At 34.6% G+C, this 59,715-nt stretch overlaps 3 protein-coding genes across 3 annotated transcripts; 2 read left to right on the forward strand and 1 right to left on the reverse strand.

Annotated features, from left to right (window-relative positions):
• The first annotated feature begins 10,190 nt into the window (after positions 1 to 10,190).
• Positions 10,191 to 17,853, forward strand: LOC137810728 (aluminum-activated malate transporter 4-like). The gene is made up of 6 exons (XM_068612138.1): positions 10,191 to 10,775; positions 11,685 to 11,822; positions 15,187 to 15,456; positions 15,584 to 15,720; positions 15,816 to 15,962; positions 16,791 to 17,853. The coding sequence occupies exons 1-6, from the start codon at positions 10,415 to 10,417 to the stop codon at positions 17,397 to 17,399; spliced, it is 1,662 nt and encodes a 553-aa protein (XP_068468239.1). The 5' UTR covers positions 10,191 to 10,414; the 3' UTR covers positions 17,400 to 17,853.
• A 14,040-nt stretch (positions 17,854 to 31,893) lies between these two features.
• LOC137810729 (aluminum-activated malate transporter 4-like) lies at positions 31,894 to 40,201 on the forward strand. The gene is made up of 6 exons (XM_068612139.1): positions 31,894 to 32,401; positions 33,374 to 33,511; positions 37,441 to 37,710; positions 37,838 to 37,974; positions 38,070 to 38,216; positions 39,371 to 40,201. Exons 1-6 carry the CDS (start codon positions 32,041 to 32,043, stop codon positions 39,977 to 39,979), a joined length of 1,662 nt encoding a protein of 553 aa, XP_068468240.1. The 5' UTR covers positions 31,894 to 32,040; the 3' UTR covers positions 39,980 to 40,201.
• A 10,425-nt stretch (positions 40,202 to 50,626) lies between these two features.
• LOC137809060 (uncharacterized) lies at positions 50,627 to 58,265 on the reverse strand. The gene is made up of 4 exons (XM_068610202.1): positions 56,347 to 58,265; positions 55,494 to 55,993; positions 51,329 to 51,781; positions 50,627 to 50,841 (listed from the first exon to the last, which is right to left on the reverse strand). The coding sequence occupies exons 1-4, from the start codon at positions 58,263 to 58,265 to the stop codon at positions 50,627 to 50,629; spliced, it is 3,087 nt and encodes a 1,028-aa protein (XP_068466303.1).
• Between the last annotated feature and the right edge of the window lie 1,450 nt (positions 58,266 to 59,715).

A 59,715-nucleotide genomic window follows, 5' to 3' on the forward strand; every position in this document is an offset into this window, starting at 1 on the left:
TCATCTGAAAGCCTTTTGTGATAGTGATTGGGGCACCTGTAGTGATTCAAGACAATCAGTGACTGGTTTTAGTGTGTATCTTGGGAATTCTCTCATATCTTGAAAATCAAAGAAGCAAGGAACAATATCAAAGAGTTTTTGTGAAACTGAATACAGGGCAATGACCACTGTTACATGTGAAATTCAATGGCTAACTTATCTTCTTCAAGATTTCAAAGTTCCTTTTGAGCAACCATCTCTTTTATACTGTGACAATTACTCAGCAAGATACATTGCAGCAAATCCAGTGTTTCACGAGCGTACAATACATATAGAAATAGATTGTCACGTGGTCCAGGAAAAATTAAAGAAGGGTCTCATCCATTTGCTTCCCATTTCCACCACAGAACAATTGGCTGATATTTATACCAAAGTTTTAAGTCCTCAATCTTTTAAGAATATTTATTCGAAGCTGGGTCTTATCAATATTTGTTCCCCAGCTTGTGGCGGGGTATTAAAGGATACGAATACCAGAGTTATAGAAGGATCCTAATATTAATTGGGTGCCTTTTCTAATTATCAGTTGTTTCTCTTTATAGAGGAGAATGACCTTTATTTTGTCTTTATGTGTTATGATTCTAGTATTTAATTATTGATTTGTTTCCTCTTTAGTTAAACCTAGAATGAGTGTACTACTTGTATATATTCAGACCATTTGTTGTGATTTCAATAACAAGAAAAGAGAGATATTCATTCTCATATCTTTTACCTTCCTTTTACTTTTTTGTTCATCTTTTGTTCTCTTTTATTCATCTTTGTTCTATTTCGTAATAAGGTTCTTAAGATGAACCTTGTTCCCTTTGAACCTCGACTAGAGGGTTTGTTTTGATACGTTCAGTAGTTCCACATCGTTTAGGAGTTGAGGCTAAGGGAAATTTAAATATACATTCCTCTTTTAACCCCCTTAGATGTCTTTCAAAAACAAAATCGTGACGAAACTTCAAACTCCAAAGCAAACAATATCTCGAATGCGGTCATTTACCTTGATGATGTTATTTTAATGGACTTGAGTAAAAAAACTACCAAATATTTTCAAGTTAATAAACTAATTTATCAATTTAAAAAATTAGAAAACTAGCATTTAATTTATCATCTTAAAAGGATAATTTATATATTATAAACTAATTTATCAATTAGTTTTGCCTAACATATTGATCAAAATAACTAATAAACTAATGTAAGTAGCAGTCACTTTACTTTTTTTTTTAACAAACACATAAAATTTTCTACACTGATTCATCTTTCTTATATAGATTTTTTATTTTATTTTATGATCTTATTAACATCAGATCTTGTATCTAAGATCTAATATCTAACGGGGATATCCTGCATTGATAATAACTAATTACTTTTACATTTATCTGATAATAATGTTGGTTTATTTGAACTATTACTTGGACTCTCTTTTTTTTTTGGCTTATTAAATATGATTCATTGTACTATTTTGTAAAGACTAGGAAGTGTATTTTTTATGATCAGACAAATCTTGGGTCTTCTTTTCCGTATATAAATGCAGTGGTTTGAATATGAAACATTTTAAATAATTGAAAACTGGATAAGTGCATGTATTTGAGCTTCAATAGTATTTTGGGTGCAAATTATAATAAACAAGTCAATTTCTTATATGAATAGCACACACAACTCATCAATAAGTGACACGCCATTTTCATAAACAGAAAATACATATAATGCTAAAAACAGTTGCCTGAACTAAAATAAAAACAATTTATTGACAATAAAGTACACAATTCAAAAACTACTAGATTTTGATACAATGCTTTAATTTACCATATGCTATCAAATCGTGAAAATGTTATTATCACTATCGTAATTATCACTTAAGAGATTTAATTCTTCAAATAAATCAATACGTTATTTGATGTGAAATATTCTAAATTTATTTCAAAAATCAAATAGTCGGTGAATTAGTCTTTAAAATTGTAATTAATAACGTTATTAATTTAATCTTAAAAATTAATTTAAGTTTTAAAATTATTAAACGCTGATCATTTTAATTCTTAAAATTTTCATAATAAGGACTACAATGTCTAATACTTAATAACTTTAAGGGACAATAAAACACACTTTTATAATTTTAATAAGTTGAACATCATTTTTAATTTAGAGATTAATTTAATATAATTCTTTTATTAAATGGTTTCATAAAAAAATTGAAGTCTGATCACATAATGATGTGTTATCTTAAATATTTATTTTTCATTAAAAATAACAAAATAATTTAATGTGTTTTTTTACTTGTTTTCACTTGGTGCACGATTATTTATGATTTACTTAGTTATTATATTTTACTTCACATATCAAATTTGATAAAATGTGCACATAAATTCCACTACGCATAAATTAAAACTAAAAATAATTGGAAATATATAATTATAATTCATTTCAATTTATTATATTAAAAAATAAAATGTAATCCATATCCATATTCCAAAAGAATATAAGTATACTTTGAAATAGGTTAAATATATATATATATATATATATATATATATATATTCTCAATTCCAACTTGTAAAAATTCACTAAATCATTTTTATAAATTAAAAAATTACCAATTTGATTTATAGATACATTTAGTGAATGAAACACACACACACTTAAAAAACACTCCACATGACCAAAACAACATGATGAGATTAAACTGTTGGAATGAAGAAGGCAGCAATTATGTTAATTTTTAAGTGCATTTTGGCGTGGGGCACAACAACATAACGAGTATTGAGTATACTATTGTCTAAGCATAATTATACCAACAAGACTTTAAATAAGTAAAAAATTTTAAAATATTAAAAAAATTATTAAATAAAAACTAATTTTAAAGATAAAAAATAATTATATAATTAAATTATATATTATTTTAAAAATTAAAAAAATTATTGATATTTATAGTTTCTAAATTTATATTTAAATTTAATCAGTTATTACTAACTAATAGATACTAATTTAAAAACTAATTTATAAATTTTATTAATAATAAAAATTATTTTAAATACCAATAATTTTTTTAATTTTTAAAATAATATCTAATTTTAAATATAATTACTTTTTTATCTATAAAATTGATTTTTATTTAATAATTGTTTTAGTAAAAATTAAAATTAAATAAATAAAATTTAAAAGTAAAAAATTTGGAAAAATTATGTGAATATCGATTAACTTTAATTTATCAATAATATTTTTTTAAATATTGATTTTTCTTTCTTGAAAATCCTTATTTTTCTCAAAAAAATATTTATTAGTCATACATGTCTTTGTACGATGCATTAATTTATAGCAGTTTTCACAGTTGTCATGAATGATACTTTGGCTACATGGGTTACCAATAATGTCAATAAACTATATATGCGGAACATGCATTTCTATCTATCAACTAATAATTTCAATAAGTTTAGAAATCATGGTTTAAATGCTTTGTGTTAATCCTCCATTTCAATCCTTCATAATAAGAAATTAGACAAACACAATTACACTAACATTTCTCTATGTGATTCTTGGAAAGTACACTAATTAATTTTAATTTTAATTAAAAATAAAAGCTTAGAAATAAAAGTAGAAGTTCTTTTCAAAAAAATTGTATATATTTTCAATTTAATTTTTTTAAATAAATTTAATTGATTGTTTAAAAGTAGTAATTCATTTATATAAAAATCAGTAAAATTAAGTTAGCTTGTGTAAATTTATTTAAATAATAAAAATATTAGAATCGTATACTTAATTTTTTACTTTTAAAATATCGCAAATTATTTTAATATTAAATTATTGTGGTGACAATTTGCAAATAATTAATATACATGATATTAATAAAAAAAATATTGATTATAAAGGATAAAATGTTTAACTTACTTATGTTGTTGTCAACACTACTTTTAAAGAAATAAAATAAGAAATTTGCATTGCAATGAAGCATTAAAAATGATTAATGTAATAAATAAAGCAATTTCGGAAACATGACAGAGAACCACATAAAAAATGCAAATAATGATAATAAAATACAAGTATAAAAAAAGTATTAAAAGTAATATAAAATATTTCTTAGCAAGATTTGAAATGAGGTATAAGGTTAAAGTAATGTAATATTCTTACAATAACATACCTTAACGATTTTCATTTATTGATAGAAAAATAGTTTTTCATTAGAAATACGTCTTTATCTTATATTTGTTGGATTTTCTTTTATAATAGTATGTTTTATATTAAATTATAAATATATTTTACATATTTTAATAATTTCAAAGTTACTTTTACTATATAAATACAAGGGTGATTTACTGGTTTATGCTAAGGCAGCTCAATCCTTCCTTTAAATTTTTTGCAGCAAAAATTGTGCTAATAAATAGTAATACATTTTTTAATACATCAGATTTTTAGTTAAAAATTAGTTTATAAAAATTACAACGCATCAATTTTTTTTATTAAAAGTTACAAAATTATAAAATTTATTAAATAAAAGTGAAACCATATAACTTACTCTGCCAAACTAAATCAAAGCAAATTTTAAGTACAACTGTTACCATTTTTAAAGTCATCATTTAATTTTTTAATTAAATTTTAAGGATCTTATAAATTTAATATCTTTAATAAAAAATTTATTACAAAAATTATTACAAAAATTATTCTATTAAATATTTAAAATATTTGTTTTCATTTAAATATCCTGTTATTTGATGAGAAAAACAAAACCAACATCTTACAAAATATTAAAGAAGAAATAAACTAATTAATTGGTGAATTGATTATGAAAAGACAAAAATAACATGTCAGTATTGACTACAAAAATTAAATGGTAAAATAATTAGATAAAATTATGAAATTTTTTGAATACTTAATAAACAAAATATTTTAATAAAAATTAAATTAAAAAACATATTCCAATTTGTAAAATAATTAAACATTAATTAAAAAGAAAAGTTTCAAACAATCCGAGAGATATATAATTTGAATAGAACACTGTCCACATAAGTTGCATTATGTATTATAGTTTAATATAACTACATTTAGTTAAATATTATTTTTTCGTTAATTTATATTTTTCTCTTAATTAATTTAAATTTATGATTCAGGATTAATATCTAGTTAAAGATAAAATAATTTTTCTTTTATAAATATTTTATGTGAAACTCAAATCGCTCTCCTCAAACTTAGGAGACAAATGTACTACCGGATAGTCGAGAAAGTCGACATGATCGAATGGTCGAGAAGACCGAATGACTCTCTTAATCCAAACAAAACACATAAATCTACAATTAATCGTAATTAAGTCAGTTTAGTGGTAAAACATGATTAAGACATGATTGGACCCTCTTTTAGATCCACGAGCAGGTCCATAATAGCTAAGGCCCATCCAAAAAGTATAAATACCAGAGGAGACTCGACGTTAAAGGTAATTTTTCACTCTCAACTCACCAGCACATTGTACTCAAACTAACTTGATCGTCGGAGTGCCTTTGCAGGTCCCTCCACTCATTTCGATGAAAGGAAGAACCAATCAGAGACCACCGTGCTTGAAGGCCTGAAGACCGGAAGACGGAGACAGAAAGAGTCACTCTAGGAGGAACCTGACCTTGTAAGAATATTTTGACACCCACCGTGGAGTCGAGAAGAAACCTTTCAGAATGTCCACATGATAACAACGAGAATATGTCAGACAACGACATGAATATGAAAGGAGGGGCAGACCAACCAACCTGACCCAATGGCGCTGATAATCCAAATGAGGAGGGAGATGGAGATGCTTAAGAAGAGGAACGAGGAGGAGATTCAAGGAATTAAGAGGAAGAATGCAGAAGAGATAGCGACCCTGAAGAAGGAGAATACTCGGATGAAGCAGAAGCTTAATGGAGAGCAAACACTCTAAAAGACTATAGAAGGGGAGCGTCCCTAAACCAAAAACACACATCCGAGACCTAAAGAAGCCGAGAGCTCTTATCAGGAGAACACTCGACCAACATTAACAAGCACCTTGGGAAGGGCCTCTCAGCGGAGTCCTTTCATGGAAACTATCCTGGAGTTTCCCCTGCCGAGTACTTGGAAAAACCCAACGTTTGACAAGTATGATGGAACTACCGACCTGAATGAACACGCGGATGCATATATAACGCAGGTCAGCTTTTACACTGCGGAGGATGCGCTATTATGCCGAGTATTTCCCATCTCTCTTAAAGGAGCAGCTTTAAGTTGGTTTACTCGCCTACCAACACACTCTATTGATTGTTTTGACACATTGATGACAAAGTTTGGAGCTCAGTTTGCTAAAAATCGTCCACACCATCTCACATCCATCGCTTTGGTGAACATTCAACAAGAGAAAACATAATCCTTGCGAACCTTCACGAAAAGGTTTGGCATGGTGGCGTTAAATATACACAACCTATGTCTTGAGGTAGTCATGCGTCACATGGTAACTGTACTCAAGCACGGTCCTTTCTTGGATAGTCTATGCAAGAAGCCGACAATGAATCTTGATGAGTTGCGTCAAAGAGCTGTCAAGTTCATGCAGCTGGAAGAAATGAAAGAGTTTCAAAGCTCGGGCACATAAAGAGGCTGAGAGGAAGGTTTACAAGAGCAAACTTGTGACGTCCGGAAGGTCGAGAGATTTCCCTAAGTCACCACGATTTACTCGTTATACTCCTTTGATTACCGACAGGTCGAGAATCTTGGAGAAGGCCTTTAATGCCAACCCCATGACGACACCAAAGAGAACAACCATGCTTTCAAATGCGGATCAGATGTAGCACTGTTGCTATCATCACAATTTTAGCCATACAACGGAGGACTGTTGGGCCTTAAAAGATAAGATTGAGGAGTTGGTGCAAGCTGGCCACCTCCATCGTTTTGTTCAAAGTATCCAAGAGGACTGAAGCCTGAGAACTGACAAAGGGAGAACATGGGACCACTGTGAGGAGAGGAGTAGAAGAGATGGTCAGGAGAGAAGGGAAGGACGTAATCGTCAAGATGTCGCGCCTGTGGGTGGCGTGATAAACACCATCATAGGTGGCTTTGCCAGAGGAGGGACGACTTCCTCATCTTGAAGAGACATCTTTGAGCTATCAACTCGGTATAATCCATTCATAGAAGAGGATGAAGAAGTATGCCACCTATCATCTTCACTGATGCCAACTTCAGAACTATTGAACCAAAGAATGATGATTAGATGGTGGTGACCAATGAAGTGGCCAATTTTGTGGTCATGAAAACGCTGATAGATCAAGGAAGCTCTGTCGACATCCTTTACTGGAAAACATTCAGGAAAATGGGTTTGTCCCAAGATGTCGTGGAGTCGTTTAATGAACAAATAGTCGGATTTTTGGGAGAAAGAGTAGACACTCGAGAATACATTGATCTTGACACTATGTTTGGCGAGGGTAATGAATGTTCTAAAAAAACAGGATTAGATACTTGCTGGTGGATGCGGAAACATCGTACAACATCCTTGTAGGGAGACTATCCCTCAACAAGCTGGGAGCCATAGTCTCGACTCCACATTTTGCTATGAAATTCCCCGTTGATAGCAGAAGCCGAGGCAAGGGTGTCTTGACCCTTCATGTGGATCAGAAAACTGGTAGAGAATGTTGTGCCGCAAGTCTGAGAATTCCCCCGCCAACACAAAATCGAAGGCCTGAATTTCTCCATTATTCAATCTTTTTTAAATCCCAACATAAAACAATCACATAGATCCCACATGGATTTACAAATCTAGAATATTCAACAAACAAAATAACAATTGACATCTTCCGGAAGACTCGTGTTAAGTAAGTCCTACCAGAGACTAACACCTGGTCTAATACCCAAGACTTAGATTACGAGTGAATCCAAGAGAAAGGATCAGGGTAAGTTTAATGCAATCTAAGTCGTGCTTCTCATATGTCACGGTGTGCGTGAACTCCTCTAGTAAATTCTCACCACTACCACCTAATATCTTAGTCTATGTGACTTAGACCAGTGAAGCTAAGAGATCTTTGTTACCACATAAGTATCAATACTTAATACACAAACAAACATCAGTCCATACATTATCCAAAATGTATGACTTTAATTTCATACAATTTTCATCATTCACATATAATATATACCATTCAGTCACATAACATTTAAATATTCATAACATTCAATAACCTTTCCAACATCAAAAACAATATTTAACTTCCTAACTATCAAAATTTAATATTTATACATGTTCACACAACATAAAATCAAATAACTTCATCAAATAACACCTCTGCAAGAGAAATGAAATTTTGGATCACTTCTCATCTACATTCAGATCTTCTTGCCTGGGTACTATTGAAAATTAAAGTTAGTTTCCTCTACCTTAATTGTTTGCTTTCCAAGCAATCTCTAGAATTTTATCCTATAAAGACTAAGTTATCCAAATAGAACAAAAATTCCGTGTAGAGTATAATAAGTCGAGAGGATTACTTTTCTCAATTGACCCCATCAAGATTGATAACTAAATGCTAAGAAAAAATAAAGAATAAAAGATCTTTAGAACAAATATGAACTTACTGTGTTTGAAAATCAGTTCAAATAGGAATGTTTCTTAACTCGTTAACTACAATGTGGTGCGATCATATTCTGAAATAGACAATGTATAAAATGAGAAATGAAGATATAAAGGAGAGAGTTGGAGAGAGAGAAAATAAGGAAAGATGCTGATGTTTCTTTCAGGTTACAAAATATATTTAATTTTGATTTAATAATAATATTACTCATAAATATATTTAATATTAAATTTTAATAATAATCGTAATTTTAAATAAATATTAATGATTATTAATAAAACTACTTTAAATAAAATTATTTGATATTAATCCTTATTAATTTTTTTACAAATTATTAACTTTAAATATGACTTTTTAATTATATTAAATAGTGGAATTATTAATTAAATTAAATAGATGAACCATTAATTATATCAACTAATTGAACTGTTAATTATATTAAATAGATGAATTATTAACTATATTAAATAGATAAGTTATTAATTATTTCAAATTGATTAATAATTATTTATATCAAATAGATTACTTTTTAATTATATTAAATAATATAATTATAAAATATTTTTAATAAAATAAAATAGAAATAATTTAAAAAATTATTCTAAATGTAAGAAAATGAAAAAAAAAATTGCATAGAAATTGGAACCGATGTTTTGGACGTGATATAAGCAAAAATGGAAACACCGATGATGCCGATTTAGAAGGTCGAATAACGAATTTGGAATATGAAGAGTGAAACAATTTTACTTGGGTAAATATTGGTCAATAATTTTATCAATCAAAATGTTCTTTTAGTTGGATTTACTGTGAAAAAAAAAATATGTTCGCACTTTTTTTAGTTTTCACATAACAATAAGATCTATCCCTCTTATAATAAATGATATTCATTTTTTTATTTCAAAATATTATATTACCAAAAATTTAAATAAAAATTAATATTTTTTTAAATATAAAAATTAACTCTTTATAAAAAATTCGAATAGTTTAAATATAATAAAGGAATTGAGTGTAACTTTCTTATAAACACAAGTATTTATTAAAACAATAAAAATTAAGTATTTATTTTAAAACTAAAGATGGTAATGTTGTTTATCCTTCCCTAAAAAGATGTAAGTATAGTTTTCTGTAAAGTGAATGTCACTTCTTATAAAATATAAATTTATAATTTCTATTTAAAAAATACTTTAAATAGAATGCATTATTTAAATAGAATGCATTATTTTTTATAATTGAGTATTTGAATGGTGGGTAATTGACAATTTGAAATTCCTTCATAATAATAATTACATTATTATTATTATTATTATTAGCGGAAATACAGGTGTAACAATGTTTGTGTATATGTATTTTCTTTTTTTACTAATTTTTACGATGATAGAAATTTAGTCGGTCCGCCGGTCGAGGTATCTGCGATTACATTTTGACGTTCAAATTAGTACTAGTATTTTTGGTGCTCTAGTCGAATATTAAAAACGTGTATTTTCTCGCTTTTAAAAGTTCTATTTATATGTTGACTTACGGACCCCTACTTATGTGGACTAGATAATCATTTGATCAGAACATATATCAGATAAGCATATATGTGTAATGATTTCCTTAAATCATGAAAGAAGTGTCTTAAGATGTTTAGTCTGACTCATTCAAATTTGATTGTAACTATTTCGTATTTATCGTTATTCAATCCTCCGAGATCCAACCGGTACAATTATTATTACTATAATGCATCACGCTTAAACAAAATGCAGTATTAATTCGGTGCTCCATACACTTTCTTTCTCTTATCTTCATACTGTTCTTACAAGACGACGCTCTGTAATCAGAAAACGATGTTGTAACGTAGAAGAAGAACAGTGCTGATGGCGGCCAGAAACGGTTCGTTAAGGCAGATATTCACGGAGAGGAGCAAGGAGAGACTGCTCTCGCGGAAGGATTTTTCAGAGTTGAGGCTGAATGGCAACAATAGCAGCAGCAGCGGCGGCGGAGCTATTCGGGATGGGTTCTCGGGTCGCATGGTGAGGTTCTGCGATGGGTTTGGGGAATTCTTTTACCAGCTTAGGGAGATGGCGCGATCGGATCGAAGGAAAGTGGTGTTTGCGGCGAAGGCAGGGCTGTCGTTGGCTGTGGTTTCGCTTTTCATTTACATAAAGGAGGAGCAGTTAAGCAAGTATTCCATCTGGGCCATTCTCACCGTCGTTCTCGTTTTCGAATTCAGCGTAGGTACTCACAATTCTCATTCTCCTTCCTCTTTTCTATACTTTTACTTTCCTTCACAAACAAGTTTTATTTTATTTATTATTATTATCATTATTACAACATTTTTCACTAATACAAAAATAATATAAATAAAACCCAAAAAAGTTCTGCACCAAAAGATAATTGTAGAAGTGTACTGTCTTTAGTTTCTTTACTTGTTATGCTTAATCTTTACAAGTGTATTCTTTTTAGTTTTCGTGATAAAGGCTAAAAGAAATTAGAAAAAATTAGTAATATTATTCATTAATAATATAAATTACTTTTATTTTATATTTAATTACAAAATTCGTACTAATAATGATTTTTTTAATAAAACGTTCCTATAATTTATAGTAAAATGTAAAATAACATACTAGAATAGATTTGTACAGTCAGAATATGAACATTTTAATTCTTACCCAAATTGTTTTAAGGTAATTTAGTGTAATATTTTTTTTTAACTAAATAAATTATTAAACTTTTTTTCAACTGTCATTATAATTTGTATTCTCAATGTCTCAAGTAACTTAACAAGTTTTTGTAAACCGTAAAAGATCACAGTCAATGCATATTTAAATTACTCTTATTAATACTATTAGTAGACTAGTTTTCTTTCATTTTCAATTAATCGAAATGTAGTATAGATCTATGTGATAAATTTGATAATTTTAAAGAACAATCAGATTAAAGTTATTAAGAATGATTGATTAATAAATAATTTTTATATTAAATTAAACTTTTGTTTACTTCATTAATCTAATTTTCATATAATATTAGAGCAAGTGTATCAAACTTAAGATGGTACTAGAATGATTTTTTCATACAAAAGTAACAACACATTTTAATGAATTTTATAATTAATATTGTTTTATGCTTTTGCGATATTTGGTTTAGGTGCGACTTTGAGCAAAGGGTTCAATCGTTCTTTGGGAACGATTTCTGCCGGAGGACTTGCCCTGGGTATTGCTGAGTTGGCCGTACTGTCCGGAAAGTTTGAGGAAATTACTATACTACTCTCTATATTTATTGCAGGTATCGAGTGTTTAAATGTTATTTTCACTAATAATATAACGACATCCCCTATTTTTCTAGGATAATAAAATAGAGTGAGTTGAGTGGGCTCACTCATGATCTCTTGGAAAAAATCATGTGACGAACTTTTTATTTTAACCTACTGCTCCGTTTAGGTATGTCCTGCATAATTCACAGTCCGCACAGGTTAAATACAGGATGGAGTAGGTTGATCTGCATAATCCGCGTACCTTAAAAATCTAAATTTTTTTTATGTACCTCAATATTTTCTTTATGTAGCCTCGTATTTAAAAAAATTCTAAAATTATCCATTTCAAATTCTACAATCTGGAATATAAATTTGTATTATGGATTGTTTAATCTAGAATATTGTAGAATCTGGAACACAAATTTTAACTTACAGATTCTATAACTCTTATAACTCTTGAAATCTCTAATTTTCACATTTCAAAATTTTTATTCATATCTTATTATACATGTGTCGTGAGAATAATAGTGTGAGATCATTTATCTAAATAATCTAAATAGAAAAAAGAATTAGATTTTTTCAAAAATTATATTTAAATATTTTTTCCATCAATTTAAAAAAAAATTATTTCCTATGCAGGCTGGCCCGCAAGCCAACCCTTATGCAGGGCAGACCAATAAAATTAGCTCGCATATTCTATGCGAGACAAACCTATGCGGGACAGACCAAACCGCATTGTCATTCTTAGTTTTTTCAAGATGTAATCGTATAATCTCATAGAATGATCCATAATATCAAATGGGATGTAAAGAAACGAAAAGGGAGAGAAACTAAAACAAAACCAGACTCGTAAACTATTCATTAAGATGGTCTAACAAACCTGATTGCAAATTAGAAAGTTTGAGTTGTGTGAACACACTAAAAAAATGCTTGACAATTTGAAGAATAGACTATCTATTAAAATAAAAAGAGTAGACAGTCTGTAAAGAAAACTGTCTACACAAAACCACATTAGATAGTTACCATCTACACACATCAATACACTAGGCGGTGTATACACACACAAATACATTATTATACTTTCTAATGAGAGATTGTTTATGACCATACCACTATTGGAGGATCAAGTAGGAGACGGTCCACACCACTAAAGAAACACTAGATTGTCTAGCGAGAGATAGTGCAAAACAAAAGGTTTATAGCCCCTCAACATGAGAATAGATATTTATCATTCTCAACTTGGTACATATAATGTTGAAAATAATAGGAGAAAGAGGTTTGGTGTATATATTTGTATCTTGAAGCATGGAAGATATAAAAGCAACTTGAAGCATGCTTCATATAGGAAGCAGCTTGATGAGATCTTCATTGATCTTCTCGCGAACAACTTAACAATCGATTTCTGTGTTTGGTTCGTTCCTGAAAAACTTGGTTAACAACAATTTAAATAGTAGATTGGCTGTTGCAATATACGAGAGCAGATTGAGAAAATTAAACATGGAGATCACGAAGAATGTAAGTGAGCCATTGCATTTCAAAAGTGGTAAGCTCGATATTCAACTTAAAAAAAAACTTACGGATATTATTTGTTGTTTCTTAGACTTCCAAGAAATTATAGAATCTTCAAGATAAATGCTAAACCAGTAACAAAGCGTCTCGTGAGAGGACATGTAGTCCAGTCATAATCACTAAAAGATTTTATTGCATAGGGTTTGTGAGATGAGAAAGATACCATTACCAGGAGCATCTTTGAGGTAGGGAATGATGCGAAAAGCAGTTTCTTGATAACAAACTGACTCAAATTGTTGGCAACATATGTGATATCTGGATGGGTATCAGTGAGGTAAATGAGGTGGCCAATGAGTCTTCGATAAGAGGAAGATTCAGTCGCATTAAGTTTTTCTCCATTATCAACAATAGGAGAGAAAAATGAACCTTAGGAGTGATAGCAGGGCACATACAAGCATTCCAATTTCGATGAGAAGATCAAGCGTGTACTTTTGTTGAGAAATGTGAATACTACTCTGACTATCTCGAGACCAAGAAGTAGGTGAGATCTTCCAAACTTAAGCCACGAAGAAACTGAATAGCCAAATCCTCATGTTTCCTCTTACTAATAATAGAAAGAACATTGCAAGAACATTTGTTTTGGAGGTGCAAATGGTTTCGGGGCGAGAATTGTCTAACTCATCCCATATAATCCTCAGTTTGGTAATGTATTCAGTTACAGGCAAATCACCTTGATTGAGAGAAGCCACTTCAAATTAAAGGTTAGAAACACAAAGAAGATCACCTTGTGAATATCTGGTTTTGAGATCATTCCAAATATCAATAGCAAAACCCATCCAAATAATGCTTTTTCGAATAGAGATCGAGACGGAGTGAATGATCCAAGAAGCAACCATGTTGTTGCAATGGTTCCAAGCATCGCTTTTTGATGGCCAAGGGAAATTTCCATTTATAAATTCTACTCTGTTCTTGCGCCAAGAGCCGTAATAAGCAACCTGCTCTAAGAATGGTAGTTACTGAGATCTAAAACAGGCAATACAAGCGCAAATGTTAGGTTCCATTTGGATGAAGACACAAGAAACTATGCACATATTGTTCTTCTCCTATTGATGAAGATCAAGAAAGATAAAAGCAACAAGAAAGAGAATAGGAAAAAGAGACAAACAGAAAGCAGAGTGTGGGAGAGCTCTTCTCTTTAAGAGCTTTAGTAACCATCATGGCATCCAACCCGTTCTTCCAAGACGCAATCATATAATCTCATAGAACATTCCATGACATCAGGCGAGAAATAAAGCGAAAAAGAGAGAGAAACAAAACCAGCAAGTAATGAAAAATAGATCATAAATTTTTTATTGTTCCATAACCAAAAAGAAGGCAAGGGATGAATATATATACAGCCGAAAAGAAGATCAAATGTTAAACAAAACAAGAAAATAAACAACAAAATAGACTCGTACAGACTAATCATTTAGATGGTCTAACCAAACTAGATGATATGAATTGTGTGAACACACTACGGTCTAGTAAGAGCATAAAGACTAGACAATATGAAGACTAAACTATCTATAGAAAGACACAGATTAGACACATAACAATACACTAGACGGTTACCATCTACAAATAACAGTACACTAGACGATTATCGTCTACACACTACAATACACTAGACGGTCTCTCGCTACCACGATTGGATGATCAAGTGGGAGACCATCTACACCACCGAAGACACACTAGATAGTGTAGCGAGACACCGTCTATCATTAGCTGGTATAAAAAATAATGCAAGTTTTGTGCTCAAATAATGTTACTAGCTCTTATGCTTATTTACAATATTTGTTTACAAAAGAAAAAATTAGGATCAATGATTATGCTTTTGTGGTTTTGCAGGATTTTGTGCAAGTTATGTGAAGCTACTGCCTGGAATGAAGACATATGAATATGGCTTTCGTGTGTTTTTGTTGACGTTTTGTATTGTATTGGTATCTGGGAGAACTAGCAGGGAATTTTTCTCCACAGCTTTTTACAGATTAATTCTTATTGCAACTGGTGCTGGCATATGTTTGTTTGTAAATATTTTCATATACCCCATCTGGTCTGGGGAGGATCTGCATAAGTTGGTGGTGAAAAATTTCAATGGAGTTGCTGCATCTTTAGAAGGTTTGCTTGAATTTCCTCATATGTTCCGAACCTAGCAAAGACTTGTAGTGGTGTTTTATGCCTAGTTTCTGTGTTGAATTTGATGCTGTTGTCACTCTGAGCTGGTTGCTTTTGTAACAATGTTTAGGCTGTGTTAATGGGTACCTGCAATGTGTTGCATACGAGAGGGTACCTTCAAAAATTCTTGTTTATCAAGCCTCGGATGATCCACTCTACCGTGGCTATAGAGCAGCAGTTCAATCGTCAAGTCAAGAGGATGCTTTGGTATACATATATTTTTACTTTACATCTCTCTCTTCTTCAACAACCTAAATGCAAAAACTAGTGCTACATTTTATGATTTTATCTTATCCTCGCAGGTAGATTTTGCATTATGGGAGCCACCTCATGGTCCATACAAGACATTCAGTTATCCTTGGAGAAGCTATGTTAAAGTTAGCGGAGCTTTGAGGCATTGTGCTTTCATGGTCATGGCAATGCATGGATGCATACTTTCAGAAATTCAGGTAAAAGGAACATTTCTTAAGTGATCTATGCTCGATATTGGCTTTGTTATCATTTTTGTTAGTGTTCTTTTATTTGGTGGGGGGTGATTTAACTATGACTGAACTTTTGGCTAGTAATGGGCTCTGCACACTTGACTGATTTTTTAAACAAGTTAGATTGATTTATTCCAAAACGTTTGAGGTAGAGTTCTGCTGAGCCGTTAAAAATTTCAGAAGATACTCGAGTAATGACTAAGATACAATATTAGCATTACAATTTATATTTCCCGTTTGATGGCTCGAGTTCCATTCTCTCAACATTTTCCAAATGTTTGTATTTCTCTCAAGACTCCAACTAAAGTCCAAGAATAGCATCAATTACTAGTCTGTTATTAGCTTACTACTAAGATCCAAAATTCAGTTCTTTTCCTTTCTCTCACCCTATATTTAAGATCAGATAAACGAACCTGTTATATTTTGTTCCTTTTTGTCTACATCCCCTGATCATTGCAGTAAAATTAACGCATGCTCACTGAATATAATTAAGTGACAAGTCCAAATTACTGTAGATGATGGGTCATATACCAATTGGTTTGGGAAGGCAGGAAATTTTGCTGGTTCACAAGTTATATATAATAAATGAAGTTGTGGTTGTACTATCTACATTGAGGAAAACATGATGGTATTTTGGACCATGTTGAGGTCTTCTAGCTCACCCTGAAATTGTGAAATCTAATAATAACGAGCAATGATTCATAAAATTTCCCTTCGTTTTTTTATGTATATTTTTGACGTATGTAGGTGTTACTATTATTACATTGTTGGTATTCAAATTTCATATTTATACAGGCACCCCCAGAAAAAAGACTGGTTTTCAGTAATGAACTTCAGAGGGTTGGCACTGAAGGAGCTAAAGTTTTGCGTCAACTTGGAAGCAAAGTGGAAAAGATGGAAAAGGTAAGCAATATAGACATACTCTTGAACGTGCATGATGCAGCTGAGCAATTGCAGATGAAGATTGACCAACAATCATTCCTCTTGGTCAATTCAGAGAGCTGGAAAGCTGCAAAAAAGCCTAAAGAAGAAGTTGAAAATCATGACAATTTGATTGATCTCAAAGACCATAAAAACAAACAATCACTCATCTCTTTCCTCAGTGAAAGAGGGGCTGATTCAAGACTTAACATAAGTATAGAGTCCTCAGTTCCTGAATTGCACATTTCAGAAAACATGATGTGCAATAAAATATCATGGCCACGCCTCTCATTTTTGGGAGATAACATGTTACTTGAGCCAGATTCCAAAGTATATGAAAGTGCAAGCTCTTTGTCTTTGGCAACCTTTGCTTCCCTTTTAATAGAGTTTGTTGCCAGGCTTCAAAATCTTGTGGATGAATTCCAAGATCTCAGTGAGAAGGCCAATTTCAAAGATCCATTTGACCAACCAATGTTAAAGTAGGTGACAATGACACTATGGACCACAGTTGCAACTTTATTTTTTTACAATAGTGGAGGTATCCATAATCATATATCTAAGTATAATGTATAATGATATATTATAGTCCCCGTCCATAAAATATTCCGCATCTTTCTTAAATTTTCATTTTTATTTCTTGCAGATTATACTTGTAATCTTTTTTATTTTCTTCATTCCATTCATGTTTTTCTTTTATGTTATTTTGGTGTTCTCTAAAAGATCAAATTTAATTTTTCTGTAGTTACTTTTCAATTTTTTTTATACGAAAAACAACGAAAGAACATTTATTTTGGTTGCTTGTGTTGGTTTTGAAGTATTATTTATTTATTCATATTATCTCCAAGACACCCCTCACGCCTTACGTCGAGAGTGACAGCTCGTGCGTGGTACAACAGATTATGGGTGGTCCGATAACGGTTGACATGATAAACCCAACAAACACTCACTAAGATAGACTTTAAATGACTCTGTTACTAGATTACGAAGTGAACTTTAAGCCTAACTCAACCCCATAAAACCGGCTCATGGGATGAGGTTTGCACCCACTTATATACAATGAAATATTCTCATCACTAGTCGATGTGGAAACTACAACACGTCATAAAAAATATTCCAATGACATATTTAATCTGATTTTTAGGTTTTATTAATCGTACATTTTAATTTTATTTATGTTAATAATATTAGTCTAAAGAAAGTTGCATTTTGTATACATATATATTAGATAACATATAAATAGACGTTTACTACACGACCAGGTGATGTTTATCAATATATTATTAAGAAATTGAGTTAAAATAGGATGAAATGATTCCATTTATAATAAAAAAAAATCAATATATTTCGATTTGTGGAAGCATATATTGAAAAAAATTAAACATTTTTTGTTTTATTATTTTTTTTTTCAATTTGATTCTTCTATTTTAGGCTAAGAAAGGATAATTTTGGATTCAATATGTACATTATGTATTATAGTCTTACATCTTAAAATTTTGGGATCTAAAAATTTTGAGATTTGATAAGTAGATTTGTTGCAATATTTAAATGTTTTGGTATTTGATTAGTAGATTTATTGGGATATCAAACTTTGAGATTTGGTTAAGAGATAGTTGAGACAATTTGGAATTTAGTTAGCAAATTTGGTGGGATGATTGAGTGTGAAACAACAAACATTAAATCTTTTTATGAGAGTCACGATGCAAGAATTGTTTATTCAGTCCCAAGGAGAGGGCACCCACAACCTCTCGAATGACAACATGTCGCGTGGACCTCAAACTGGGTCCTTTAACGTTTGTGGCACAAGGTTGGCACACATTGAATTTTCAATATTCAATGGGAAAATTTTAACTAGTAGATTCATCAATGTGAAAAATATTTCTTCATTGATAATACGCCGAACAAATTCCAGGTGAAGTTGACCATTGTGCACTTGGAAGGCAAGACCTTGGAATGACATACAACCATTACAAAATTTGTTTCAGAGTATTGTGTACCTTTGTGGACATAATTCAAGAAAAGTTTAAGCGATTGTTTTGGTGCAATTCGTGATGACACCATTGCAGAGTTGATGTGTCTAAGACAAAAGAATTCGATGGATGCCTATCATGAAGAGTTTGATTCAATCATTACATGATTGAAGTTATTTGATGATCATATCTTAAGTTACTTCTTTGGTGGATCAAAGAAAGAAATCCAAATGATGGTAAAAACGTTTCAACCTATGTCACTACTACTTTAGCCAGGATGTATGAAGCAATCAATTCAGTTAATTCTATAGCTAAATTGAACAAGGGAATCCTGGGTCCATCAGCAGTGCCTACATCATCTTCTATCGCACTTGTTGCAGTACCCAAACCCAAACAAACACGCAATTTAACGTCAGTTAAAGGCCTCTGTTATTTTTGTGATGAATCCTATTCAATGGAACACATCAGGGTCCACAAAAAATTACAGATACACATCATTGAAATTGATGAAGAAGGTGACTTAATTGATAGTTCTCTCAATGATGAGACAGGTCATTTCCAAGGGAAGGAGCCACAAATTTCAGTCAACGCATTAATCAAAGTGAATGGATTTAGAACTATGTGAATGGGATCTCATAGAAAAAGCCTTTACATGTACTCATTGATAGTGGAAACAAATGGCGCAAAAATATGGGTGCATAATCTTTGAATGTCGTGGTAGCAGATGGGTCAAAGAAAAAGATATAATCAATGGTAAAAAACTTAGTTGGACAATTCAACATACAACTTTTACAGCTGATATGCTCTTTCTTCCCTTAGGGTGTTGTGATTTAGTACTGGGAATTGAATGACTGATAACATTGGGAAATATTTTATGGAATTTTGAAAAACTCACAATGAGTTCAAGGTACAAGGAAGGCGACATGTTTTGCGTGGCTCTAGGAGCTCTAACATTAACCTTACTCCCAAGTAATAGTTAAATAAATCATTTACTAACGACGTGCATTTATCTATTATGCATATTGGAGCATAGGAGAAGATGTTATTGTATTCATTAGCGACATATGTAGAACAAAAAGAGATTCCAACCGAGGTCGAGAAACTATTGCACAAATTTGCATATTTTTTCAAAAACCAAAAAAACTGCCACCTTTTAGACTTGGGCATGATCTTCATATTCCTTTGATTCAAGGAGTTAATCTCGTAAAACAAAAGACCTCACAGGTATCTCAAATAATAAGAAAGATATTATTGACAAACTTATACATGAATATTTGCAATTCAGGAAAGTTGTGGCCCTTACGCCTGGCCTGTGGTTCTAGTTGGAAAAAAATATGGCTCGTGGAGACTTTGTGTTGATTATAGAGACCTGGATAAGGGAACAATTAAGAACAAATTTCCCATTCCATTAGTAGATGATTTGTTGGATGAACTAGCGGGATATACTATTTTTTTAAGATTGATTTATGTGAGTTATAATTAGGTTCGAATGGATCTTGAGGATGTATGGAAGATAACTTTTAGAACACATTCAGGGCATTATGAATACTTAGTGATGTCGTTTGATCTAATCAATGCCCTAACTACATTTCAAGAAACGATGAACTCTATCTTTCAGAAGTTTTTAAGGAAGTTTTTGTTGGTGTTTTTTGGTGATATTCTAGTGTACAACAAACACATAACAGACCACATACAACACCTAAGAGAAGTGTTGCCGACTGTACGAAGCCATTCTATTTTTGTTAAGAGATCTAAATGTTATTTTGTTGTTCCAGAAGTGGAGTACTTGGGCCATATTATTAATGAACAAGAGATTTCTACAAACCCCAACAAAGTTGCTGCTATGGTAGGCTGGTGATAAGTGTCATATTTCAGTAATATTTAATATTAAAAGATAGACACATATGGATGGTTATTGATAAAATAGTTATAATTCAACCCCTAATTTAGGAATTTAAGTGTGAAGGTTCAATTCTAAAGGGCAAAGATAAAACACAATTATATGGTGTTGGTGATGAATAGGTGCAAAATTAAAGAGCATATAAGGGAAAGAAAGAAGATGGAAACTGAATAGAAAAAGATGAGCACAAGAACATAAAGGAATGGAAAATAAAAAGATGAAAGGAAAGAAAAGCTTAGGATGATGAATGTGTGGTCACACCACTTGGAGGAGGAGACTCCAAGATGAGTGGTGAAGAGTCGTCACTTGAAGTGTAGTGCACTCAAGATAAAACCCAAAGATAATAGGACACTTAGCTCACTAAACACTCTAACAAAGTTTCTTTTCTACTCAAAATTCAATGCGTCAATACATGGAGTAAGACACCTTATTTATAAGGGATGGGTGCCTTGGTGGGCAAGAGTGAAAGGAGAGGGGAGAAGGGAGAGGAAGGGGTGACTAGGGTTTGACTAAGGCCAATGTCGCCCCCTACTAACCTAGTTTCTAGAAGGTAGATCAACCAACCTAACCTAAGTGCACTTGTCTTGGAAAATGGGCTTGACACAAGCCCAATTTGTTAAGTACACTCTTATTTATGCTATGTAAAGCAAATCTACTGAAATTAGAAACAAAGAAACTAGTTGGTGCTCAACTCCCATCACATGGGCTCTGCTCCTAGTGATCCTCTGAGGAATGATAGGTGCTGAGGCACTGACTAGTGGATGGTCCTGACCTAGCCTGGATTCTATGTCATGCTCCAGGTCATCCTTTTGGAAGGTTGGACTAGCTCAGAGGATGCTCTATCTCTCAGGTCTTCATCATGCTCTCCGGGTGGGAGAAAACTCGTCCACGAATTTGCAACACCTATAGAGAAAGGAGTTAGATCACTAACATTAAAAGAATTACTTCCTAAATATGTGTTAGGTAAATCTAACTCATAAGCATTATCATTGATCCTTTTAATGATCTGAAAGGGACCATCACCACGGGGAAGAAGTTTGGATTTCCTTTGAGTAGGGAAGCGATCCTTCCTCAAGTGAAGCCAAACCCAGTCCCCAGGTTCAAAGATCAAAGCTTTGCGCCCCTTATTGGCATGTTTAACATACTTGTTTACCTTCCTTTCTATTTAGCACTTCATCAAAGACAAGAATAGGAAGTAGGTCAAGGTGTAAGGGGATTAAACCCATACACAACCTCAAAAGGGGTGTGCGAAATAGTAGAATTAACTACTCGGTTATAAGCAAACTCAATATGAGGAAGTAAGTCCTCTCACACCCTAGGGTTCCCGAAAATAAGACATCTTAACATTTGGGACAAAGTTTTATTCATCACTTTTGTTTGACCGTCAGTCTGGGGATGACAAGTAGTAGAAAACATGAGTTTAGTACCAAGTTTTCCCCACAATGTCTTTCAGAAGTGACTTAAGAACTTAAAGTCTTTGTCAGATACTATATTTAACAACTTCCTTAAAGAAGAGATTTGCAATATTACAAGCATCATCTACTTTGTGGCATGGAATAAAATGGGCCATTTTTGAAAATTTATCCACAACCACAAAAATAGAATCCATACCCTTAGATGTCTTGGGAAGACCCAAAATGAAGTCCATAGAAATGTTTACCCAAGGCATGTCCAGGATGATGAAAGGGGTATATACTCCATGGGGTTGAACCTTAGACTTGGCTTTCCTACATGTTATGCATTTATCATAGAAGTTGTGTACATATTTTCGCATGATGGGCCAAAAGAAATGTTCATGCAATGTGTCTAACGTTTTTGTTATCCCAAAATGTCCCATTAAACCTCCCTCATGTGCCTCTTTTACAAGAGATTGTCTCAAAGACCCTTGGGGCACACAAAGTCTTTTCCCTTTGAAGAGAAAGCCATCATGTAGGAAAAAGTCTTTGTGGCCTCCTTTTGAGCACTCTTGAAAGATGAGAGAAAAATCAAGGTCATCTTTGTAAATTTCCTTGATGTGATCAAACCTCAAGTATAAAGTGTCTTCTAGAAAGAGCATCCGCAACCAGATAGACTTGCCTTGCTTATGTTTGATCACATAAGGAAATTGCTAAAAAAAACTCTACCCGTTTGGCATGTCTCTTGTTAAGTTTGCTTTGGCTTTTCAAATATTTAAGAGATTCATGATCACATGTATCACAAACTTCTTTTAAATTGCATATCAATGTTATCCAGACAATTACATACAATTTCCATACAAACCCATTCATTGATCAATTTTCTTCCATTCATTAATAACAATCACCTACATATTAATGTTATCTATACAATTGCATACAACTTATAGAAAAACTCATTCATTGATAACATTTTTCTCATTCATTAATATCAATCACATGCATATCAATGTTATCCAGACAAATCCATTCATTGATCAATTTTACTCTATTCATTAATAATAATCATTTGCGTATCAATGTTATCCAGACAATTACATACAATTTACAGACATATAAAACAAAAAACGCAAAATCTCATATAAAATCAATACATCATCTTCAATCTAAAATCTTATAGAAAATATATTAATCTATACTCAATGTGAGATTTCTAACTCAACTTAAATTTCTAAGATTGTGTCACAAGTTCACAACAAAACAATACATCCTAATTTGCATATTTCCATGCTTTGCACCTACCTTGCTGCTAATAACAGATACCTTCTCCCCAAACTAAAAAGTTAATCTCTCACACTCACTCTCACCACCTATGAATTTGATTCATTAAAGAAAAATAATCCTTTACTTTGGTATCAATTTAATACCCAAATTTTGTACACAGTATTAATTTTGTGTTTAACTTCAGACAACAAATTGGCTAATGGTTGTCAAAATTTTCTCTATGATTAAACATTAAAGACATCAATAAAATTGAGACTTCCGTAATTCAGGTGGTTTTTTGTGGCCTGCCTATCCATCGGATGTTGTTATCTAGCATTCAATGAAGTAAGTTGCAAACAATTATAGTAAACGTGAATGACATGGGGGCAAGAAACACAACACTGACCAGTGAAGCAGAACCAACTGCATTCACATTATATGCAGAAGCAAATATAAAGTTCCTACAAACACATGCCAACCAATAGTTAGAGACAAGTAATATAGATACATCCAGGTGACTACTAAGAATATTAAATTTCCATTAGGGTCCATAGACTAGAATGCAAACCCTATCAATAAAAGTGGTCGAACCAACCTACATTAACATGATAAAATAGCACCATCAAACATATCGTTGTCTAAAAATCATATATGGGATCAAAAAGCTACAGATTAAAGGACTAGGATTCCAAGGTACCAAGGGATGCATAATAAGCAAAAAAATAATAACAAAAGCTGAACAAGCAAAGTTTACTCATAATGGGGAATGGAAGCTTCAAGAATAAGGGTTTCTAAAGCAAGAGTGAAATGGGTCCTTCCTAACTAAACATTGGTACTAAAAGAGAAGCCCTTAAATATGAGAAAGATCCCTTGATGGATTGATTAATACATGGATTTAAGGTTTACAAGTATCATACTAGTATGCACCATGGCGACAGAGGCAAAACAGCTTTCACGACTGACGGTGCAAATTACTTCTACAAGGTAATGTCGTTCGGTCTAAAGAACGCTGGAGCCACCTACCAGAGGCTCATGGACAAGATCTTCAAAGGGATGATCGGCAGAAGCGTGGAAGTGTACGTGGACGACATCGTGGTGAAGTTCAACTCGTGCAGCCAGCAATCAAAGGCTTACAAGAAGTCTTTGACACCCTAAGAAGGCTCAACATGCGCCTCAACCCCAAAAAGTGTGCATTCGGCGTAGAGGGCGGTAAGTTCCTCGGTTTCATGCTAACCTACAGAGGGATTGAGGCAAATCCTGACAAATGCAAGGCCATAACAGAAATGAGAAGCACGAGTAATCTGAAAGAAATTCAGCAGCTACTTGGCCGGCTAACAGCACTGTCCAGATTCGTTCCTCGTCTCGCCGAACGAATCAGACCGATAGTCCAAATGCTCCGCAAAACTTCAAAGTTCAGTTGGAACGAGGAATGCGAGCAAATCTTCGGCCAGCTCAAAACACTCCTATCATCACCGGCCGTCATCAAAAAGCTAAGGCTGGACCTACCCATTGTGGTTTACCTGCCCGTATCCGAAGAAGCGGTCAGCGCAGCCCTGGTCCAGGAGGTGGACCATGAAGAATACCCGGTATACTTCGTCAGCCGCACGCTCCACGCGGCCGAAACCAAGTACCAAATGATATTGAAAGTGCCACTAGCCCTAGTACTGCCGACGAGGAGAATGCGCCTATACTTCCAAAACCATGAAATCACGGTAAGAACCAATTACCCCATATACAAAATTCTGTCTAAACCTAACCTCGCAGGACGAATGATAGGATGGTCAAGCTATCCGAGTTTGACATAAGGTACGAGCCCAGAGGCGTCGTGAAGTCCCAATGCCTGGCGGACTTTTCAGCCGAGCTCTCTCCACACTTAGAGACCTCGGCCAGGTGGGTACTCTACGTGGACGGCTCATCCAACAAAACAGCTTGTGGCGCCGGGGTCGTCCTCGAAGGCCCCGGGGACTTGTTGATCGAACAAGCTCTCCAATTCTCCTTTAAGGCAACGAACAATCAAGCAGAATACGAAGCCATATTGGCCGGCCTCAACCTAGCAAACGACCTAGGCGCACAAGAGGTCATATGCAAAAGCGACTCCCATCTTGTTGTCGGCCAGATCAAAGGAGAATTCGAAGTCAAGGAACCACTCCTCCAACGGTACTATCACACGGTCCGAAACGCCATAGCCAAATTCGACAAGGTGGTGGTCGAGCACATACCACGACAAGAAAACGAGCGGGTCGATGCACTTTCGCGCCTCGCGTCTTCCAAAAAACAAAGTCATCACCGGTCGGTGGTCCAAATGCGACTGCCACAACCCAGTGTAGGTGACGCCGAGTGCATGGCAATCACCGAAACTCACACGTGGATGACCCTGATCATCCAATACCTGGAGCACGGGACATGCCAACCGGGAGAAGAAAGAAGCACCTGACGGCAGTGTGCCCGTTACACCATGATTGGCCAAGACCTATACCACAGAGGGTACTCAACACCACTCCTAAAATGCCTCAACAAAGAGCAATCACAATACGTGCTGCAAGAGATCCACGATGGAGCATGCAGAAGCCACTCTGGGGCCTGAACCATGGCGGCCAAAGTCATTCGAGTAGGATATTATTGGCCGATCGTGCATGGAGATAACGCCGACTACGTCAAGAAATGCCAAAAATGTCAAGAATTTGGCCCCCTCCGCCATCGGAAGCTAGAAGAACTGCATAGTATGACATCACCTTGGTCGTTCGCCATGTGGGGGATGGACATCATCGGGCCATTCTCGCCCGGAAAGGGCCAAACGAAGCACCTACTGGTCGCGGTGGACTACTTCACCAAGTGGATAGAGGCCGAACCCCTAGCCATCATAACCGCCCGCAATGTTCAAAACTTTGTATGGAAAAACATAGTGTGTCGATTCGGCATACCACACTCGATAGTTTCGGACAACGGCCGACAGTTCATCGACCAGGCCTCATGACCTTCTACAATGACCTCGACATCAAATCCCTCACGAGCTCCGTCCCGCAAACGAACGAACAGGCCGAAGCGGCCAACAAGGTCTTGTTGAACGAGCTAAGGAAGAGGCTCGGCACCGCGAAAGGAAGATGGACAGAGGAGCTGCCCGAGGTCCTTTACCGCTACACCCCGCAGTCCACCACACAAGAAACCCCGTACGACCTCACATACGGCACCGAGGCCATGATATCGGTAGAGGTCAGAGAACCATCCATCAGACGCCAACTCTTCGACCTATCCCTCAACAAGGAAAGCCTTTTGAACGAGCTTCGCGACAAGAGAAAAATACGAGAGGCAACATGCAAACTCCGAGCGTCAAGAAGATACAACTCGAAGGTCCAACCCAGAAGCTTCCACCAAGGCGACATCGTCTGGAGAATGCGCAGCAACGCGAGGAAGTCGGACGGCAAGTTCTCCTCAAATTGGGAAGGACCATTCCGAATCCGAGAAGTAGGGGAAGGAGGAGCGTACCATTTGGAACAACTATCAAGGAAGATTGTACCTAGGACGTGGAATGTCACGCACCTAAAATTTTATTTCAGCTAAACATGAATAAAATACACGCACTCTTTCCTCGCCCAGCCTACACATCGGTCGGAGAGGTTTTAACGAGGTTTTTCCTACAACTATGCATATGATGAATGATACACACGACTCAGCCAGGATGTAGCCCTAACCGGCATACCCTCCCGAAAAGCACACGGTTCAACCAGGACGTAGCCCTAATTCAATTTGTTCTTGAACGAGTGCAACATGCCGACCGCCTGAGGTATTTCTTTCTTGGCGAGCTCTGCAAACAAACAAAAGAAAGCCAGTCAGGAAAAGCAAAAAAAAGAATAAAAAATAAAAAAAATAAAAAATAAAGTAAAGACAAGTGTCAAAACAGCATACCCTCGAAAGCTTCTGCACGATCGGTCGCATTGTACAATAACATGAGTGGCCGAGCGGGGAGTTTCTTGGGGAGGCTATCGAACAAAGAAAAAATCATCCGCTCATGCTCGCTCGGATAAGCTGGTCTCGACCAATCCGTTATCTTTGTTGGATTTCTCGACCAAAACAACGGAAAACGAGGTTGACCGACCTCGTCAAAAAAAGTAATGTGTCCCAGCCGGCTCCACGTACACTTTAAAGAACTTCTCTTTGAAATTCTTATAAGAGGCCGTGAAGGGCTTAAATAACATGCTACCCGCCCGACTGACCAAAGACTGCCAACTAGTAAGCTTGGCCGGATAAGACGCGTAAAAATGAAGGAAGCAGGAGGGAAGAGGACGCAACCCGAACGTCTGACACACAATGCGAAATGCATGTATGGACGCCCACGAGTTGGGATGCAATTGGGTCGGAGCCACGTTGAGCTCCCTAAGAACCCCGGCCGTAAAGGCATCAAAGGGAAGGGACACATGCAGGTCTGCGAAAAGACAACTATACATAAAGAAAAAGGGAGGCTCAGTGGATGACCGTTCCCTATACACACGGTCCTCCAAAGAACAAGGACCGAATGCCAACAAGGATTCCTTGGCCGAAAGCCTTCAAAACAGGAACCTCGTTCAGAAACTCGGCAACGGAGGTGTCGGTATAAAAGAAGGACGACACCTCACACACTCGGGGGTCAACCCAAGCAGGCCCCACATGAGGTCGCGGCCGCTCCAAAGGGGTCGATTGGTCCGACGCATTGTTAGCGTCTTCCCTCACCAACCCCGGAGAAGGAACACCCTCCATATCTCCGACCGGGGTGGCTTGGCCAGGTGAAGGGGGAGAAGAAGGAGAAGAGGACGATGACAACGAGCAAGAAGGAGGAGATTTAGAGGGAGAACTCGGACGTAAAGGAGCAGACATGACTAACCTTTAGACGAACGAAGGAGGCAACTGAGATCGGTCGGATTGATCCGGAGTATCGGAGCTCAAGCAAAGATAACGCGTGAGACGCAACTGTTCCCAGCTCTTATTGATAGCCCGGAGGGACCTCAGAATTCCAAACGTCACAAAACCTCAATCGTTAGATCGATTGATCCAACGATCCACGTCACTTGGCGCCCAAAAAACCCCTCATAAATGCGCGTCACGTCAATCACTCAGACGCCCCCAAACATCACTTCACTCATCATTCCACAAGCCGCCCGAGACCCATTCTTCAGACTCTTCGGCTGTACCATCTCTCGAGCCTGGGAGGCAACTGTACTGGGCTGACTGACCGGTCCCCTTGACCCGGTCAACCCATACGACCAGACCCCACCTTAAGTTACAAGGTCGACCACGTGGCATACGTGGCCGACCGACATAGGATGCTCAAGTCAAAAGTTGACCCGATTAGCAAAGGTTAACCCATGGTTAGGGGATGACCTAATCCAACCCTAGCACTAAGCAACCCCCTAATTCGACCCTAAAACAAGGGCCCATCAATGTAATATAAATATCACGCATTCCAAGGAAAAAGGTACGTCATTAACTACAGTATTCTGACAGCCGAATACGATACTCCACTAACTTGAGCGTTGGAGTGCCATCTGCAGGTACCCCACCCGTCCGAGGAGCCATTCGATGAGGAAGCTTGAAGGAGAGAGCCACACACGTGAGGATCGACCGCGTACCATCCGGAGTCGATAGTTCTCCTTGTCCCCAAACTAGTTCGAGAACAGAAAATAAAATTTTATAATATATACAATTCAATCAAAATAGCAAACCAAATTACATGTATCAATTTCTCAATTATTCAATCTTCTTAAAATCCCAACATAAAACAATCACATAGATCCCACATGGATTTACAAATCTAGGACATTCAACAAACAAAATAAGAATTAACATCTTCCGGAAGACCCGTATTAAGTAAGTCCTACCAGAGACTAACACCTGGTCTAATACTCAAGACTTAGATTACGAGTGAATCCAAGAGAAAGGATCAAGGTAAGTTTAATACAATCTAAGTCGTGTTTCTCATATGTCACGGAGTGCATGAACTCCCCCAGTAACTTCTCACCACCACCACCTAATATCTTAGTTTTTGTGACTTAGACGACCAGTGAAGCTAAGGCATCTTTGTTACCACATAAGTATCAATACTTAATACACAAACAAACATCAGTCCATACATTATCCAAAATGTATGACTTTAATTTCATACAATTTTTATCATTCACATATAATATATACCATTCAGTCACATAACATTTAAAAATTCATAACATTCAATAACCTTTCCAACATCAAAAACAATATTTAACTTCCTAACTATCAAAATTTAATATTTATACATGTTCACGCAACATAAAATCAAACAATTTCATCAAATGACACCTCTGCAAGAAAAATGAAATTTGGGACCACTTATCCTCCACATCCAGGTTTTTTAGCCTAGGGTACTATTGAAAGTTAAAGTTAGTTTCCTCTACCTTAATTGTTTGCTTTCCAAGCAATCTCTAGAATTTTATCCTATAAAGACTAAGTTATCCAAATAGAACAAAAATTCAGTGTAGAGTATAATAAGTTGAGAAGATTATTTTTCTCAACTGACCCCATCAAGATTGATGACTAAATCATAAGAAAAAAAATAAAGAATAAAGGATCTTTAGAACAAATATGAATGTTCAGATAGGAATGTTCCTTAACTCCTCAACTATAATGTGGTGCGATCATATTCTGAAATAGACAATGTATAAAATGAGAAATGAAGATAGAAAAGAGAGTTGGAGAGTTAGTGAGAGAGAAAAGAAGGAGAGTTAGTGAGAGAGAAAAGAAGGAAAGATCTTGATGTGTCTTTCAGGTTACCAAATATATTTAATTTTGATTTAATAATAATTATTACTCATAAATATATTTAATATTAATTTTTAATAATAATCATAATTTTAAATAAATATTAATGATTATTAATAAAACTACTTTAAACAAAATCATTAATATTAATCCTCATTAATTTTTTTTACAAATTATTAACTTTAAATATGACTTTTTAATTATATTAAACAGTGGAATTATTAATTACATTAAATAGATGAACCATTAATTTTATCAACTTGTTGAACTGTTAATTATATTAAATAGATGATGCCGATTTAGAAGGTCGAAAAACGAATTTGGAATATGAAGAGTGAAACAATTTTACTTGGGTAAATATTGGTCAATAATTTTATCAATCAAAATTTTCTTTTACTTGGATTTACTGTGAAAAAACAAAATATGTTCGCACTTATTTTAGTTTTCACATAACAATAAGATCTATCCCTCTTATAATAAATGATATTCAGTTTTTTATTTCAAAATATTATATTAATCAAAATTTAAATAAAAATTCTAAAAATAAAAATAAATATTTTTTTTAAATATAAAAATTAACTCTTTTGTAAAAAATTTGAATAGTTTAAGTATAATAAAGGAATTGAGTGTAACTTTCTTATAACACAAGTATTTATTAAAACAATAAAAATTAAGTATTTATTTTAAAACTAAAGATGGTAATGTTGTTTATCCTTCCTTAAAAAGATGTAAGTGTAATTTTCTGTAAAGTGAATGTCACTTCTTATAATATATAAATTTATAATTTCTATTTTAAAAAAAAAACCTTGAAATAGAATGCATTATTTAAATAACAACTAAATTTTTCAAAGACTAATAGTTGAGACTTGAGGATAATATTTCATCTACCAAAACTAAATAAAAATAATATATATATATATATATATATATATATATCCAAATCAAGGGGTTTTCAATTGAATTCAATTGTTTTTCTTTTCTTTTGTTTTTTTTTATAATTGAGTATTTGAATGGTGGGTAATTAACAACTTGAAATTCCTTCATAATAATAATAATTGAGTATTATCATTATTATTATTACTATTATTATTATTAGCATAAACCGGCGTAACTATGTATGTGTATTTGTAATTTCTTCTTTTATTAATTTTTATGATGATAGAAATTTAACATACATAGATAAATGAATTTGGATGAGTAAAAAATGAAAAACAAAAAAATAATATGTAAAAGAAGAATGATGAATTGATTAAACAATCTTTTTTTTTCTTCTCCAGAGTCTCTTTTCTTCTTCAAGTTTCTCTCTTCTTTCATTGGTAATTTTGGAATCGAAGAGTGTCATGATGTTCACGTTAAAGTTAAGATTGACTTGATGGTAGATATAAAAGAATAATAGTTATACCAAAAAATATAGTTGTTTGAAATAGAATGAAAAAAATATTAGAAGTTAATGTTATTTTATTTGATATATGCAATTTAGTTTTAAAATGTGTGAGAATATGTTCTCTATTTTTTTCTGTTGTTATTTTAAAATAAGAAATTAAGTAAAGAGTGGGAGAATCAATTTATTTTAAAAAAAATTACATTATATTTATTTTTAAGTAATTTATATGAAATTACAAAATATTCTATTATACTAATAAAATAAATATATTAAGTATAAATTATTATTATTATTATAATACATCACGCTTTCTGTACGGGAAACAAAAAGAAGTACTAATTCGGTGCTCCATCTCACTCTTTGCTCTTATCTTCTTTCTTCATACTGTTCTTACAAAACGACGCTCTGTAATCACAAAACAATGTTGTAACGTAAAAGAAGAACAGTGCTTATGGCGGCCAGAAACGGTTCGTTAAGGCAGATATTCGCGGAGAGGAGCAAGGAGAGACTGCTCTCGCGGAAGGATTTTTCAGAGCTGAGGCTGAATGGCAACAATAGCAGCAGCAGCGGCGGCGGAGCTGTTCGGGATGGGCTCTCGGGTCGCATGGTTAGGTTCTGCGATGGGTTTGGGGAATTCTTTTGGCAGCTTAGGGAGATGGCGCGATCGGATCGAAGGAAAGTGGTGTTTGCGGCGAAGGCAGGGCTGTCGTTGGCTGTAGTTTCGCTTTTCATTTACATAAAGGAGGAGCAGTTAAGCAAGTATTCCATCTGGGCCATTCTCACTGTCGTTGTCGTTTTCGAATTCAGCGTAGGTACTCACAATTCTCATTCTCCTCCCTCTTTTCTTTACTTTTACTTTCCTTCCTAAACAAGTTTTTTTTTCTATTATTATTATTATCATTATTACAACATTTTTCACTAATACAAAATTAATATAATTAAAACAATTGGTTATTACACTATTAAAAATAAAACCCAAAAAGGTTCTGCACCAAAAGAAAATTCTAGAAGTGTACTGTGTTTATTACGGTTATATACAAAAACATTTCGCTTTAGTTTCTTTACTTCTTATGCATAATCTTTACAAGTGTATTTTTATAGTTTTCGTGATAAAGACTAAAAGAAATTAGAAAAAATTAGTAATATTATTCATTAATAATATAAATTACTTTTATTTTATATTTAATTACAAAATTCGCACTAATAATGATTTTTTAATAAAACCTTCCTATAATTTATAGTAAAATGTAAAATAACATTCTAGAATATATTTGTACAGTCAGAATATGAACATTTTAATTCTTACCCAAATTGTTTTAAGGTAATTTAGTGTAATATTTTTTTAAAAATTAAATAAATTATTAAACTTTTTTTCACCTGTCATTATAATTTGAATTCTCAATGTCTCAAGTAACTTAACAAGTTTTTGTAAACCGTAAAAGATCACAGTCAATGCATATTTAAATTACTCTTACTAATACTATTAGTAGACTAGTTTTCTTTCATTTTCAATTAATCGAAATGTAGTATAGATCTATGTGATAAATTTGTTAATTTTAAAGAACAATCAGATTAAAGTTATTAAGAATGATTGATTAATAAATAATTTTTTTATATTAAATTAAACTTTTGTTTACTTCATTAATCTAATTTTCATATAATATTAGAGCAAGTGTATCAAACTTAAGATGGTACTGGATTGTTTTTTTCATACAAAAGTAACAACACATTTTAATGAATTTTATAATTAATATTGTTTTATCTTTTTGCGATGTTTGGTTTAGGTGCGACTTTGAGCAAAGGGTTCAATCGTTCTTTGGGTACGATTTCTGCCGGAGGGCTTGCCCTGGGTATTGCTGAGTTGGCCGTACTGTCCGGAAAGTTTGAGGAAATTATTATACTACTCTCTATATTTATTGCAGGTATTTAGTGTTTAAATGTTATTTCCACTAATAATATAACGACATCCCCTTTCCTAGGATAACATAATGGAGTGGGTAGAGTAGGCTGACTCATGATCTGTTGGGAAAAATCGCGGCATCCCGCTGATTCGTTTAGGTATATTCTGCATAATTCACAGTCCATGCGGGTTAAGTATAGGTTGGAGCAGGTTGACCTGCATAATCCGCGTAACGGATAAATCTAGAAACTTTTAATGTACCTAAATATTTTTTTCATGTAGTCTCATATTTCAAAAAATTATAAAAAATTATCCATTCCAAATTCTACAATGTGCAATACAAATTTGTATTATGGATTGTGTAATCTGGAATATTGTAGAATCTGAAACACAAATTTTAACTTTCAGATTCTATAACTCTTGAAGTCTTTAAATTCCATATTTTGAAATTTTTATTCATATCATATTATGCATGTGTCGTGAGAATAACAGTGTGAGATTATTTATCTAAATCATCCAAATAGAAAAAAGAATTAGATTTTTTCAAAATTTATATTTAAAATTATTTTCCATTAATTTTAAAAAAAAATTATTTCCTATTCGAGCTAGCCCGTGGGCCAACCTTTATGTGGGGGCGGACCAGTAAAATTATTTCAAGATGTAATAGTATAATCTAATAGAATGCTCCATAATATCAAATGGGATGTAAAGAAGTGAAAAGGGAGAGAAACTAAAACTAAACCAGACTCTTAACAAACTAATCATTAAGATGGTCTAACAAACTTGATTGCAAATTAGAAAGTTTGAGTTGTGTGAACACACTTTGAAAATTTGAAGACTAGACCATCTATAGAAACAAAAAGAGTAGACAGTGTGAAAAGAAAACTGTCTACACAAAACCACATTAGACATTTACCATCTACACATCAATACACTAGACGGTGTATACACACGACAATATATTATACTGTCTAATGAGAGATCGTTTATGACCATACCACTATTGGAGGATCAACTAGGAGACTGTCCACACCACTAAAGAAACTCTAGATGGTCTAGCGAGAGATAGTGCAAAACAAAAGGTTTATAGCCCCTCAAGATGAGAATATATATTTAACATTCCCAACTTGGTATATATGGTTTTGAAAATATTAGTAGCAAGAGGTTTGGTGTATATATATGTAGCTTGAAACATGGAAGATATAGAAGCAACTTGAAGCATGCTTCATATAGGAAGCAGCTTGATGAGACCTTCGTTGATCTTCTCGCGAACAACGTGACAATCAATCTCTGTGTTTGGTTCGTTTGTGAAAAACTTGGTTGACAACAATTTGAATAGCAGATTGGCTGTTGCAATATAAGAGAGTTGATTGAGAAAATTAAACATGGAGATCACGAAGAAGGTAAGTGAGCCATTGTATTTCAAGTGATAGCAGATAAACCTCGATATTCAGCTTCAAAAAAACTTTTGGATATTATTTGTTGTTTCTTAGACTTCCAAGAAATTATAGAATCTTCAAGATAAATGCTTAACTAGTAACAAAGCGTCTTGTGAGAGGACATGTAGCCTAGTCAGAATCACTGAAAGATTTTAGTTGCATAGGGTTTTGTGAGCTGAGAAAGATACCATTACCAGGAGCATCTTTGAGGTAGCGAATGATGCGGAAAGCAGTTTATTGATAACAAACTGACTCAAATTGTTGACAACATGTGATATCTGGATGGGTATCAATGAGGTAAATGAGGCGGCCAATGAGTCTTCGATAAGAGGAAGATTCAGTCGCATTAAGTTTGTCTCCATTATTACCAGATAGCAGAGAAGAATAAACCTTAGGAGTGATAGCAGGGCACATACAAGCATTCCAATTTTTGTGAGAAGATCAAGCGTGTACTTTTGTTGAGAAATGTGAATACTGCTCTGACTATCTCGAGACCAAGAAGTAGGTGAGATCTCCCAAACTTAAGCCACGAAGAAACTGAATAGAGAAATCCTCATGTTTCCTCTTACTAATAGTAGAAAGAACATTGCAAGAACATTTGTTTTGACAGGTGCAAATGGTTTCTAGGCGAGAATTGTCTAACTCGTCCCATATAATCCTCAGTTTGGTAATATATTCAGTTACAGGTAAATCACCTTGATTGAGAGAAGCCACTTCAGATTAAAGGTTAGAAACACAAAGAAGATCACCTTGTGAATATCTGGTTTTGAGATCATTCCAAATATCAATAGCAAAATCCATTCAAATAATGCTTTGTCGAATAGAGATCGAGACGGAGTGAATGATCCAAGAAGCAACCATGTTGTTACAATGGTTCCAAGCAGTGTAATTATCATCGCTTTTTGATGGCCAAGGGAAATTTTCATTTATAAATTCTACTTTGTTCTTGGCGCCGAGAGCCGTAATAAGCAACCTGCTCTAAGAATGGTAGTTACTGGGATCTAAAACAGGCAATATAAGCTTAGATGTTAGGTTCCATTTGGATGAAGACACAATAAACTATGCACATATTGTTCTTCTCCTATTAATGAAGATCAAGAAAGATAAAAGCAGTAAGAAAGAGAATAGGAAAGAGAGACAAACAGAAAACAGAGTGTGCAGAAGAGCTCTTCTCTTAAGAGCTTTGGTACCATTATGGCATCCAACCCGTTCTTCCAAGACGCAATCATATAATCTCATAGAACATTCCATGACATTAGGCGAGAAATAAAGCGAAAAAGAGAGAGAAAAAAAAAACCAGCAAGTAATGAAAAATAGATCATAGTTTTTTTTATTATTCCATAACCAAAAAGAAGGCAAGGGATGAATATATATACAGCCGAATCTAAGAAGATCAAATGTTAAACAAACAAGAAAATGAACAACAAAATAGACTCGTAACAGACTAATGATTAAGATTGTTTAACCAAACTAGATGATATGAATTGTGTGAACACACTACGGTCTAGTAAGAACAGAAAAACTAGATAATATGAAGACTAAACTATCTATAGAAAGACACAGACTAGACACATAACAATACACTAGACGGTTACCATCTACAAATAACAGTACACTAGACGGTTACCATCTACACACAACAATACACTAGACGGTCTCTTGCTACCACGATTGGATGATCAAGTGGGAGACCATCTACACCACCGAAGACACACTAGAGGCGAGAGACCGTCTACATTTCAAAACAGAAGGTTTATCAACCAAATTTACCATTTTTGGCATTAAACCATTCTCTCTTATATTTTTTTTCAACAAATTGGTGGGTCCTAAGAAATAATATGGGTCGTACTCGAAGTTTAATTAGAATCTCCTTTTAATACTTAAAAGTAAGTAGATGGTTTTGTAAAGTAAATATTTGTATATTTCGTATTTAGTATAGATGAAAATTTTAATTTTGTTAATTTTGTTTGCACTTCATCAATGGTTGAGGCAATAGAACCCATGCTTAGTCTTTAGTAATTGTCACGTGAATATGCAATTGATCTTAAAAGGGGACCCTTTACCTTTTTGACCTCTAAAGAATGAACTCTAGGAACTTTACTTAGAGATTGGACAAATTACACTTAATTTAAGTATATTATTTTGACAATCGACGACTAACAAGTACAATATCACTAAGCACAAGAACATCATCAATAACCTTTTAAGTAACAAATATACCCAATTTTTGTTGAGCTTATCTGTGAAACTTGTATACATAAGATAAAAGAGCTTATAGGAAAGTCATAAGCCATTTCTTGAGCCCAAAAAAGCTCCTTAAAAACTTCCAAATGCCTCTTGATTCATTAACCAATCTATGTGAATTATTAACTAATTATAAAGTCATCATTAGCTGGTATAAAAAATAATGCAATTTTTGTGGCCAAATCATATTACTAGCTCTTATGCTTATTAATATTTGTTTACAAAAGAAAAAGTTAGGATCAATGATTATGCTTTTGTGGTTTTGCAGGATTTTGTGCAAGTTATGTGAAGCTACTGCCTGCAATGAAGACATATGAATATGGCTTTCGTGTGTTTTTGTTGACGTTTTGTATTGTATTGGTATCTGGGAGAACTAGCAGGGAATTTTTCTCCACAGCTTTTTACAGATTAATTCTTATTGCAATTGGTGCTGGCATATGTTTGTTTGTAAATATTTTCATATACCCCATCTGGTCTGGGGAGGATCTGCATAAATTGGTGGTGAAAAATTTCAATGGAGTTGCTGCATCTTTAGAAGGTTTGCTTGAATTTCCTCATATGTTCCGAACCTAGCAAAGATTTGTAGTCGTTGTTTATGCCTAGTTTCTGTGTTGAATTTGATGCTGTTGTCACTCTGAGCTGGTTGCTTTTGTAACAATGTTTAGGCTGTGTTAATGGGTACCTGCAATGTGTTGCATACGAGAGGGTACCTTCAAAAATTCTTGTTTATCAAGCCTCGGATGATCCACTCTACCGTGGCTATAGAGCAGCAGTTCAATCGTCAACTCAAGAGGATGCTTTGGTATACATATTTTTTTACTTTACATCTCTCTCTTCTTCAATAACCTAAATGCAAAAACTAGTGCTACATTTTATGATTTTATCTTATCCTCGCAGGTAGATTTTGCATTATGGGAGCCACCTCATGGTCCATACAAGACATTCAGTTATCCTTGGAGAAGCTATGTTAAAGTTAGCGGAGCTTTGAGGCATTGTGCTTTCATGGTCATGGCAATGCATGGATGCATACTTTCAGAAATTCAGGTAAAAGGAACATTTCTTCCGTGATCAATGCTAGATATTGGCTTTGTTATCATTTTTGTTAGTGTTCTTTTCTTTGGTGGGAGGTGATTTAACTATGAATGAACTTTTGGCTAGTAATGGGCTCTGCACACTTGGCATTATATAAAAATTGATTGCTGAGCTCACTGTTTTGATTAATTTTTACCATGCATCGACTGCTGAACAATGAAAATATGAGTACTCAATAATTGATCAGGCTGAAAAGCAGTCTAACATAATAAATCTGCAGTGAAAGGAAGTTGTATGATGATCAATTGCATATATATGAAGGGCTTATATCTTGTGTGTGTATATATGCACATTTCTCTATATATTAAATAATGTGAAAATGTTGTATTATTAATTATTTCCAAGGAACCAATCTGTATTCGAGGAAGATCTTGATATTTTTAAACAAGGCAGATTGGTTTATTCCAAAATGTTTGATTTTTTAAACAAGTTAGATTGATTTATTCCAAAACGTTTGAGGTAGAGTTCTGCTGAGCCGTTAAAAATTTCAGAAGATACTCGAGTAATGACTAAGATACAATATTAGCATTACAATTTATATTTCCCGTTTGATGGCTCGAGTGCCATTCTCTCGACATTTTCCAAATGTTTGTATTTCTCTCAAGACTCCAACTAAAGTCCAAGAATAGCATCAATTACTAGTCTGCTATTAGCCTACTACTAAGATCCAAAATTCAGTTCTTTTCCTTTCTCTCACCCTATATTTAAGATCAGATAAACGAACCTGTTATATTTTGTTCCTTTTTGTCTACATCCCCTGATCATTGCAGTAAAATTAACGCATGCTCACTGAATATAATTAAGTGACAAATCCAAATTACTGTAGACGATAGGTCATATATCAATTGGTTTGAGAAGGCAGGAAATTTTGCTGGTTCACAAGTTATATATAATAAATGAAGTTGTGGTTGTGCTATCTACATTGAGGAAAACATGATGGTATTTTAGACCATGTTGAGGTCTTCTAGGTAACCCTGAAATTGTGAAATCTAATAATAACGAGCAATGATTCATAAAATTTCCCTTCGTTTGTTTATGTATATTTTTTATGTATGTAGGTGTTACTATTATTACATTGTTGGTATTCAAATTTCATATTTATACAGGCACCCCCGGAAAAAAGGCTGGTTTTCAGTAATGAACTTCAGAGGGTTGGCACTGAAGGAGCTAAAGTATTGCGTCAACTTGGAAGCAAAGTGGAAAAGATGGAAAAGGTAAGCAATATAGACATACTCTTGAACGTGCATGATGCAGCTGAGCAATTGCAGATGAAGATTGACCAACAATCATTCCTCTTGGTCAATTCAGAGAGCTGGCAAGCTGCAAAAAAGCCTAAAGAAGAAGTTGAAAATCATGACAATTTGATTGATCTCAAAGATCATAAAAACAAACACTCACTCATCTCTTTCCTCAGTGAAAGAGGGACTGATTCAAGACTTAACATAAGTATAGAGTCCTCAGTTCCTGAATTGCACATTTCAGAAAGCATGATGTGCAATAAAATATCATGGCCACGCCTGTCATTTTTGGGAGATAACATTTTACTTGAGCCAGATTCCAAAGTATATGAAAGTGCAAGCTCTTTGTCTCTGGCAACCTTTGTTTCCCTTTTAATAGAGTTTGTTGCCAGGCTTCAAAATCTTGTGGATGAATTCCAAGATCTCAGTGAGAAGGCCAATTTCAAAGATCCATTTGACCAACCAATGTTAAAGTAGTGACAATGACACTATGGACCACAGTTGCAACTTTATTTTTTACAATATTGGAGGTATCTATAATCATATATCTAAGTATAATGTATAATGATATATTATAGTCCCGTCCATTCATGTTTTTCTTTTCTGTTATTTTGGTGTTCTCTAAAAGATCAAATTTAATTTTTCTGTAGTGACTTTTTAATTTTTTTATATGAAAAACAACGAAAGAGCATTTATTTTTGTTGCTTGTGTTGGTTTTGAAGTATTATTTATTTATTCATAATTATCTTATAATTTTACTCTTGAAACTTGTCATAAAAAGATATTCCAATGACATATATTTAATCTGATTTTTATGTTTTATTAATCATACATTTTAATATTATTTATGCTAATAATATTAGTCTAAAGAAAGTTGCATTTTGTATATATTAGATAACATATAAATAGACGTTTACTACACGACCAGGTGATATTTATCAATATATTATTAAGAAATTGAGTTAAAATAGGATGAAATGATTTCATTTATAATAATAAAGAAAATCTATATTTCGATTTGTGGAAGCATATATTGAAAAAATTTAAACATTTTTTGTTTTATTTTTTATTTTTTTCAATTTGATTCTTCTATTTTAGGCTAAGAAAGGATAATTTTGGACTCAATGTCCATTATGGTCTTACATCTTAAAATTTTGGGATCTAAAAATTTTGAGATTTGATAAGTAGATTTGTTGCAACATTTAAATGTTTTGGGATTTGATTAGTAGATTTGTTGGGATATCAAACTTTGAGATTTGGTTAACAGATAGTTGAGACAATTTGGAATTTACTTAGCGAATTTGGTGGGATGATTGAGTGTGAAATAACAAACATTAAATCTTTTTATGAGAGACACGATGCAAGAATTGCTTATTCAGTCTCAGTTCCAAGTTGAGGGCCCACAACCTCTTGAATGGCGGCATGTCGCGTGGACCTCAAACAAAGTATTTTTACTTTTGTGGCACAAGGTTGACACGCATTGACTTTTCAAGATTCAATGGAAAAATGTTAACTAGTGGATTCATCAATGTGAAAATTATTTCTTCAGTGATAATACGCCGAACAAATTCAAGGTGAAGTTGGACATTGTGCACTTGTAAGGCAAGACCTTGGAATGACACAACCATTAAAAAATCTGTTTTCAGATTACTGTGTACCTTTGTGGACATAATTCAAGAAAAGTTTAAGCGATTGTTTTGGTGCAATTCGTGATGAAACCATTACACAGTTGATGTGTCTAAGACAAAGAATTCGATGGATGCCTATCATGAAGAGTTTGATTCAATCATTACATGATTGAAGTTATTTGATGATCATATCTTAAGTTGCTTCCTTGGTTGATCAAAGAAAGAAATTCAAGTGATGGTAAAAACGTTTCAACCTACGTCACTAGTACTTTAGCCAGGATGTATGAAGCAGTCAATTCAGTTATTTCTATAGCTAAATTGAACAAGGGAATCTTAGGTCCATCAGCAATGCCTACATCATCTTCTATCCCACTTGTTGCAGTACCCAAACCCAAACAAACACACAATTTAACATCAGCTAAAGGCCTTTGTTATTTTTGTGATGAACCCTACTCAATGGAACACATCAAGGTCCACAAATAATTACAGATACACGTCATTGAAATTGAGGAAGAAGGCGACGTAACTGATAGTTCTCTCAGTGATGAGACAGGTCAATTCGAAGGGAAGGAGCCACAAATTTTAGTCAACGCATTAATCAGAGTGGATGGATTTACATGTACTCATTGATAGTGGAAACACATGGCGCAAAAATATGGGTGCATAATTGATATGATTGATTCTTTGAATGTCGTGGTAGCTGATGGGTCGAAGAAAAATATATCACCAGTGGTAAATGTTCTCGAACGGGTTTAGGACCTAGAGAACGATTGCTCCTGCTTCCACCTTCGGTCGGTCAACGATGCTCCAAACTCTACTATGCCTCCCTCCTCTTGGTCGTCTGGCTCCACAGGCGGGGATGGTACCTGCAGAAGGCACTCCAACGCTCAAGTCAGTTGGGGTGTTAGCACTCGGGTGTCAGAGTGCTATAGATAATGACGTACCTTTGTCCTTGAAATGCGTGCTATTTATATTACATTAATGGGCCTTCGTTGGTGTGCCGGATTAGGGAATTGGTTCGTGATTAGGGTTGCACTAAACAACCCTTAACTATGAATTAACCATGTTGAGTTGGTCAACCATTGGCTCAACGCTAGGGGTCGGTCGGTCACGTGTCGTCACGCGACCTTCTCACTAGTTTAGGTGGTTACTTGGTATGAGTGCTGATTGACTCACTAGGTCGTCCGATCGTACTAACACAGTAAAAAATTTAGTTGGACAATTCAACATGCAACTTTTACAACTGATATGCTCATTCTTCCCTTAGGGTGTTGTGATTTAGTACTTGGAATTGAATGATTGATAACATTGAGCGATATTTTATGGAATTTTGACAAAACTCACAATGTGTTCAAGGTACAACGAAAACGACATGTTTTGCGTGGCTCCATGGGCTCCAACATTAAACCTATTCATAAGTAACAATTGAATAAATCATTTATTGACGACGTGCATTTATCTATTATGCATGTTGGAGCATAGGAGAAGATGTTATTTTATTCATTAGCAACACATGTAGAACAAAAAAGAGATTCCAACTGAGGTTGAGAAATTATTGCACAGATTTTGCATATTTTTTCAAAAATCCACAAAAATTACCACCTTTTAGACTTAGGCATGATCTTCATTTTCCTTTGATTCAAGGAGTTAATCCCGTCAACAAAAGACCTTACATGTATCTTAAAGAATAAGAAAGATATTATTGACAAACTTATACATGAATATTTGCAATTCAGGAAAGTTGTGGCCCTTACGCCTGCCCCGTGGTTCTAGTTGGAAAAAATATGCCTCATGGAGACTTTACGTTGAGACCTAGATAAGGGAATAATCAAAAACAAATTTTCCATTCCATTAGTAGATGATTCGTTGGATGAACTAGTAGGATCTACTAATTTTTTTGAAGATTGATTTACGTGAGTTATAATTAGGTTGGAATGGATTTTGGGGATGTGTGGAAGATAACTTGTAGAACACATTCAGGGCATTATGAATACTTAGTGATGTCGTTTGACCTAACCAATGCCTTAACTACATTTCAAGAAACGATGAACTCTATCTTTCAGAAGTTTTTAAGGAAGTCATTGTTGGTATTTTTTTGTGATATTTTAGTGTACAACAAACACATATAACACCTAAGAAAATGTTTGCAGACTCTATGAAGCCATTCTATTTTTGTTAAGGGATCTAAATGTTATTTTGTTGTTCCAGAAGTGGAGTACTTGTGCCATATTATTAATGAACAGGGAGTTTCTATAGACCCCAATAAAGTTGTTGCCATGGTAGGCTGGTGATAAGTGTCATATTTTAGAAATATTTAATATTAAAAGATAGACACTTATGGATGTTTATTGATAAAATAGTTATAATTCAACCCCTAATTCAGGAATTTAAACATGTTTACATATTTTGTGATTATAATATGAATAAGAACGATTTATTCTCAAATTTGTGTTAATTTCATAATTATAGGGGAAAATAAAGATGAAAGGGCTAAAGGAAAATAAACAAGATAAAAAGGGAAAGTTGGAACATTGGAAACTCGTCAAAGCAAGATCACTCTAGTGGAACTCGCCTTGGCGTGTTCACTCCTGTGAAGTTGAATTTTTTCTTGTCAAAATCGCCCAAGCAAGTAATAACTCGCTTAGGTGAGATGTCACTTAGCCCAAGCCCAACTAGGTTAAATAGGAGGTGATGTGAGTTGATTTTAGGGTTGCACTTTGTTTATGGTTTTTTATTTTTAAGCAGAATATGGTGAAAAACCTAAAGAAGATTCCCACTAGACATGAACTTAACCAAGTGGTTAAGTAAGTATGAAGGTTCAATTCTAGAGGGCAAAGAGAAAACACAATTATATGGTGTTGATGATGAATAGGTGTGAAATTAAAGAGCGTATGAGGGAAAGAAAGAAGATGGAAACTGAATAGAAAAAGATGAGCACAAGAACATAAAGGAATGGAAAATAAAAAGATGAAAGCTAAGAGAAGCTTAGGATGATGAAGGTGTGGTCATGCCACTTGGAGGAGGAGACTCCATGATGAGTGGTGAAGATCCGCCACTTGAAGTGTAGTGCACTCAAGATAAAACCCAAAGGTAATAAGAGACTCAGCTCATTAAACACTCTAACAAACTTTCTTTTTTATTCAAAATTCAATGTGTCAATACATGGAGCAAAACACCCTATTTATAGAGGATGGGTGCCTTGGTGGGCAAGTGTGAGAGGAGAGGGGAGAAGGGAGAGGGAAGGGCGACTGGGGTTTGACTAAGGTCAATGTCGCCCCCAACTAACCTAGTTTCTTGAAGGTAGATCAACCAACCTAACCTGGATGCAATTGTCTTGGAAAAATGGGTTTGGCACAAACTCAATTTGCTAAGTACACTTCTATTTATGCTATGTAAACCTAATCTATTGAAATTAGAAATAAAAAACTAGCTGGTGCTCAGCTTCCATCATATGGGCTCTGCTCCTGGTGATCCTTTGAGGAATGATAAGTGTTGAGGCACTAACTAGTGGATGGTCGTGACCTAGACCTGAATTTTGTGTCATGCTCCAGGTCATCCCTCTGGAAGGTTGGGCTAGCTCAGAGGATGTTCTATCTCTCAAGTCTTCATCATGCTCTTCGGGTGGGAGAGAATCTGTCCACGAATTTGCAACACCTGTAGAGAAAAGAGTTTGATCACTAACATTAAAAGAATTACTTTCTAAATACGTGTTAGATAAATCTAACTCATAAGAATTATCATTGATTCTTTTAATGATCTGAAAGGAACCATCACCATGGGGAAGAAGTGTAGCCAAACCCAATCCCCAGGTTCAAAGATCAAAGCTTTGCGCCTCTTATTGGCATGTTTAACATACTTGCCTACCTTCCTTTCTATTTGGCGTTTGATCTGCTGGTGCAAGTTTTTAACAAAAGCTACTTTTTCAAAACCATCATTGTATAATACTTCATCAAGGACAAGAATAGGAAGTAGGTCAAGAGGTGTAAGGGGATTAAACCCATACTCAACCTCAAAAGGGCTGTGCGAAGTAGTAGAATTAACTACTCGATTATAAGCAAACTCAATATGAGGAAGTAAGTCCTCTCACACCCTAGGATTCCCAAAAATAAGGCATCTTAACATTTGGGAAAAAGTTTTATTCACCACTTTTGTTTGACCGTCAGCTGGGGATGGCAAGTAGTAGAAAACATGAGTTTAGTACCAAGTTTTCCCCACAATGTCTTCCAAAAGTGACTTAAGAACTTAGATTTGTTAGATACTATACTTCTAGGAAGCCTGTACAATCTAACAACATCCTTAAAGAAGAGATCTGCAATATTACAAGCATCATCTACTTTGTGGCATAGGATAAAATGGACCATTTTTGAAAAACGATCCATTACCACAAAAATAGAATCCATACCCTTAGATGTCTTGGGAAGACCTAAAATGAAGTCCATAGAAATGTATACCCGAGGCATTTCTGTTGTGGGGAAAAGGGTATATACTCCATGGGGTTGAACCTTAGACTTAACTTCCCTACATATTATCCATTTATCACAGAAGTTGTGTACATATTTTCACATGTTGGGCCAAAAGAAATGTTCATGCAATGTGTTTTTCTAATCCAAAATGTCCCATTAAATTGCCCTCATGTGCCTCTTTTACTAGAGATTTTCTCAAAGACCCTTGTGGCACACAAAGTCTTTTCCCTTTGAAGAGAAAGCCATCATGTAGGAAAAAGTCTTTGTGGCCTCCTTTTGAGCACTCTTGAAAGATGAGAGAAAAATCAAGGTCATCTTCGTAAATTTCCTTGATGTGATCAAACCCCAAGTATTGAGTGTCTAGGACATTAAGCAAGGTATGTCTTCTAGAAAGAGCATCCGACACCAGATTAGACTTGCCTTGCTTATGTTTGATCACATAGGGAAATTGTTCAAAAACCTCTACCCATTTGGCATGTCTCTTGTTAAGTTTGCTTTGGCTTTTCAAATATTTAAGAGATTCATGATCACTATGTATCACAAACTCCTTTGGAAAAAGATGTGTTGCCAATTTTGCAAAGCCTTAACAAGAGCATAAATCTCTTTGTCATAGGTGGAGTAATTGAGATGAATCCCTTTAAGTTTCTCACTAAAATAAGCTATGGGATGGCCCTCTTGAAGGAGGACAACCCCAATGCCTATGTAAGAGGGAACACGTTTGTCCTCGCCGGGTGACTTCGGTTGGTCTTTGAGATAAGCTCCGCTTTGACTTGTCTCCACGCAATGCTCTGAGATACAGATCTTTAGGACAAAATGGGTTCTACCTGTTGATCACACTCTGACGATCAATTCAGTGAGAGCATTCAAACTATAAATTTGTCTCAGTATAAGGTTCAGAAAAAAAAAAAAAAAAAAAAAAACTTCCCTTTACTTGGGGTCTTAAACCCTTTTTATAGACATTCCTTCAATGATTTTCATCAACTAGAATATTGTTTCAACAACAAGAATATAATCTCAACAACAAGAATATAATTTCAATAAAAAGCTATGCCACATCATTCCAAATAACTTTTATTTGTATTTAAAAGATATATACACTTTAACTAATTCAGCTATTCCTTTTGTTATTTTTACTTTAATTATCTTTTTCTTATAGACTACCAACCTCGTAACGTGTCATTGGGCCCATACCTGCCCTAGGCTGTGTTGGGTATAACTTTATCTAACCGAGCTTACTACACTTAAGTGCTTGGGTCCAGAGCACGTCCGGCCAGTACATAAGCCCCACAGGCTCGAGCCGAGCTTGACGAGGCGAATAGGCTTTCCAGTGTTGGCGGCTGTCATGACATTTTCCCAGGGGGTAGCTGATGGGCGATTACCAAAGCGTCTCGCAAAAAGACGTCTTACCTTACTAAACGTGGAGCGTACATGTGGCACTTGCATCAACAGTGGGGGAACGCTGCCACTTCATCTTCCTCTTTCGAATATAAGTCCCTCTCTTTTCATTTTCATCACACTGTTTGAAACTTCTTCTAAAACCTCCTTCAAAAATGCTTCTTTCACCTTCGTGCCATCGCACATCATCGTTGCATTAGGTATTCTTTTCCCACTTAACTCCATTGATAATCAACATTTATCTTTCTGATTGCATTACGAGAAATGTATTTTTAACTTATGTCGATCCCATTCATTTTGTCCAGAATTGCATTTGCATTCTGTTTGTGTTTATGCTTTAGTTACTTCGACGATGGATAATAGTTCTGCATACCCTTGGGCTAAGAAAGAAATCCTTAAAAAGACCTCTTACTATACCACCCGTTTACATATTAGAGAGTTAAGGGAAAGTGGGGGTGTTCTGAGTAAAAACATAAGGGTTTCGTAAAACAATAAAGTGTAAGGAAGGGGAACCAATATGTTGTGATGAGTCATCGAACCCTGATGGTCCCTTTTGTTTTTTTCTATGCTACCTTCTTCAAAAAGGTCCTTCTCTGTACACCCCTATCTATATTTGAAAAGGAATTATTGATCGAGCTAAATGTAGCTCCCGCCCAACTACATCCAAATAGCTAGGCATTCATCTGAGCCTTCATAATTCTATGTTCACAGCTCGACATTTCGCCGACTGTGGAAGTCTTTTTATACTTCTTTGAGGCCAAACACTCAGGTCGTCAATTGTGGGTTTTCCTAAATGGTGCCCATGGGAGAGGTTTACTTACCCTATTCCAGTCGTCTTACAAGAATTTTAAAGGTCGATTCCTCAAGATCCGAGCTTCAACAGGAGATTCGTCCCTACTGGACGACTTTCCCTTGTATTGGACATCTAACCCTAGATTCCAGAGTGCTTGCCTCTTGGAAGATTTGTCTCCAAAGGACCAAGGGATTTGCGAGTTTTTGACGAGTTTGAAACTTTTCTTTGATACCTCAACGTTATTGACCAAAGAATACCTTTCCGGTGCCCTCAAAGCTTACACTAGTACTCTTCCTTTCCTACCCTTGATGAAAAAAAGCTTGTCATATTGACTAATCTATTTTCTTTTTTGCTTTTGTAGATAACATGCTCTCCAACATTAGCAAAGCTGAGCTGGCCGAGCTCACTAGAAAGATGAGGGCAGCTGCAAGCCTGCCTAAGGAGTCTTTGGTACAAAAAAGGAAAGCTCATATTGTGGTTACCCAGACTCCAACTGACCCAGATGAGCAGACTACTTCAGGGTCGTCTTTAAAAGGAAAATGCCAGCTACAACTCCCCCTACTGAGCATTCACATTCAGATGCCCAACGTCTACAGAGCTCGAGGGTAAAGAGCTTGTGGGACCCTGATTTTGATGTCCTAGCCCATGGTGAATCCTTCTTCTTGCCTAGCGAGGACAGAGCTAGGCTCATGGTTCATAACGAAGACCACCTTCGCCATGATACCTTTAAGCTATTTGGACAGCAATTTGCCATGGCTTGCTTTGGTTGATGTTAAGGCAAAAGATCGAAAATCAGTCGAGGACCAAAGGATTAAGGAGAACATGGAGCTCCACAAGGAGGTAGAACGCTTTCAAGCTAAGATCAACCGCTTGAGTGGTGTGCACCAAGAAGTTGAGCGACTCCGAGCATAGAAGACCCAAGAGGCATCGAGCTTAGCTAAAGAGAGAAGCAAGTTTTTTATTGAATTTGAAGAGTTGAAGAAGGAAGTGACCCGCAAAGGGGAAGACCTCATCAAGGCCATCGATTCCGAAAAGCAAGATATTGCTCAATCCTACCTCGTAGGATTTGAGGTTTCTTTAAAGCAAGCAGCGGTCGTTGATCCCACCATGGATCTTTTAAAACTTGACCCGGGTAAAACCGTGGTTGATGACCAATTAATGGGGGATTAATCCAAACTCTTTTTCGGACTGTAATATTTATTTGCTTGTCGAACTTATTTGACACTTTAAACCTTTGGCCTATATCTATTTAGCTCTTTTAAATTCTTGGATGCATACTGTTTTTTGGATTTAAAAGGGTTTATTTACATCATTACAAACACATGCACCAACACTTTGCTAATTAACTTATCCTTTCCACCCTAACATAACATAGTTAATGTAACAGGGTCTTACTAACTTAGGTGAAACTAAGTGTAGAGAGTATTAGAATATTTCTCTTTAATTCAATGGTATAATTCATTGTACCTCTCAAGTATTTCATGAGTCTCGCAAGTGCATCCCAATGATCCTAACTAGGACATTGAGTGTACCTACTCAGTCTACCTCTGCATAAGCAATATCTGGTTTTAAAAAACTCATTAAATGCAATAAGCTCCCAATTATCTAGGCATACTGAGTTTGAGAAATAGATTTTCCTCTATTCTTCTTTAATTTAGAGTTAGCATCATAAGGGGTGCTCATTGAATTAAAGTCATGATAACCAAACTTCTTCAGAAGTTTCTCAGTGTATTTTTCTTGGGATAGTAATATATTATCACCCTTCTTTATAATTTTAATTCCTAGAATCACACTTGCTTCACCCATGTCTTTCATCTCAAACTTACATCCTAGAAATAATTTTGTTTTAAAAACAATATCATTGCATGTATCAAAAATTAGCATGCCATCTACATACAAACATATAATGACCCATTCACCATTTTCAGATCTAGAATACATACACTTATCAACATCATTGGTAGAAACACCTTCACAAAGTAAAACATTATCAAGTTTTTCATGCCATTTTTTTGTGCTTGTTTCAAACCATACAGAGATTTTAAAATTTTGCATACTTTTTCTTTTTGACTTGGAACTACACATCCTTCAGGTTGAGTCATATAAATTTCCTCTTCTAGTTCATCATTCAGAAAGGTTGTTTTAACATCCATTTGGTGAATTACTAACTTGTGGATAGATGCTAAGGTTATCAACACACAGATAGAGAAAATCCTAGTAACAGGGGAAAAAGTATCAAAGTAATCTATGTTATGTTTTTTAGTAAAACCTTTATTAACTAATCTTGCATTATATTTCTCTATGGATTCCTCATGATGATACTTCTTCTTAAAGATCAACTTACAACCAATGGGTTTTGCTCCTTTAGGCAGATCTACTAAGGTCCACATATTATTTTTCTTAATTGAATCAAGCTCAGTTTTAATGGCCTTATCCCAATGTTTAGCATAAAGAGCACTAGTAGCATCTAAAAAACTTATTAGATCATTTTCAACTAGATAAGTGTAAAAGTCATCTCCAAATGAGATTTACTTTCTTTGTCTTTTACTTCTCCTAACATACTTAATCATGGCATCACTAGCACTATCTATAGGTCATTAAGATGTGCCACTACTCTTTAGAGGAAACATATGTTCAAAGAACTCAAACATTTTTCGTCTCTACTATAGTGTTACGTTCAATTATATCACTATTAAGAACTAGAAATCTATAGGCAACACTATATTTTGTATATCCTAAGAATATGAAGCAGATGTTTTGGAACCTATTTTCCTTTTCTTAGGATCAGGTAACGTCACTTTAGCTAAACACCCCACACTCTTAGGTATTTCAGATTAGGTTGATATCATTTCCACAACTCATAGCGTGTTTTACCAGTTTTCTTATGTGATGTCCTATTTTGCAAAAAACACACAGTAAGCAGAGATTCACCCCACAGATTATTAGGAGCATTATAACTAATAAGCATGGCATTCATCCTTTCTTTAAGAGTCCTATTTTTCCTTTCAGCTACTCCATTAGATTCAGGTGAATACTGTGGGGTTATTTCATGAATAATACCTTCTTTAACACAATAATCATTAAATAAACATATTCACCACCTCTATCAGATCTAATTCTTTTAATTTTCTTGTTCAATTGATTTTTTACTTTCGCTTTATAAGTTAAGAACATGTCAAATGCTTAATCCTTATGTTTAATTAAATACACTTTGGTGTATCTAGAAACTACAAATGTTACAAAATAATTTTACCACCTCTGGACATGGTTTGTTTTAAATCTACAAGATCGATATGAATTAAACCAAGAAGTTCAGTTTGACGTTCTACAGAGTGACATGTTTTCTTCATTATTTTAGATTCTACACATATATCAAATTTACTATTTTGTTTGTCATGCATGTTAATTAATCCTAGTCGTTGCAATTTCATAACATACGAATAATTCACATGTCCTAATCTAGCATGACATATATCATATGAATAAACAATATAAGCATAAGACTCAGATTCATTAATAATTTAAAAAATGTTCAATACAAAAAGACCTTGATCACAATATCCCTTCTCCACAAAAACATTATTTTTTGTCGTAACAATCTTGTCATATTCAAATGGCACTTTAACCTTAACTTTGCTTAGCATTGCTACAGATATCAAATTAACTCTAATTGTTGGCATATGTAGCACATCAATCAAATCCAGAGTTTTACCATATGTGAGCTTCAAAAGAACCCTTCCTTTTCCCAAGACAGGAGTTGTCCTAGAGTCACTGAGATAAGCTTGTTCTTCTCCATCCCCCACACTTGTGTAGGAGGTAAACACATTTCTGTTTGCACATATGTGTCTGATAGCCCCAGAGTTTACCACCAATTTTCTGACATTTGTCACAAGATTTACTTGTGAAACGACTGCCACAATGGTATCTTCCCCTTCAGCTAGATTTTCCTTAGAAGGATAATCGTTTTCTGCCCTATTTTTGCACTGAGGTGCATGATGACCTGACTTTCTACAGACAAAACAATTACCCTTTTCGTGAAAGTGAGGTTATTTCTGTTGAAGATGGATGAAGCTCATCTCTACCTTGCCTTAGTGTGTTTGATGTAGTTTTTAGCTAGTTTACTTTGAAGGTTGCAATGTGTCTTAGATGATCTTGCACTTTAGGTTTATGTGTATTCAAGATTGTTGAACCAAGTGGTGTTCAAGCTTTGAAGAATCCAAACCCTTTGAAGGATGTTGAAGTCTTTGTTGTGCTTGGTGTTGCTGTGCTGGTTTAGCTTAGTTCTGGGGTAGTTTGAATGTTGTAATCCACCATTTGATTAAATCTAAAGCATAAGCATCTCAATCTTTGTGAAAGTAAAATGTTTTTCAAACTAAGTTAAAACAATCGATTGTTTTGTCGAAACAACCGATTGTTTATACTTAGGTGTTTTGAGAAAAAGATTGAAACATGTTTTTAAATGGTTGAATTGTTAAGAACCAAAACAACCGATTGATTCGAGGAAACAACCGATTGTTTGTTTTGGGACCATAACAGAAAAATTGTTTTATCTTTGACTGAGCATTAAATGTTTTAACTGCTTACGCTCCAGTCATTAAATGCTTTGACCAATATTTTAATGCAATTCAAGAGTTTGTTAACATTTGATAACAAACTACATCTTTGAATAAATTCAGAAAAACAGATTTGACAATTGATCTTTGACAAGTTTTTGCTAAGATTTTTTGAGTTTTTCAAAGAGTTGAGATTGCTATGAGTTTGTGATTGATCAAAGTTGTGGAATAGGATTCTACTTGTATTGATTTCAGATTATCTTCTGTAACAAGTGTAATCCTTGTACTCTCTGTGAAACAAGTTTCGTTTCTATGTTTGCTAAGATTGGTTGTGTGTTCTTGAGGGGATCAAGATCAGCAATCTTGGTGTAGGTGTGTTGACCAAGGAGAGTGTGTTTCTTGAGGTGTTCAATGTCATTCTCTTGGTTGTTGTGTAAGTGATCAAGGTGTGATTGCTTAGTGGATTTCCTCAGGGTTTCTAAGAAGACTGGATGTAGCTCTGGGTTTGGAGTGAACCAGTATAAAGAACTGTGTACAATCTCTCTATCTCTAACTCTTTAAATTCAGTTTTATTTGTTGTTTGCTGGTATAACCGATTGTTTTTCCAGTATTGTGCCTTTGCTTTATGTTTTGAAAAACTGATTTCTTAATCAAGGTTTTCTTGAAGTATTTTCATTCTAGGCTTAAAAGTTTACGAAAATTCTCTTTAAACAATTCACCCCCCTTCTAGTTTAAGGCCATATATTCTAACAAAGGTTGCCTTTTGCTGCATAACCCATCCTAGATGCCAAATCAAGGTAGTAAGATCAAGCACATAATGAGGTTTAATGGTTTTGGAAAAGTTTTTTAAAGTTTTCTTAAAAAGCTTAATTTAGTACAAAAATAAATCTGTTTACTTGAGAAACAATAGGTTTATTTTTGCTCTGTTAAAAGGCTTTTCGAAATTCTGTTAGGGCACCAAAGGTAAAGCTCAGTCTGTTATTTCAGTTAAGTTGAGCTGGGAGTTTTGTTAACATTTAACCTATTGTTTTTAGAATCAATCTGTTGTTCTTATAACTACTCTGAAACTGTTTTTTGAAAAGTGGTTAAGAACTGTTCTCTATAAAATAAAATGCCTTTCTCACATGAAGATGCGTTGAGTAATCACAGTTTTAACAGAGATAAAACATTTCTTGTGTGAGAAAGAGAATTGGAAAGGTTTTGCAAAGGTTTTTCAATAGAAAATAGATGTGTGCTTGTTCTTAAAGAACCTTGTGCTGGATGAAGGTGTTGGTACTGTCTTCAAGAACCTTGGTTTATGTTCTTGAAACAATATTTCAAGTGTAATCTTGATGTGATTCCAATAGCAAAGAAGAGAATGATTCCTCATATTGTCAAATTGAACCAACAAAAAGAGGTAAAACTTAAAAACACCGAACAGAATTGGATAAGAAACAGATTGAACCGAACAAAATGAAATTAAAAGGCAAAGAACTGAAAATGATTGCTAGAAAATAAGAACAGCCGAACCATTAAACTCAAGAACACAAGACAGAATTTCAAGGAAACATGCTTAAACATGAACAATTGAAAGAGAAGGAAGGAAGGAGAAAAGAATGCTCATGAAGATGGATGTAAGGTTGGATGATCACGCCACTAGAAGGATGGTTGCTCCTAGATGAGTGTGCTGCCACCACTTGAGGACATCATGGATCCTTTAAGATAAGACTATAGAAGAAGGCTCAAAAGCTCTCCAATGCTCACTCAAAATTTGAGTATAGTTTCTTTACTCTAAATTCCAATCTGAATTTTACAAAGGGAGCACCTCTATTTATAGCCTAAGGTGCTGAAATGCAAACTACACAAATTCAAAATTCCCTCCTAAAAAGTTTCTAGAACCGGCGCCAATTACAAAGCATGAGGAAGGTGTGACCTCTTCCTTCACTTTGGCACCTCCTATTCTACTCCTACACCTATCCACTAACGCACCCCCCCTCCTAAAGCTCCTAACTAAAGCCTAAAAGATGCTATAACAAAAGAGGTTTCTAATGTTTCCCTCTAAGCACCTTCAACCAAAGAAATTACAAAAAGAGAAAATAATTGTCCCCTAGCTCCTAAAGCTTTGAACATGCTTCTTGTAAGCCTTTGAGGTGGTGGGCTTTGACCTCTATGGGCGTCCTCCATTTGTGCCTCTACCTCTTCTTGATCTTGTTGATTGGCCTCCATGTCTACTTGAGCTTGATCTCCATCAAATCTTTCCCTTATTCATTCTTGTAATAGGTATAAGTGTTAGTCACTCTTTGATAGTGTTTCTTGGAGTGCAAGGCATGCTGAAATAGTGTTTTTCAGCCTTGTTTGTTGAAGTTCTTGAAGGGTTCAAGAACTGCTGTGTATGCTGTAATTGATTGTATCTGTTTTAGTGGATTCCACCTTGGAGTAAGGTGAATTGGACGTAGCTCTTGATGAGTGAACCAGTATAAAAATTCTCTTGTGTTTCTCTTCTCATCCCTGCACTTATTTCTGAGTTTTCACATAATTTGTCAAGAAAGGAATTTGTTCTTTTGAATCTAAATCTGTTAACTCTAGATCTGATTAAATCTGCCATTCCAGCGTGTTAATCAATCTTCTAAACTGATATGAATCCAAATAGACATGACAATAAAATTGGAAATTTAGGGTTACGAAACGGAATAAATTCAAAACAGTAACAATAAAAACCTGGATAAAGGAAGGCGCCACAAACAAAGTTTGATAAGCCTAAGGATGATCGTCACAAGAATTAGTGGATTCTTAATAAGATCGCAAGATACAGGGAAAAACCCTAGCAGAGAAACACTCTCTAAAATTATCAAAATATTCGTTCCCGTAATCTGAGTTCCAATAGTGTATAAATTACAAAGGTCTTTTCTTGTTTGTAAGAAAATAAGACAATACTACAATCCTTATATTTCAAGAATGATCATTGTCCCAGTGGTTAGGTTGATACTCTGTACTTGGTCCTGAGTTCAAATCCTAACTCCAAATAAAATAATAATATTATTTTATTTTAATATTCCAATCTTGTTGTGCGTGGCCCTTGGGCTTGGATGTCCGCATCATTCCCTCCCTATTGAGAAAGACCTTGGAGGATGTCCGCATCATTCCCTCCCTCTTGAAAAACACCTTGGAGGATGTACTTACTTGAAAGATCAATCTTGTAGGCATTGTCATTAATCATTTCTAACACTTGAAAAGGTCCATCCTGTCTAGATTGGAGCTTGGATTTTCTTTGTCTAGTTAACATTTCTTTCCTCAGGTGTACCCAGACCCCATCTCCAGGATCAAAGATTACTTTCTTTCTTCCTTTGTTAACTTGTTTAGAATAACCTTCACCTTTTTCTTCAACTTGTGCTTCAACCTTTTTATGTTGCTTTCTCACATAGTCAACCTTAGCCTGTGTATCTTTATGCTTTAAAACAGAAATGCTAGGCATAGTTAACAAATCTATTGGAGTTAAAGGATTTAATCCATACAAAATTTCAAATGGATCACAATTCGATGTGCTGTCAACAACCATATTGTAAGCAAACTCAACATGATGTAAACATAATTCTTGGATAGCCATCACCTTTTCATAATCTACATGAACTCCTTTGGCACTTACCACAAAACACAAGAACGCAATTTGTTCAGTACAAAATCTGCATTTATCAAGATTAGCATACAACTTTTCTTTTCTAAGAACATTCAAAACAACACACAAATGTTCCTCATTAATTCCAAACTAGTGTTATAGATCAAGATGTCATCAAAATACACCACAACAAATTTGCCCAAAAAATCTCTCAAAACATAGTTCATTAAACTCATAAAAGTGCTTGAGGCATTTGTTAGCCCAAATGGCATCACACGCCACTCATACAATCCGTATTTTTTTTTAAAGACAGTTTTCCATTCATTCCCATTCCTAATCCTAATTTGATGGCAACCACTTTTTAAGTCAATTTTTGAAAATATACAACCACCATACAATTCATCCATTAAATCATCTAACCTGGGAATATGGTGTTTATACTTAATGGTAATGTTATTGAGTGCTCTGTAATCTGTGCACATCCTCCAATAACCATCATTTTTAGGCACCAAAATTACTGGAACAACACATGGGCTCATGGTCTCTTGTACCCATCCTGTGTTCATCAATTCTTCAACTTGAGTTTGGATTTCCTGCAAAACAGAATCAACGCTAGGAAGAAAATTAATTTGGTTAGAAAGGTCATCAACCAAAGTGTTGTTTGTGCAATAAGGTAAATAAAGAGGTTTGCTAGAAAGTAGCAACTTCTTCACTTTATTCACCTTCAGTAATCCACTCATTTTTCTCTCATGTGTTTCTCTCTTTGTAAGTGTTTCACTCTTGCTCTGTTTAGGTGTTTCACTCATCTCTCTTTTCTCTTGGACTCTCTTTTCTCTCAATTTGATTTGATCCTCACACACCTCTCTAGGAGATAAGGGTTTGAAAATGATCTTCTTATTACTCTGCATGAAAGAGATTTTATTGGTGAAACCATCATGAATAGCCTTGGTGTCAAACTGCCACGGCCTCCCTAACAAAATGTGAGTTGCCTCCATTGGAACCACATCACACAAGACATTGTCATTATATTGTCCTATGGACAGGTTCACCTCTACTTGCTTACTCACTGTCATCTCTCCATCTTCACTAAGCCATTGAAGCTTGTATGGCCTTGGGTGCGATTTTGTCTCCAAATTCAATTTGGTAACTAGTCTTGAGCTAGCTACATTGGTGCAACTTCCTCCATCAACTATGAGTGAACATATTTTCCCTTGAATGGAACATCTAGTATGGAAAATATTTTCCCTTTGGGTTTGGTCCAAAGCTTGCATTTTGCTTCCCATAAGCCTTCGAATCATCAACAAATCACCCTCCAATGTATCCAACTCCACCTCTACCTCTTCCTTCTCTTCTTCACTTGAAGGTTCACTGACTATTTGTGTCTTTGATAAACTGATCATATTCTTTTTTGTTGGACATTCTGAAGCATAATGTCCTCTTCCCAAGCATTTGAAACATTTTACCTCACTTGTTTTCCTTTTAGGTGGTGAGTTACTATATCTATGAGGTGACTTCCCACTTGAAGATGTGACTGAACTTGAGGGAACTCCTTTATCCTTCATCGCCTTATCCTTCCAATTGAAATTTTTATTATTGTTAGAACTCCTCATGATTCCCTTCCTCTTGAGTTGTTGTTCTACTTGGTTAGCCTTGTGCAACAACTCTTTCACAACATACTCTTGCAGCTCCACAACATCCCTAATATCATGATTCAATCCATTCAAAAATCTTGCCATGATTGCTTCATTTTCTTCATTCTTTCCAGCTCTAATCATGGTTACCTCCATCTCTTTAAAATACTCTTCCACACTTTTATTTCCTTGAGTCATTCTCTGGAGTTTGAGTTGCAACTCCCTATTGTAGCTTGCTGGAATATATCTCTTCCTCATAATCCTTTTCATTTCTGTCCAAGTGTTCATCATGGGTTCCTCATATCTAATTCTCTCCCTTTGGTATTTATTCCACCAAGTTAAGGCATAATGTGAAAATTCAGCTGCTGCCAACTTCATCTTCTGCTCCTCATTGTACTCATTGCAAGCAAACACATGCTCCACTTTAATTTCCCACTCCAAGTAAGCATCAGGATCACTTTTCCCATTGAATGTGGAAATATTTAATTTTATTCCATCAATTCTCAGAGTTCTTTGTTCTCCATCATTTTCTCTTCTCCTCCTCCTATCTCCTCCTCTATTTTCTGGATTTACTTGTTGTGCTTGCTCCATTTGATCCAACCTCTCATGGAGTCCATCACTTTGTTGTTTCATTATCCTTTCCAAGTGTTGTGTTAAGGCTTGCATCTGTAGTTGAGACAATCCACTATCTGACGGTTCCCCTGCCATGCTCAAGTAAACAGATTACAAATAACAATAAGTTTGGGCCTCACACCACTTTCTCGCGTGTTTACACTCAACACTCGTGTTTCACACAATAAGGCTTTTTTTCTAATGATCACACTGCCTTTTACCACTCTTTCTCTACTTAAGGTTCTTACAAGAATCAAGCAATCAATGCAGAATCACTTTCAAAAGTAGCAATCAGAATCAATTAAAATAATAGTAAAGAACAAAATAGTGAAGAACAATTTCACTATCAACAAACAAGCAAGACAATTAAAAAAACAGCAAGCAAAAACAATATATAGAGAAAATAAAAAATATGTAGACAGGACACTTTTAGAACTTTTAACAAACACCAAGTATGCACTGAATAAGAACTATTTTTTTTTTCCTCTTGTTTTTTTTTTCTATTTCTGTTTTCCTCTTCTTCTTCCTTTTTTTTTCTCTTCTTTTCTTTTTTTCTATTTCTTCTTTTTTTTCTTTCTGTTTCTGATTTTTTTTTTAAATAACAAAATAAAATAAAAAATGAACAGTACCGTGAACAGTGACGTGAACAGTAATGAGGGGGAAAAAAAATTCAGGATGCACAATTATATTATGACTCAAACCTTTGCTCTGAATACCAACTGATATGAATCCAAATAGACATGACAATAAAATTGGGAATTTAGGGTTACGAAACGGAATAAATTCAAAACAGTAACAATAAAAACCTGGATAAAGGAAGGCGCCACAAACAAAGTTTGATAAGCCTAAGGATGATCGCCACAAGAATTAGTGGATTCTTGATAAGATCGCAAGATACAGGGAAAAACCCTAGCAGAGAAACACTCTCTAAAATTATCAAAATATTCGTTCCCCTAATCTGAGTTCCAATAGTGTATAAATTACAAAGGTCTTTTCTTGTTTGTAAGAAAATAAGACAATACTACAATCCTTATATTTCAAGAATGATCATTGTCCCAATGGTTAGGTTGATACTCTGTATTTGGCCCTGAGTTCAAATCCTAACTCCAAATAAAGTAATAATATTATTTTATTTTAATATTCCAATCTTGTTGTGCGTGGCCCTTGGGCTTGGATGTCCGCATCATAAACATAAATCAAGCTGTTGTGTGAATCTGTAATATGGCTAAAGTGTGAATTGTTTTCCTTGACTGAACTGTGACATTTGTCCATTCCTCTAGATGCTTTGTGTTAAGTAAAATTGATTAATCTTGTGATACAATCTGCAACTTTATAAGCTGTAAAAGTTAATCAATTTATTTCTGCTATTCCTGTTGGTTGATCTAAACCTTGTTGATCAAGTTCTGTTTGTGCTAAAGTCATTTGTAAAAACAATCTGTTTCATTTAAAATCAAACTGTTCTTTTCACCTCTGTTACACTGTAAATCAGTTTCTTTAGCGAAAATTTGATAAGCTCAATTCACCCTTCCCTTCTTCAACTTAGACA

The sequence above is a fragment of the Phaseolus vulgaris genome, chromosome 2 (assembly GCF_000499845.2).
Source record: "Phaseolus vulgaris cultivar G19833 chromosome 2, P. vulgaris v2.0, whole genome shotgun sequence".
In the NCBI taxonomy this organism is placed as follows: domain Eukaryota; kingdom Viridiplantae; phylum Streptophyta; class Magnoliopsida; order Fabales; family Fabaceae; genus Phaseolus; species Phaseolus vulgaris.

Coding starts and splice junctions, on each gene's coding strand:
- LOC137810728 (XM_068612138.1), top strand. CDS start 10,415: ATGGCGGCCAGAAACGGTTCGTTAAGGCAGATATTCACGGAGAGGAGC. Junction 11,823..15,186: donor ACTCTCTATATTTATTGCAG/GTATCGAGTGTT, acceptor GTGGTTTTGCAG/GATTTTGTGCAAGTTATGTG. Junction 15,457..15,583: donor AGTTGCTGCATCTTTAGAAG/GTTTGCTTGAAT, acceptor AACAATGTTTAG/GCTGTGTTAATGGGTACCTG.
- LOC137810729 (XM_068612139.1), top strand. CDS start 32,041: ATGGCGGCCAGAAACGGTTCGTTAAGGCAGATATTCGCGGAGAGGAGC. Junction 32,402..33,373: donor CGTTTTCGAATTCAGCGTAG/GTACTCACAATT, acceptor TGTTTGGTTTAG/GTGCGACTTTGAGCAAAGGG. Junction 37,975..38,069: donor CAACTCAAGAGGATGCTTTG/GTATACATATTT, acceptor TTATCCTCGCAG/GTAGATTTTGCATTATGGGA.
- LOC137809060 (XM_068610202.1), bottom strand. CDS start 58,265: ATGGCAGGGGAACCGTCAGATAGTGGATTGTCTCAACTACAGATGCAA. Junction 55,994..56,346: donor TATAAACACCATATTCCCAG/GTTAGATGATTT, acceptor TGATAAATGCAG/ATTTTGTACTGAACAAATTG. Junction 51,782..55,493: donor CTACAAGATTGATCTTTCAA/GTAAGTACATCC, acceptor GTAGAAAGTCAG/GTCATCATGCACCTCAGTGC.